General features: G+C 45.2%; 1 long non-coding RNA gene across 2 annotated transcripts; it reads left to right on the top strand.

The window, feature by feature from the left end:
• Positions 1–12,213: 12,213 nt before the first annotated feature.
• LOC138249115 (uncharacterized) lies at positions 12,214–51,640 on the top strand. 2 transcript variants are annotated; one of them, XR_011194726.1, is made up of 4 exons: positions 12,239–12,306; positions 12,920–12,981; positions 47,127–47,299; positions 51,155–51,640. It is a non-coding gene; the product is annotated as an uncharacterized lncRNA (long non-coding RNA). The 2 variants fall into 2 exon arrangements; XR_011194725.1 differs by lacking the exon at positions 12,920–12,981 and having other exon boundaries at positions 12,214–12,306.
• The last annotated feature ends 20,449 nt before the right edge of the window (positions 51,641–72,089 follow it).

Genomic DNA, 72,089 nt, shown 5'->3' with positions numbered 1-72,089 from the left:
AAAAAAGATCCCTGGTGCCTAGAGATTTCTGCCCCCACTGGGGGCAGATCGGCCTAATAATAGGCCTATCTGCCCCCAGGGGGGGGCAGAAAAGGCCTTCCTGAAAAAATGCCCCCCCTGGGAGCGACCCTTGCCCAAGGGGTCGCTCCCTTATATCAATTTCACAAAAATAAAAAAAATCCCTGGTGTCTAGTGGGGTTTCAAAGGGAAGGAAATACATTTCCTTCCCTTTGAAGCCCCTCCGGGCCTCCCCCAGTGATTGAAAGAGAAATGCTTTGCATTTCTCTTTCTATCGAGCTGGAAGCTCTCTGCTTCCAGCGCGATGGGGGAGGCCCCTGTTACAAATCAGTGTGCGCTCGCGCGCTGATGTCGCGGGGGGTGGGGGGGGGTCGGGGGTAGAAGGGGAACGTCTTCCCCTTCCATCCCTGCCTTGGGGAGAGGGGGGTGCACGGGGGGCGCGCTAGCGCTCCCCCAAGTTCCCCTGTGCCTTGGACGAGGTGACCTCGTCCAAGGCACAGGGGAACTGTAGCCTTGGACGAGGTCACCTCGTCCAAGGCACAGAAGCAGTTAAAGAAACCTTCTTCAATGAACTTGGGATATCTACGCATTTTTCTACATCCACATCATACTTACCAGGGACACTAGTCCATGTTATTTGATCGTGTTGTACCTTTGTGTGCTGTGGTCTCACATTTCTTATTGTATTTATGTATATCTATGCACAATTTTGTGTCTACAGGGTAGTAAGACACCTGACCACTGGCACCAGCTTTGATCTTGTTAACACTTGTTGCTCATACATACTGTGTGTACTCCCCGGAGTTGCAGCACTTGTCACCCTTACTACTCCGACTTCTGTGCCCATACAGCACTACTGCCTTGTGGTAATCCAGAAGCTGTGTGAGAACACGAGTGAAAACATATCACATACCCTTTTGTTAGCACTACTAGGCTATGACAAGGACATCCTGAAGGACTGCTGGAGGCTTGTAGATTTAAGTCTGTTACTCACACAGCGTAGAACAACAATGAAGTGGATAAAGGGCTCTCTTCCTACATTACAATAGTGGCATACCGACATGATGTACTACAATCCTCAGTCAGCTGCTAATCACAAACTCATGCCAATTTGCAAGTGAGAGATATTTTGGGTCCCTACCAAACTTATTGAGGGGCATATTTATATTCCATTTGCGCCACATTTGCACCATTTTTTAATGCAAATTTGGTGCAAAACTAACTCTATATTCATATTTTGATGCTAGACATGTCTAGCGTCAAAATATTGGAGTTAGCACCATTTTTTAGATGGGTGAACCTATCTTGCGTCAATGAGATGCAAAGTAGGCGTTCCCATCTAAAAAATGGTGCTAACCCCATAGTCCCATATCCATCCCTCCATGCTAAAATGATGCACGGGTGGGATGATGGGCTCAATAATGGTGCAAAGCTTGCTTTGCACCATTATTTAACGCCTGGGTCAGACCAGACATTAGGGCACCTGTGGACCCATTTCCATGGAGAAACACCATGGAATGGGCCCACAGGTGCCCTACTCAAGCCCCAGGAACTCCCCCACCCACACCCACACCAGAGGGACACCAGAGGATGGGGGACACCATCCCAGGTAAGGTAAGGTAAGGTAAGGTAGGGTAAGTATGGGTAGGTATTTTTTTTAAAGTGCCATCAGGGGCCCAACTTGGGCCTCTCTGCATGGCACAGATTGCAATGGCCATGCCCAGGGGGCCACTGTCCCCTGTGCTGGCCATTGGGCTGGTGGGCATGACTCTTGTCTTTTCTAAGAGATGAGTCATGTGGTATGGATGGTTTTACATCAGAAAATGATGCTAGGCTGGATAGAAGCTGTAGGAAAGTCCTCCTTTTTTGCCTGATCACCCCCACACTTTTTGGATAGGTACTGGTGGTTACTGACTCTTGGCTGTGCCCTGGGTACTGCTTAACAGTCCCAGGGCCAGTGCTCTGTGTAAAATGGATATGCAAATTAGGCTAATTATAATTGGCTAAGTTAACCTACCTATAAGTCCCTAGTATATGGTAGGGCATGTAGGTTAAGGGACCACAGCATATGTGGTGCACACCTAGGTGCACTGCTGAAGTGCCCAGTGTCATTTTAAAAGCAAGTCTGCCTTGCTGGCTGCTTTTAAATTAAAGTTATATGCAAATTCTACTTTGGAATTAAAAGTACTTCCAAAGTCTTAAACTACCTTATTTTTACATATAAGTTACCCCTAAGGTGTGCCCTATGTGCCCCTAGGGCTGGGTGCCATGTAACTATAAGCAGGGACTTTATAAAAATAGATTTATAAGCCCTGGTGAGGTAAAAACAGCCAAATTCGTTTTTCCCTCATTGAAGTAAATGGCTAGAATAGGCTAGAATAGGGAGACTTTATTTTAAATTTTAAAGTCTCCTTAAATGTTGCATACCAAGAATTTGGTATCAAATTAATTGTTGTAATAAATCCCACAACTTCCAGTTGTTGGATTTAATATAACTTGTTCAGGTAAAAAGTTTAGACTTTACCTAAAAAGTTGCCAATTTCAGCTCTGCAATGTTTTTGCTGCTGTGCTCTGATTGGCCAGCCTGCAGCAGCTTTTGCCAAGCTGCCTTGATGAGGTGTGAAGTGGCCTGGCTTCACACAAAGGAATGTGCTTGGGGGAGAGAATCTACCCTCAGCAGATGGTGAGGCAGGAAGGGGGAGGGCTGCCAAACTGGTCTTCAAAGGCAGAGAAGGACATCTGGAGCACCCAGCAACACCCCCACACCTCAGATCCCTGCCAGATTTCAAGAAGAAAAAAACTAAAGGAGAAGAAGGACTGCCCTGCTGGACCCCTGGCCTGCACCTGGAACCTGCACTCAGAAGGACTGCACCAGCTGCACACTTGGGCTTCACCACAAGAAGGACTTTGCCTGGCTTCAACTGGTTCAAGGAGGGACTCCCTGTTTGCTACAGGTGAAAAATTGCTATCCAGAGTCCCCCTGCACCAACTCCTGAAAAGTGACCAGCTGACCACTGTCCAGTGGCCAAAAACGAGTTTGCGCCAGGTGCATTCTGGGAGTTGAAGTCTGCACCCCCCAAGGACCATCACAGAACTTCTGGACCCTTGGGGTGAGCTGTGGACCCCAAAAGAACCTTAAAAGAACATCTGGGTGAAGTCCCAGAAGTTTGGAAAAGATTTGAAAAATTTGGTAAAAAAGCTCCAGAGAGGGACTGACCCGCCGCGGAAATTCTAGCCGGCTTGCCTCAACCGCGACCAGGCCTGACTTGGTGGTTCGTCCCGGTAAAGAAAAACCTCCGAAAAAGAGACTAAGTCCGAAGGTAAAAAGTTGACCGGGACCTCCCAGCCATCGTATCCGAGAAGGGCTCCACGGACGTCGGATCAAGATCCAGGTTTACCCCGGTCGAAGGATTTTCATCTCGAAAAAACGACTAAGTCCGAAGGTAAAAATCTCCACCGAGGAAACCCACATCGCGTATCCGGACAAGGGCTCCAGGAGGTCGGATTCAACTGGCAGGTTTGTCCCGGTGAAGAAAAACTTCAAAATAAAGACTAAGTCAGAAGGTAACTTTTTAACCGAGGCCTCCCGCGACTTGTAGCCGAGCAGGGCTCCATCGCGGTCGGCCTGAAACTTTGACTTTGCCCCGGTCGAGGTGCAACCAGATGACCCGATTGGCGCTTTTTGTTTCTAAGCGCTAGAAAAGTAATAATTCTTTAAAAATTCATATATCCGGTTCCCTTTATCCGATTTTATTCGTTTTTGTGTCATTTTAAAGATAAAAATATAAACTATTTTTATAAATTGGTTTTGGATTTTTAAACTGTTTCCTGTGTTTTATTTAATTACTGTTTTGTGATATTTGAATGCTTTACACACTGTCTCCTAAGGTAAGCCTTGACGCTCGTTGCCAAGCTACCAAGGGTGGAGCTGGGATTAATTTACTGAGACCTAACTGTACCTAGGTGGAGGTTAGTGGCTTGTTGCTAGAGAGCTGGGGGAGGCAGCAGATGACTGGTTAAGAACTAGGGTTAACCAGAAACCCCCAGGGGGTGATCAGAAAAAGGGAGGACATGGTTCTTCTCAGGGGAAGAACCAGGGGAAAGATGATAAAAAGCCCAAAGAGTCCTCACAAGAGTCCCCAAAAAATTCTCAGGGAGAGGGAGCCCCAAGCCAATTCACTTTTAAAGGGAAAGGGTATCAGGGAAAGAATTTTGATCCTGCTAAAGCAGGAAGGTTTCAGGAGCTTGCTAAGGCCGGCAAGTGTTTTGATTGTCATCAACCTGGACATAAAAGAGGAGATGCTATCTGCTCCAAGAAGCCCCCCACTGGTGGGCAATCCCAGGGGATTGCTAGTGTAGGGTTGGGGGTGGAAGTTGGCCCAGGGGTGGAATCAGGGTACACAGAGGTCACCTTAGTATCCGTGGGTGGGGTGGACATTGCAACTATGGCCACCTTACCTCCCATCATGGAGAGGTATAGGCAGAGGCCTAAAGTCAATGGGACTGAAGTGGAAGCTCTGAGAGATACAGGAGCCAGTGTGACAATGGTCACAGAAAAGCTGGTTTCTCCAGAGCAGGTCTTACCTGGTGTCTTCCACCAGGTGACTTATGCAGATAGCAGAACCAAACTCCATCCCATGGCTATGGTGAGTCTGGAATGGGGAGGTGTGACTGGCCCTAAAAAGGTAGCTGTAGCTCCTGCCCTCCCAGTAGAGTGTCTGCTGGGAAATGATCTTGAAGCATCTGAATGGTCAGAAGTGGAGAGAAGGGTCCATGCACAGATGCTGGACCTCCCTGAATGGGTGTGTGCTGTGACCAGGTCACAGGCAGCACAACAGGGAAATGCTGGACACTTGGACCCTGGAACAATGGGCCAAGCCTCCAAGAAAAAGAGAAAGGGCACTGGGTCTGGATTGCCAGCCCCAACAAGTACAGAGGGTCAGGAAGAATCCAACCCTGAGGGGGAGGATCTGAACTCTGAGGGAGGGACACTTTCCCTGCAAACTATGCCTGATTTGGCAGAACTGCAAGGGGCAGGTGGGCCCACCAGAGAAGATTTGTGCCAGGGACAAAGAGAGTGTCCCACTCTTGAGGGCCTGAGGCAGACTGCTACCAGGCAAGAACAAGGGGATACCAGTGGGACCCACAAGGTTTACTGGGAGGATGGAGTTCTCTACACTGAGGCAAGGGCCCTCAAACCAGGGGCTACTAGGAGAGTAGTGGTCCCCCAGAAGTATAGATAATTCCTCCTTACCTTAAGCCATGATATCCCCTTAGCTGGACATTTGGGACAGACCAAGACCTGGAACAGGCTGGTCAACCATTTTTATTGGCCCCAAATGTCAGAAAAAGTCAGGGAGTTTTGCAGCTCCTGTGTCACCTGCTAAGCCAGTGGCAAGACAGGAGGCAAGCCAAAGGCTCCCTTGATACCACTGCCAGTGGTTGGGACTCCCTTTGAGCGGGTGGGGATTGACATTGTTGGTCCCCTAGACCCACCAACTGCCTCAGGTAACAGGTACATTGTGGTGGTTGTGGGCCATGCCACCAGGTACCCTGAGGCAATACCCCTCCGGACAGTCACTGCTCCCACAGTGGCTAGGGCCCTACTTGGTGTGTTCACCAGAGTGGGGTTCCCAAATGAGGTGGTCTCAGATAGGGGCACAAACTTTATGTCAGCCTATCTGAAAGCCATGTGGGATGAGTGTGGTGTTACTTATAAGTTCACCACCCCCTACCACCCACAGACCAATGGTCTGGTGGAAAGATTTAATAAGACCCTGAAGGGCATGATCATGGGTTTGTCTGACAAACTCAGGAGGAGATGGGATGTCCTCCTCCCTTGCCTTCTGTTTGCCTACAGAGAGGTGCACAGAAGGGGGTTGGATTCAGCCCCTTTGAGTTACTGTTTGGGCACCCTGTAAGAGGCCCATTGTGCTTGGTGAGAGAGTCTTGGGAAAAGCCTCTCAAAGAATCCAAGGAGAATGTGCTAGATTATGTGCTAGGCCTGCGGTCACGCATGGCTGAGTATATGAAGAAGGCAAGCAGAAACCTGGAAGCCAGCCAGGAGCTCATGAAGCTCTGGCATGATCAAAAGGCTACCATGCCTCAGTATCACCCAGGACAGCTGGTGTGGGTTTTGGAGCCCATGGCTCCTAGGGCACTTCAGGCCAAATGGACTGGGCCCTATCCAATACTAGAGAAAAAAGGTGAGGTCACCTACTTGGTGGACCTTGGCACCCCCAGGAATCCTCACAGGATCCTGCATGTAAACAGGATGAAACCCCACCAGGACAGGGCAGACATGACCATGCTAATGGTCACTGATGAAGGGAAGGAGGAGGAGGGTGAACCTCTGCCAGACCTCCTGTCCTCAAAGGCAAAAGATGGGTCAGTGGAGGGAGTGGTACTCTCTCCCAAATTGACAGATCAGCAACAAAAAGACTGTAAGCAAGTTTTGGGACAGTTTGCTAGTCTGTTCTCCCTGACCCCTGGACTCACCAATTGGTGTGTCCATGATGTTGACACTGGTGACAGCTTGCCTGTCAAGAACAAGCTGTACAGGCTGTCTGACCAGGTCAAGGCCAACATCAAAGCTGAAGTGGCTAAGATGTTGGACCTCAAGGTAATTGAGCCCTCTGATAGTCATTGGTCCAGTCCAGTGGTACTGGTGCCCAAACCTAATCCCCAAGGTGGGAAGAAAGAATTGAGATTCTGTGTGGACTACAGAGGTCTAAACGCAGTCACTAGGACTGATGCTCACCCCATACCTAGAGCTGATGAGCTCATTGACAGGTTGGGGGCTGCCAAATTCCTGAGCACATTTGATCTGACCTCAGGATATTGGCAGATTGCCTTAAGTCCAGGAGCTAAGGAGAGGTCAGCATTTTCCACACCAGAGGGCCACTTTCAGTTCAAGGTGATGCCCTTTGGCATGAAAAATGCTCCTGCCACCTTCCAACGGTTGGTGAACAGAGTCCTATCTGGGTTGGAATCTTTCAGTGCAGCTTATCTGGATGATATAGCTGTATTTAGTTCCACCTGGAGGGACCACCTGGTCCACCTGAAGGAAGTGCTTCAGGCCCTGCTTCAAGCAGGCCTGACTATCAAGGCAAGCAAGTGCCAGATAGGGCAAAGCTCTGTTGTGTACCTGGGCCACCTTGTTGGTGGAGGCCATGTACAACCTCTCCATCCCAAGATCCAGACTATTCTGGATTGGGAGGCTCCAAAGACTCAGGTCAGGGCCTTTCTTGGCCTGACCGGGTACTACAGGAGGTTTGTTCAGAATTTTGGGACCATAGTGGCCCCTCTGACTGAGCTTACCTCCAAGAAACAACCCAAGAAGGTCATTTGGACCCCAGAGTGTCAGAAAGCTTTTGACACCCTAAAACAGGCTATGTGTTCAGCACCAGTGTTACTGGCCCCTGACTATAGCAAGGAGTTTGTAGTGCAAACAGATGCTTCAGAGGAAGGGATTGGGGCAGTGTTAGCACAAGTTAATGAAGAGGGCCATGATCACCCAGTTGCCTTCATCAGCAGGCGACTACTCCCCAGATAGAAAAAATGGAGTGCCATTGAGAGGGAGGCCTTTGCTGTGGTCTGGTCCCTGAAGAAGTTGAGGCCTTACTTGTTTGGCACTCACTTCCGTGTACAAACTGACCACAGACCTCTCAGGTGGTTGATGCAGATGAGGGGGGAGAACCCAAAACTGTTAAGGTGGTCCATTTCCCTACAGGGGATGGACTTCACAGTGGAGCACAGACCTGGGACTGCTCATGCCAATGCAGATGGCCTTTCCAGGTTTTTCCACTTAGCTGATGAGGACTACCAGGGTGTAGGTTAGTACCCATCACCTTTCATCTGGGGGGGGGCAGTATAGGAAAGTCCTCCTTTTTTACCTGATCACCCCCACACTTTTTGGATAGGTACTGGTGGTTACTGACTCTTGGCTGTGCCCTGGGTACTGCTTAACAGTCCCAGGGCCAGTGCTCTGTGTAAAATGGATATGCAAATTAGGCTAATTATAATTGGCTATGTTAACCTACCTATAAGTCCCTAGTATATTGTAGGGCATGTAGGTTAAGGGACCACAGCATAGGTGGTGCACACCTAGGTGCACTGCTGAAGTGCCCAGTGTCATTTTAAAAGCAAGCCTGCCTTGCTGGCTGCTTTTAAATTAAAGTTATATGCAAATTCGACTTTGGAATTAAAAGTACTTCCAAAGTCTTAAACTACCTTATTTTTACATATAAGTTACCCCTAAGGTGTGCCCTATGTGCCCCTAGGGCTGGGTGCCATGTAACTATAAGCAGGGACTTTATAAAAATAGATTTATAAGCCCTGGTGAGGTAAAAACAGCCAAATTCGTTTTTCCCTCATTGAAGTAAATGGCCTTCATAGGCTAGAATAGGGAGTCTTTATTTTAAATTTTAAAGTCTCCTTAAATGTTGCATACCAAGAATTTGGTATCAAATTAATTGTTGTAATAAATCCCACAACTTCCAGTTGTTGGATTTAATATAACTTGTTCAGGTAAAAAGTTTAGACTTTACCTAAAAAGTTGCCAATTTCAGCTCTGCATTGTTTTTGCTGCTGTGCTCTGATTGGCCAGCCTGCAGCAGCTTTTGCCAAGCTGCTTTGATGAGGTGTGAAGTGGCCTGGCTTCACACAAAGGAATGTGCTTGGGGGAGAGAATCTACCCTCAGCAGATGGTGAGGCAGGAAGGGGGAGGGCTGCCAAACTGGTCTTCAAAGGCAGAGAAGGACATCTGGAGCACCCAGCAACACCCCCACACCTCAGATCCCTGCCAGATTTCAAGAAGAAAAGAACTAAAGGAGAAGAAGGACTGCCCTGCTGGACCCCTGGCCTGCACCTGGAACCTGCACTCAGAAGGACTGGACCAGCTGCACACTTGGGCTTCCCCACAAGAAGGACTTTGCCTGGCTTCAACTGGTTCAAGGAGGGACTCCCTGTTTGCTACAGGTGAAAAATTGCTATCGAGAGTCCCCCTGCACCAACTCCTGAAAAGTGACCAGCTGACCACTGTCCAGTGGCCAAAAAGGAGTTTGCGCCAGGTGCATTCTGGGAGTTGAAGTCCGCACCCCCCAAGGACCATCCCAGAACTTCTGGACCCTTGGGGTGAGCTGTGGACCCCAAAAGAACCTTAAAAGAACATCTGGGTGAAGCCCCAGAAGTTTGGAAAAGATTTGAAAAATTTGGTAAAAAAGCTCCAGAGAGGGACCGACCCGCCGCGGAAATTCTAGCCGGCTTGCCTCAACCGCGACCCGGCCTGACTTGGTGGTTCGTCCCGGTAAAGAAAAACCTCAGAAAAAGAGACTAAATCCGAAGGTAAAAAGTTGACCGGGACCTCCCAGCCATTGTATCCGAGAAGGGCTCCACGGACGTCGGATCAAGATCCAGGTTTACCCCGGTCGAAGGATTTTCATCTCGAAAAAACGACTAAGTCCGAAGGTAAAAATCTCCACCGAGGAAACCCACATCGAGTATCCGGACAAGGGCTCCAGGAGGTCGGATTCAACTGGCAGGTTTGTCCCGGTGAAGAAAAACTTCAAAATAAAGACTAAGTCAGAAGGTAACTTTTTAACCGAGGCCTCCCGCGACTTGTAGCCGAGCAGGGCTCCATCGCGGTCGGCTTGAAACTTTGACTTTGCCCCGGTCGAGGTGCAACCAGATGACCCGATTGGCGCTTTTTGTTTCTAAGCGCTAGAAAAGTAATAATTCTTTAAAAATTCATATATCCGGTTCCCTTTATCCGATTTTATTCGTTTTAGTGTCATTTTAAAGATAAAAATATAAACTATTTTTATAAATTGGTTTTGGATTTTTAAACTGTTTCCTGTGTTTTATTTAATTACTGTTTTGTGATATTTGAATGCTTTACACACTGTCTCCTAAGGTAAGCCTTGACGCTCGTTGCCAAGCTACCAAGGGTTGAGCTGGGATTAATTTACTGAGACCTAACTGTACCTAGGTGGAGGTTAGTGGCTTGTTGCTAGGTGTAGGTACCTACCTGCCCTTACCAATAACCCATTTTCCAACAGAAGCATTTTTTTGTTGCCTCTAACCAGTCTAACGTCATTTTTTGGTGCAAAAACCCCTTCTCCCAAACTGCCACCCCCACCAAGCCAATGTCATTTTTTTTTACTCTAGCCCACCCTTTGCAAAGGATTGCACCATTCGATAAATTTGATGCCAAGCTGGCATCCTGGAATGGCACAAGCCGGCACTGTATTGTTTTACGCAAAACTGTGCAAACGCAGTTTTGCGTCAAAAAGTATAAATATGGGCCTTAGTGTGCAGGTATAGTGCCAATACTGGAGTTTGTATTATGTGCCTGTTTGAGTGGGTGATAATGTGGTTGGTGTGATGCATTACCTTGTTAAGAGATAGGGTATCGGTGCCTGCTCATACTTCTTGGCACTGGTGATAGCAAGGAAGCTGTACAATGGGCCCCCAGGGTAAGTTATTGCAGACGTTCAAATGTCAGCAATGAGAAATGCCTGGGTTATTGTTACATGATCTTCATTGCACTGTCTGACTCTCCTGACACATGACCGCACTCACTGAAAGCCTGCAAAGTCTACTTTCATGCCTTCTGCATCTCGCCTGCAATTGTCATTTCATTGTATGCTGACCGGTTATTATGTGAAGTAAAGGTTTGGTTTTTTTAAAGCACCATTAAACCCCTGCGCTGGATGCACCTTTTTAATGGTCTGTATCCCCTGAATCCTTAAATACACAATATCCCCCCAATGAACCTACTACAAAATGAGGGGTACATTCTTTGAAAGTGAGGTCAACTGACTTTGTCAGAGTACCACCTCAATAATCAAAACAAATCACAGATTCAAACATAATACTTATTGAAACACTTCAGTAGAGTATCATCTTTAAATATTAAAACACAATATCTAGACTGATTTAATGATGACTGCTGAGCCTTTTTCCGAGTATGCTAAGCCTTTTTTTGTTATTTTACGACTTCACACTTACACCTTTATCATTTTCCCTACATAGGGCATCCACTCCAAATTTGTGTCATTTATTTCTAAGATCCTGGAGCTTCTAAATGTACCCAGGGTTTGAAAATGTCCCTGGTGGGAAATAAGAAACTAGCCAAAATATAGCTAAGCATTGCGTTTTATGTGAAAAATGGGAAAATGCATGAAAAACATGTTTTTCCTCTAAAAATTACACCAATGAAAGCTTTGTTATGCTAGGATCCCCATCAATCCAACTTTTTAGGAACAAGCACAGTTGTATAAAAACTTTTTTTTACAATAGATTTTTATTTTTTGTAAGAGGTAATAGTTTTTCTCATTTTTGTGGCTTCAACCTACTTGCAGTATGCGGAGAAAACAGATTTGAAACCCATGGGTGATCCCAGAAGGCTTTAAAGTTATGAAACATAGACAAAATTCTGAATTCAACAAGTCATCATTTGTGTAGATTATCTCAAGATTTTCCCAAAATAAACTGTTGAAATAAATAAAATGAAAATGAGAATGAAAAACTGGAAATAGACAGCCATTTCTAACATCATTTTCATCCCTAACATATTGTCATAATGTCCAGTTTACTAAACCAAAATACCATTACATCTGACAGACCCTTTTAGTTATATCAATATATAGGGTTTGTAGGTCCTCTAAAAACACAATAGGCACAGAGCCAACAATTGAGCTGCACCTTATAATTATTTTTCATTGGGTACTGTATACTGACTATAGAGCGATTCATATGGCAAAGTATAAAGAATGGAAATATGGTATGAAGGAAACCTATATATTTTGAAAATGTACCCAACATACTGATAGAACAAAAAGGGGTTGTTGATACACCTCTGAATTTAGGGTTACCAATACTTTTATGTGATTTGAAGGGCATTTGATAAATGTCTTCTTTCTTGCACACTGGGTTTCACTTGAAATAGACAAATGCAGATAATTGGTAATACCAGAAATCTGAGTATTTTGTGTTTCCATACATCTTTCAAAAAATGGTACATCACTTTTATAGCTCCTGCGACATAGAATTCCCCAAAATGCACCTCAATCACTCGTGTCACTCCTCTTTAGGATTTGAGTACTATTTCTATGATGATCTTTTCTGTCTAAGTCCGATTCCCAGGCTCACACGCGCCAGGCCTCGTAACTAAGCAACACGATCGTCAGCTTGACGCATTGACTTCCGGGTTGCCGTCTTTTTATCCCGAGCACGTGGGAGCACAGCCAGGGGTAGGTCACCCCATGCGGTTCGGGCTTTTTTCAAGTAAGTCACACGGGACTGTCTTTCAGATACTCTTTCTGAGTAAGTTGCCTGACCGCAAATCGTTTTGACACGGTCGCAAGGGTTGGACCTTAATGCATTCTTATTTTTCTTAAAGAAAATAACGTTCATTTGAGCGCTTTTGGGGTCTGTCTCTCGATATTGATCGGGATAGGAGTTCTGCCTTTCTGTTGTTTCCCTATCGTTCTTTTGAACCACATGACCAATAATTCAGAGATATTTTGTATAGAATGACAGCTTTTTTCTGAAATGTGTTGTTTTTTTTAACTGCTTTCAACGTTATGTTTATCTCAGGCAGAGCTTCGCAACTAAACATGATATTCTTTTATACTTCAAGGAGGAATACATATTGGTCTTTTTTCCTCCTGCACTCTCTGGACCTGTTAATACTACAAATCTTGAACTATAATGTACTTTGGATGTGTGCAGCCTCAACTGAGTGGCTTAATAAGAGGATCAATGTATCCAATTTTTTATTTTTTATTCATAGCCTAAGGGTGGTTGTTTCTGTTTCTACTTTTTTACTACGTCCATCTACCTTTGAGAACTGCCGTACTAATGGCCTTGTGTTGTCTTTTGTCTACCTGACTACTAGTAATTTTGACATCCGGCCAGTGGCTTATGCTGTCCCACAAGTACGTTCCTCAAATTGGGAGGGTAAACAGCTTTCTTTGATCTACATACACCAGTATGCCACTTTTTGCACCATCACTTGATTGCTCAGGGATTGACACGTTTGTGTTTTAATATCACTAATGAAATGATATTAACATTTTTTCAAATCACAAGTGACCTGTGTTAACTTGTTTTCAGGGCGACATGGTGGATTAGTACATTCAAGTTACACCATATAATGTGTAAGTGACTGGAGACATTATAACTGACAGTTGCAGGTTATAGAAGTCTTATCAGTATTATTATTTGTGATAGGAGAAGTATATGTTATTTTGGTCCTGAAGAAGCGTCATGGGATCCGGCTGGACCATAGAGACACAAAACATGTACACCCTTTTCTTTCAGGGAAGGTCTGGTAATTCCTCGCCTCCTCTGCCTTAATTAGTGTGATTGAGAGTACCTGACCATTATTTCAGGTGCACTCTCCCTACTGATTTTAATCTTGGCCCATACCCTACATGGACTAATAAATTTGTTACTCTTAAATTAGGGTCGTGAGTCAATTTTATCTCATATTATTTCTCTCCTTTTCTCCCCTTTGTTCTCCAAACTCACTTTTGGGGTCTTGGCATCATCGAGAAAAGATCTCAGGCAAAGAGCCCCCCCTCAGGGGGTGCCCGTCAGACATTGCAGCGCCGGTCTGACGAGGAGCAACTCCGATGATGAAGCATGACACCCATTTGGGTGTGTGAGGTCTCCGCTCCTAAATATTAGGACTCCTTTGTACTTTTTCTCTTGTCCCTTTCCTTTTGGAACAGTGTATCGAGATTTTTTCATTGTATTAATTGAGGGAGATTTTACACTGGACCATTATCTCTCCCTATCCCCCCATATTTTTTCTGCCCCAAAATGTGACCTGACAACATCACTTTCGCTAAGTTAAATCCACATCTTTTTTACAATGTAGACAGCTGCAGGTTTTGGCCCCTAGCCCAGACGCTACCTGAGGGACCCTATTTTGTGTAAACTTTTTTGAAAACTAGGCACCTTCTAGAGTCCAGGGTCGTTAGCATAAGAGTTTCCTACCCAGAAGCTCTTGCAAACTTTTAGCTTTGGCTTAAACTCACTTCATAATCAGATTTCTGTAACAAAAAGTTCAGGAGTCTTCAGTGATTCACAGATTTCCCATCCTCCCCCATGTTTCCTGATAAAAATGGTGCCCCACTTGTATGGGTGGGCATGGCACCCTTGAAATAAAAAAAAAACACAAAATAACATAGACAGATCAAATGTTTACACTCAAAATCAACCCTTTTTAGCAATGTTCATAGCTGTAGATTTTGGGCCCTTGCTCAGCCAACGCTCAGGACAGCCCACCAAACCTTGACATTTCTGAAAATGAGATACTTAGGGACGTTCAGAGTGGTGTCTCTTCTGTCGAGCTTATGAGATTCTATTTACCCAGAAGCCCTGCAAACCTCAAGTGTTGCTAAAACACACACATTGCCATCTTACTTCTGTGAGGGCAAGTCTTGGAATCTGTGAGGATCCACAAAACTCCCATCACCCAGCATTTCCATACGACTTCTGATAAAAATGGTTCCTCACTTTTGTGGTTGGGCCTAGAATCCAAGATAGGTACGGTTCCAAAAAGCAGCATTGACAGATCACGTTTTTGCACTCAAACCCAAATCTTTTTTTGCAATGTAGCTGTGGATTTTAGCCCCTAGCTCAGTTGACATCTAGGGAAATCAATCAAACTAAATTTATGGAAACTGGAAACCTGGGGAGTCCTGGGTGGCATGTCTTGAGTGAATCTCACAAGTGATTCCTACTGAGAAGCCCTTGCAAACCTCAAACTTTACCTACAATACGCATTTCCTCATATTTCTGTGAGGTAAAGTTATGGTATCTGTGATGATGCAAAACTTTTCTACCCCCCTCTGTTCCCACAGATCTCCTGATAAAAATAGTATCTCACTTGTGTGTGTGGGCCTAGTGACCAAGATAGGAAAAGGCCCAAAATGCAAAATAGACAGATTACATTTTTCCATTCAAATTCAACCTTTTCTTTGCAAATTGGGTAGTTGTGGATTTTGGGCCCCATCTCCTTAGTTTTGGTGAAAACTATCAAACTCAGAGATTTATTAAATATACACAACCATGGGAGTTCAGTGTGGTGTGACTACAATATGACTTGCTTGGTGCAAGGCTTTATGTGTGGAAAAGTTCTAAAATCACATTTTCTGATAAAAATGGAACCTCACATGTGTGAAGGGCCTAGCAACTGAAACAGAAAAACTTGGAAGGTGGTCCTACCCAGCCACTGAATCCTACATACACTCTATCGCAGTCGGCCTTAACCTTCACCTAGGTACTAGTCAAAAGCAAACTGATGACTGCAGTTGGCACTTAATGCTTTTGGCATAATTTTTATATTTAAACCTTAGAAAGGCATAACTCTAGTTTTCCTTAGTGGATTTTTGTTATGTTGCTGTCATTTTATGTAATAATGATACTTTATTGTCTAAATTGGTTTGAGAATTTTCTTGTGTTGTGTTTTAATTGTATTACTCTTTTAGTACTGCATAAATACTTTACACATTGTGAAAGTTAGGTCTGTGGGTTCTGTGTAAAAGCTGACAAGGGTTTGAGGTCGGGGTTAATTTAGTGATATTACTGCTTCACCCTGACAAGGGTTGTAGTTATTACTTCAGCTAGATATTCACGCACCCTCAACTAATACCCCAGTTTCTTACAATTAACATTGCCTATCCTTCACAGAACCATGTACAACTGATCTCTCATTTCAGATATTTGAAATACTGGTGTCAAAAACAGAATCATATATGCATGCCTATGTCACATAAAAAGGAGGAAGTATTACAATCATCTTCAAGAACACATGGAATTCACAAACCTAATCTCTCCCCAAACATCATTCAAATCACTCTCAAGAGAACTACAACTATCAGAAAAACAATAAAACAATAAAATACACATGAAAAATTGTGCATGCAGCACCAACATTCAGCTTTCAGCATCTACGTAGGGAAAGTCAATATTCTCTGGGGAACGACACCTTAACATTTAGCATTTAACAACATACATAGGATAAAAAAGTCATCACAACATTGCCACTTTCTTACCTGTTCACAGTAAAGTACAGCGTTGATGTGAAGTGTGAAAAATTAGGTCATTAGTTGGTGAGTCCCAGTCAAGTACCAACCACAATTCTTTATAGGGTAAGCCACAAGTAAACCCCAACTTAACCTATGCTCAGCTTCTGATATCTTGGTACAGAGCACTCAGGCTTAACTTGAAGGCAATGGGTAAAGTATTTGTGCAACACTTCTAACAGTAAAATAATGAAACTACACAGAAAAAGGTTAGAAATGTAGGTCTTGGGTAAACAAATAAAACAAAACCAAAATGACAAAAATTCAATCAGCAGAACTTGAGTTATGATTTTCTAAAGAATAAACGGTAGAATAGCACTAAGAAGAAAACAGTGCCAACTGGGGATTTCTGGTCACGCCGGACTAGGACAGTGTCAAAAGTTCAGACCAACCATGATGGAGCATGGGTCGGCTACAGGGACCCAGCTAAGCCCACTGAACAAAGTACCTTAAATCCTGGTTGTGGATTGTTGCGTGGGTCCTAGGTGAAGATGTGTTGCGCAGTTGATGTGATGCATTGTTTCTGAAACATGGCAAGGCTAAGGTATGGGGTCGTGCTGTGCTGATGTCGAGGATCCCATCAACAGGGTTTGCAATGCAAAGGCAGGTGTTTGGGCCCTCAAGTCCCAGATGGCCCATCAATTCACACCTAAGCTCCTATTATGTGTGGCTGTATAGGGAGAATACACAATGTCCATCTGCCAACTACACCCAGTCATGTGACCGGAGACAGGCTGCAGGCACCAAATGGCTAAGGCAAGAAAATACCAATGTTCTAAAAGTGGCATTTTCAGAATTCCAATTTAAAATCCAGCTTCACCATAATTTAGGATTGATTTTAAATTGTGATTCCAGAGACACCAGACTTCAAGGGGATATCTCTTACCAATTGGAAACTGCACTTATAAAGTGTAAAAAGGCAATTCCAATGCTAACGTATGGGAGAGATAGGCCTTGCAGGGAGTACAAATGAATGTAAGTGTTTTTCATCACCAGGACATGTAAAACCTACAAGTGCATGTCCTACAATTTAAATACATTGCACCCGGAACCCTGGGTTGCCTAGGGTCTACACTAGGGCTGATGTATATGTATTAACAAGCATTTGCAATGCAATAGGTCTCACATGTACTTGAGGTAGAGATATTGGCTTGGAAAATACATAACTGGTCTTTTTTGCCACATTAACTGGTCAGCCCTGCTGTATAATTTGGTCCTTTCTGCCACATAATTCCAGTGGCCCTATATATAGCTAGAGGGCTAGTAGGCTTACTAAAATATTTTTTAAACAATGGGCTTAAAACAAAAACTGAATGCCAAGGGTCACAACATAAAACAAGATACATATTTTACTAATACTGTAATCAATCTTCACATAGGAGGATGCTCTCAGATGGAGACAGTCTGCAAAACATAAAAATTAAACACAGTAACAATCCATTCAAGAGCGCAGTGATCATACACTTTTGAATGGAAGAGCCTGACGCTTTCTGAAAAAGCAGCACTGCTATAACAATAATAAACCATGACAGGGTAATCACAAGAAACATATCACAAGAAATGTCACATATACTTTAGCTCTTGTTTCTAATGGCGGAAACCAAAAGCAATTTAAATAAGTTACAGATGAAGGAAGGCCATGTGCTACAGATGATTCAATTACAGCCCTTTCATTTATTAAAACAATAGTAATCGTAAGTGTGAATACTATGAAAATGTTCCTTGCCCCTCTTTTTCGAAGAAAAGCAGCACTGCCTAGAGGTTTGGGTAAAGAGATTTCCATACAGCCACGAATAAATATGTGTGCGCACACAAACAACAAATGTTTGCACATTGTGAATAAACAAGATTTAGGTGAATATCGCATTTGCTTTGGCAAGGTGCGATGATAAACTCAGCAGGTACAGTAAGACTAGTCTTCTGCACTTCTGAAATGCTTAATTGCTTGAAAGGTCATCAGAACAGAGAGGCAGAATCGTCAGCAAAGGCCTATCATAGGCAGGAACCGTAGAACAGAAGAAACGGACAGCCATGCCCACAAAGCAGTAGTATAAAAAGGAAGAAAGGCTACCCGCCCCTCTCTGCTAGTCTGATCAGTGTCATCCCTGACATAACGTTACTTCACTCCAGAAGGGCTTTAAGCTTCCTATTGCGGCAGCTGTGCCAATACCCCAGGTGGCATGTAGAGAATCTTGTGTGGGTGAGAGCGTGTACGTCCTAAGCATGAAGAAAGGGCAGCAACCGTTCAAGGAATACAGAAGGCAGGCTGAGTCAGTCTACAATGTTGGCAAAGCAAACAAAGTGAAAAAATACTAAATGTGATCAGAAATTGAATTTCACCCTTCAGGCCAAGGACAGTGTTTGTATGTTAACAGAATGAAAGGTCTTACAAGCATTGTTGCCTCACATTTCTACAAAGCTCTAATGAAGTTAGCAGAGCAGCACAAAAAGATTTATGGCCCCAGTAAAGGAGACAAGCAAGGCCCTGTGTGCTGATGTCTTTGAGGGCTGGCAGGGAGGGGGCCTGGAGAGAGACTCTGGAGGAGGCTCAGCAAGTTTCACATCTTTGCTTCTAGGTTTAGCTACATTCTATCAGAAAGGGACTATTGTGGCTTTCCTGAGCAGTGAGATAAATGTTTAGGTACTGGGGCCCATATTTATACCTTTTTAGCACCGCATTTGGGTAATTATTTTACTCACAAACGGTGCAAACTTGCAAAATACAATTGTATTTTGCAAGTTGGCCCCGTTTTTGCGTCAAAAAGCGGTGCAAATGCAGCGCTAAAAAAGTATAAATATGGGCCTGGGTGTTTCTTTTGTAAAGTAAGCTTATTTTAGGAGCCAAAGGTAAACAAGAAAGCACTAGAATACAGCCAAAACAAATGTCAGCGACATGGAAGGAGGTAGGAGGAACGGAATGCTGCAGTAAAAAGCAGGCAGCTACCAACCTAAAACACCCAGAGTGAAAAGGCAGCAACAAAGAGATGATAAAGTAGGTCGTCACAACAACAGATAAAGAAACCAAAGTGGAATAATTCTGTAGTTGATCACTGCTCTGAAACAGAAAAAGGAGGGAGAAAAAGGCAGAAATGACTACTAGCCAGGAAGAATTGTTAAAGGACACTGCAATCAACAAATGAAATCACTTTAAGCCCACAGTATAAGCATTCTTAACTATGCAGCGTGTTAAACGCTTACACTCGCCCTAGAAAGGAAGGGTTGGGCCTGGAAAAAGGTTTATTTTAGTGACTAGTTGGTTCACGCAGGTGGGCTAGATCTAAAGTGCATTACTATATTGGCAGAGAGGCTTCAAAGGTAATCAGTGTCTGATGTTGTTCCTTAGCAAACTAATTCCTCTTCAAAACAATGCAAAAATTTCTCCTTGTTGTGAACAGTTTTCTGTAAAAAGTAATGTTCTTTAATTTCTGTGATACAAATAAAAATGCAGCTACAGACTGAAAAGTCTTTCAAACCATCTTCTTATGGTAATGACTGGCGAGACAACCCAGAGCATTTCGGGTAGAAAACCCTTTGTCAGGGGTAACTGTGAATAAAGTATATTTAAACGTTTTAAATTGTATGTTTAAATACATTGTTTGCATTCATTGCAAAAATAATGAGGTGCCTTTCAATAATGTATTGAGTGTCTCATTCATATACTTTTCGGACTGGTCTTTGGGTCTTTCAACTACTTTCATTGCACTTTGAACGTTCGGTCGCGTGAATGTGGTAGTTTAAAATCCATGGTGGTTTCGGCGTCACATTCACTCTTAAGGTAATTACTCACACACCACGAGTGTACATTATGTATTTCTCTCTCGTGATTTATTTTAGCACCAGAGTTACTTTACTTATGGTTTATTTTTATGGTTCCTGCCTCCACTGGGCACAATTGTTTATCCTACTCGGGCATCATCGTCAGCAGCAATTTGGGCTATGTGGTAGTCATCACTTGGACATCCAAGGTAATCAATGGTTTACATATCACGAATCGCTCATAACTTTGGATTCACACTTTTTTCATTAGGTTAATATTGCGTCTTTCTACATTCCAGAGCCTCTGCCTTAACTAGACATATAACTTTTGACACAGCCATTGTTTTGTTCTCACTACACGCCTGTTGATTTCGTTTGAATCACAAACACATTGTTCGGAGGTATTGTACCATCACGATTCATACATAAGTCATGCCATATGAGGTTGCTGGCTCGTTTTAATTTCGGCTCTTTTTATTTCGTTTTATTTGGTGTTCATTTATTTTTTAATCCACGAATGGATAATTACATTGCAAAGGTTTGTTAAGAGCGTATATGCTCCAATTCTCAATCCTCCAACTGGTGCATGGTGGTTTTTGTAGACAGCCTGCGTTTTTTGCCCATTTAATTTTTTATTCTCTCCTCACTCACTTTGTGTGAGAACACTGCATGTTTCTGAAAGCACCCGTTCATGTAGGTGATGGGATTTACACCATGGCATTACACTGCCTGATCACTTCCACATCAATTTCTTGGAAACAAAGGCATAAGTCTGGCTACTTCATGATTGGAACAATCTTCTGTTCCTTTCAGCCACATAGAAAGCACAAACCAGCTTTATTCACTGCATGTGGTACCCTTCTCTGATATATATTTTGTATCTGACACATTCTTCAGCTTCCTTTGTGCCCCTAACATTATCCCATTGTTGACCTGTTGTTTCTGACTACCTTTACATTTATGCCTGAGGAAAGGTTTTACATAGAGTTATGCCCTCAATCATTACTACGAGAAGATGTTAAAAGTGACGTATGGTTACTTTTCTCCAAGTGTGCAGCAACATTTGTATCAGGGAAATTAAGGAACATCATTTTTTACAATAAAGTTTCACAACAGGGAAGTGTTTGCATTGTTTTGAATAAGGATTAATTCCCTAAGGAACAACATGAAAGACTGAAATGTGAATGTATTTTAACATTTACATCCATAGGTTTACTTTGCCAGGTTGAAATGACAGTTCAAACCAGCGCAAAGAGGCAATGCAATAGCTGTCCTGAGACACGTTTAACCGGTTTCCCCTGTGACGTCAGCGTGCGAGTGCTTTCTGACAATCACAATGCCTCCTCCTTCGCGCTGGAAGCTCAGCTTCCAGCACGATGATCGGAATCACGTGGAGGAGGCAGAGAGGCTTCAAAGGGAAGGAAATGTAGTTCCTTCCCTTTGAAGTCTCTCTCTGCGTTTTGGCAGCCGGATTGTAAAGCAATCCGGCTGTCAAAACGTCCACTAGACACCAGGGATGTCTTTTTGAAAAATGAAACTGGTATAAGGGAGCAACCCCTTGGGCAAGGGTCACTCTCAGGGGGGGGTATTTTTTTTAAGGCCTTTCCTGCCCCCCCGGGCGCAGATCGTCCTATTATTAGGCCGATTTGCCTCCGGGGGCAGAAACCTCTAGGCACCAGGGATAATTTTTATCTATTTTTTGTTTAGTTTTTGGTTTTTGAGGTGGGGAGCGACCCCTTAGGCAAGGGTCGCTCCCCTGGGGGGCAAATTTATTTTAGGCCATTTCTGCCCCCCATGGGGGCAGATCAGCCTATTTTAATTAGGCCGATCTGCCCCCACGGGGGGCAGAAACCACTAAGCACCGGGATTTTTGTTGTTGTTGTTGTTTTACAGATGGGGAGCGTCCCCTTAGGCAAGGGTCACTCCCCTGAAGGGGCAAATTGTATTTAGGCCATTTCTGCCCGCTTTGGGGGCAGATCGACCGATTTTAGGTCAATCTGCCCCCAAGGGGGGCAGAAACCACTAGGCACCAGGGATGTTTTTTTTTGCGCTATCACACAAGGGGAGCGACCTTGTAGGCAAGTGTCGCTCCCCGGGGGGCCAAATTTATTTTAGACCATTTCTGCCCCACTGGGGGCAGATCGGCCTATTGTTATTAGGCCGATCTGCCCTCAGGGGGGGGGCAGAAACCTCTAGGCGCCAGGGCAATTTTTGTTTTTTTGTTTTTTTAGAGATGGGGAGCGACCCCTTAGGCAAGGGTCGCTCCTCTTGATGGGCAAATTGTATTTAGGCCATTTCTGCCCGCTTTGGGGGCAGATAGGCCAATTTTAGGTCAACCTGCCCCCAATGGGGGCAGAAACCACGAGGCACCAGGGATCTTTTTTTTGCGCCGTCACGCAAGGGGAGTGACCTTGTAGGCAAGGGTCGCTCCCTGGGATGGGTGGGGGTCAAATTTATTTTGGGCCATTTCTCCCCCCCTGGGGGCAGATCGGACTACTGTTATTAGGCTGATCTGCCTCCATGGGGGGCAGAAACCTCTAGGCGCCAGGGCAAATTTTTTTTTTGTTTGTTTTTTTAGAGATGGAGAGAGACCCCTTAGTAAAGGGTCGCTACCCTGGAGGGGCAAATTGTATTTAGGCCATTTCTGCCCGCTTTGGGGGCAGATCGGCCGATTTTAGGTCAATCTGCCCCCAAGGGGGTCAGAAACCACTAGGCACCAGGGATCTTTTTTTTGCGCCGTCACGCAAGGGGAGCGACCTTGTAGGCAAGTGTCGCTCCCCGGGGGGGGGGGTTGGAGGGGAAATTTATTTTAGGCCATTAGATCGGCCTATTGTTATTAGGCTGATCTGCCTCCATGGGGGGCAGAAACCTCTAGGCACCAGGGCACATTTTTTTTTGTGTTTTTTTTTTTTTTTGGTTTGTTTTTTTAGAGATGGGGAGCGACCCATTAGGCAAGGGTCACTCCCCTGTGAGGCAAATTGTATTTACACCATTTATGCCCCCCTTGGGGGCAGATTGGCCAACTTTAGGTCAATCTGCCCCCAAGGGAGCAGAAACCACTAGGCACCGGGGATTTTATTTTTGGCGCCAATGTCACTCAGGGGGAGCGACCCCGTAGGCAAGGGTCGCACCCGGGGGTGGGGTTGGGGAGGCAAATTTATTATAGGCCATTTCTGCCCCCCGGGGGCAGATCGGCCTATTGTTATTAGGCCGATTTGCCCCCGGGGGGGCAGAAACCTCTAGGCGCCAGGGCAATTTTTTTTTTGTGTTTTTTTTTCTTTGTTTGTTTTTTTAAACATGGGTAGCGACCCATTAGGCAAGGGTCGCTCCCCTGGGGGCAAATTGTATTTAGACCATTTCTATCCCCCTTAGGGGCAAATTGGCCAATTTTAGGTCAATCTGCCCCCAAGGGGGCAGAAACCACTAGGCACCGGGGATTTTTTTTTTGGTGCCAATGTCACGCAGGGGGAGCGACCCCATAGGCAAGGGTTCGCTCCCACAGGGGTTGGGGGGGTGGTTGGGCAAATTTATTTTAGGCCATTTCTGCCTCCCCGGGGGCAGATCGGCCTATTGTTATTAGGCCGATATGCCCTCGGGGGGGGCAGAAACATCTAGGCGCCAGAGCAAATTTTTTTTGTGTTTTTTTGTTTTTTTTGTTTTGTTTTTTTAGAGATGGGGAGAGACCCATTAAGCAAGGGTTGCTCCCCTGGGGGGCAAATTTTATTTTGACCATTTCTGCCCCCCTTGGGGCAGATTGGCATATTTTAGGTCAATCTGCCCCCAAGAGGGCAGAAACCACTAGGCACCGGGGATTTTTTTTTTTGGAGCAAATGTAACGCAGGGGGAGCGACCCCATAGGAAAGGGTCGCTCCCGGGGGGGTGTTGGGGGGTGGGGGACAAATTTATTTTAGGTCATTTCTGTCCCCCCTGGGCCGGCTGAGCTAGAGGTCAAAATCCACAGGTAGGCACTGTTTTCTATGAAAGAATGTGAAGTGTCCACGTTGTGTTTTGGGCCAATTCCTGTCACGGGCGCTAGGCCTACCCACACAAGTGAGATATCATTTTTATCTGGAGACTCGGGGGAACGCTGGGTGGAAGGAAATTTGTGGCTCCTCTCAGATTCCAGAACTTTCTGTCACCGAAATGTGAGGAAAATGTGCTTTTTTTGCCAAATTTTGAGGTTTGCAAAGGATTATGGGTACCAGAACCTGGTCAGAGCCCCACAAGTCACCCCATCTTGGATTCCCCTAGGTCTCTAGTTTAAAAAAATGCACAGGTTTGGTAGGTTTCCTTAGGTACCGGCTGAGCTAGAGGCCAAAATCTACAGGTAGGCACTTTGCAAAAAACACCTCTGTTTTCTTTAAAAAAATGTGATGTGTCCACGTTGTGTTTTGGGGTGTTTCCTGTCAGGGGCGCTAGGCCTACCCACACAAGTGAGGTATCATGTTTATCGGAAGACTTGGGAGAACGCTAGGTGGAAGGAAATTTGTGGCTCCTCTCAGATTTCAGAACTTTCTGTCACCGAAATGTGAGGAAAACGTGTTTTTTTAGTCAAATTTAGAGGTCTGCAAAGGATTCTGGGTAACAGAACCTGGTCAGAGCCCCACAAGTCACCCAATCTTGGACTCCCCTAGGACCCTAGTTTTCAAAAATGCACAGGTTTGGTAGGTTTCCATAGGTACCGGCTGAGCTAGAGGCCAAAATCTACAGGTAGGCACTTTGCAAAAAACACCTCTGTTTTCTTTAAAAAAATGTGATGTGTCCACGTTGTGTTTTGGGGTGTTTCCTGTCAGGGGCGCTAGGCCTACCCACACAAGTGAGGTATCATTTTTATCGGGAGACTTGGGGGAACGCTGGGTGGAAGGAAATTTGTGGCTCCTCTCAGATTCCAGAACTTTCTGTCACCGAAATGTGAGGAAAACGTGTTTTTTTTAGCCAAATTTTGAGTTTTGCAGAGGATTCTGGGTAACAGAACCTGTCAGAGCCCCACAAGTCACCCCATCTTCGATTCACCTAGGTCTCTAGTTTTCAAAAATGCACAGGTATGGTAGGTTTCCCTAGGTGCCGGCTGAGCTAGAGGCCAAAATCTACAGGTAGGCACTTTGCAAAAAACACCTCTGTTTTCTTTAAAAAAATGTGATGTGTCCACGTTGCGTTTTGGGGCATTTCCTGTCGCGGGCGCTAGGCCTACCCACACAAGTGAGGTATAATTTTTATTGGGAGACTTGGGGGAACGCTGGGTGGAAGAAAATTTGTGGCTCCTCTCTGATCCTAGAACTTTCTGTCACCAAAATGTGAGGAAAATGTGTTTTTTTAGCCAAATTGTGAGGTTTGCAAAGGATTCTGGGTAACAGAACCTGGCCAGAGCCCAACAAGTCACCCCATCGTGGATTCCCCTAGGTCTCTAGATTTCAAAAATGCACAGGTTTGGTAGGTTTCCCTAAGTGCCGGCTTCGCTAGAGGCCAAAATCGACAGGTAGGCACTTTGCAAAAAACACCTCTGTTTTCTTTAAAAAAATGTGATGTGTCCACGTTGTGTTTTGGGGCATTTCCTGTCGCGGGCGCTATGCCTACCCACACAAGTGAGGTATCATTTTTATCAGGAGACTTGGGGGAACGCTGGGTGGAAGGAAATTTGTGGCTCCTCTCTGATTCCAGAACTATCTGTCACCGAAATGTGAGGAAAACATGTTTTTTTAGCCAAATATTGAGGTTTGCAAAGTATTCTTGGTAACAGAACCTGGTCAGAGCCCCACAAGTCAACCCATCTTGGATTCCCCTAGGTCTCTAGTTGAAAAAAATGCACAGGTTTGGTAGGTTTCCCTAGGTGCCGGCTGAGCTGGAGGCCAAAATCTACAGGTAGGCACTTTGCAAAAAAACACCTCTGTTTTCTTTAAAAAAATGTGATGTGTCCACGTTGCGTTTTGGGGCATTTCCTGTCGCGGGCGCAAGGCCTACCCACACAAGTGAGGTATCATTTTTATTGGGAGACTTGGGGGAACGCTGGGTGGAAAAAGAGCTGCACTTAAAAAAAAAAAGAAACCTTTAGTTTCGGTATTTTTTCAGGGCAGGGAGTGGTCCTTTGGACCACTCCCTGCCCTGAATAAATATTTTGGGTCCAGTCACAAACTGGAAGGGGTCCCATGGGGACCCCTTCCAATTTGCGAGTGGGTTACCATCCACTTGAAGTGGATGGTAACTGCGATGCCATTTGCGACCGCGTACGGGGTCGCAAATGGTATTGCATCCCACTGCGACTCGCAAATAAGAAGGGAACACCCCTTCCTATTTGCGAGTCGGAAATGCATATTGCGAGTCGGTAACGACTCGCAATATGCATTTCTGCATTGGGAAACGCATTTAGCGAGTCGCAAACGGCAAATTTTGCCGTTTGCGACTCGCTAAACGTTTGCTACATCTGGCCCAATGTGTTTTTTTAGCCAAATTTTGAGGTTTGCAAAAGATTCTGGGTAACAGAACCTGGTCAGGGCCCAACAAGTCACCCCATCTTGGATTCCCCTAGGTCTCTAGTTTTCAAAAATGCACAGGTTTGGTAGGTTTCCCTAAGTGCCGGCTGAGCTAGAGGCCAAAATCGACAGGTAGGCACTTTGCAAAAAACACCTCTGTTTTCTTTAAAAAAATGTGATGTGTCCACGTTGTGTTTTGGGGCATTTCCTGTCCGGGCGCTATGCCTACCCACACAAGTGAGGTATCATTTTTATCAGGAGACTTGGGGGAACGCTGGGTGGAAGGAAATTTGTGGCTCCTCTCTGATTCCAGAACTATCTGTCACCGAAATGTGAGGAAAACGTGTTTTTTTAGCCAAATTTTGAGGTTTGCAAAGTATTCTGGGTAACAGAACCTGGTCAGAGCCCCACAAGTCAACCCATCTTGGATTCCCCTAGGTCTCTAGTTTTCAGAAATGCACAGGTTTGGTAGGTTTCCTTAGGTGCCGGCTGAGCTAGAGGCCAAAATCTACAGATAGGCACTTTGCAAAAAAACACCTCTGTTTTCTTTAAAAAAATGTGATGTGTCCACGTTGCGTTTTGGGGCATTTCCTGTCGCGGGCGCTAGGCCTACCCACACAAGTGAGGTATCATTTTTATCAGGAGACTTGGGGGAACGCTGGGTGGAAAGAAACTTGTGGCTCCTCTCTGATTCCAGAACTTTCTGTCACCAAAATGTGAGTAAAATGTGTTTTTTTAGCCAAATTTTGAGGTTTGCAAAAGATTCTGGGTAACAGAACCTGGTCAGAGCCCAACAAGTCACCCCATCTTGGATTCCCCTAGGTCTCTAGTTTTCAAAAATGCACAGGTTTGGTAGGTTTCCCTAAGTGCCGGCTGAGCTAGAGGCAAAAATCGACAGGTAGGCACTTCGCAAAAAACACCTCTGTTTTCTTTCAAAAAATGTGATGTGTCCACGTTGTGTTTTGGGGCATTTCCTGTCCGGGCGCTATGCCTACCCACACAAGTGAGGTATCATTTTTATCAGGAGACTTGGGGGAACGCTGGGTGGAAGGAAATTTGTGGCTCCTCTCTGATTCCAGAACTATCTGTCACCGAAATGTGAGGAAAACGTGTTTTTTTAGCCAAATTTTGAGGTTTGCAAAGTATTCTGGGTAACAGAACCTGGTCAGAGCCCCACAAGTCAACCCATCTTGGATTCCCCTAGGTCTCTAGTTTTCAGAAATGCACAGGTTTGGTAGGTTTCCTTAGGTGCCGGCTGAGCTAGAGGCCAAAATCTACAGATAGGCACTTTGCAAAAAAACACCTCTGTTTTCTTTAAAAAAATGTGATGTGTCCACGTTGCGTTTTGGGGCATTTCCTGTCGCGGGCGCTAGGCCTACCCACACAAGTGAGGTATCATTTTTATCAGGAGACTTGGGGGAACGCTGGGTGGAAAGAAACTTGTGGCTCCTCTCTGATTCCAGAACTTTCTGTCACCAAAATGTGAGTAAAATGTGTTTTTTTAGCCAAATTGTGAGGTTTGCAAAAGATTCTGGGTAACAGAACCTGGTCAGAGCCCAACAAGTCACCCCATCTTGGATTCCCCTAGGTCTCTAGTTTTCAAAAATGCACAGGTTTGGTAGGTTTCCCTAAGTGCCGGCTGAGCTAGAGGCAAAAATCGACAGGTAGGCACTTCGCAAAAAACACCTCTGTTTTCTTTCAAAAAATGTGATGTGTCCACGTTGTGTTTTGGGGCATTTCCTGTCACGGGCGCTATGCCTACCCACAAAAGTGAGGTATCATTTTTATCAGGAGACTTGGGGGAACGCTGGGTGGAAGGAAATTTGTGGCTCCTCTCTGATTCCAGAACTTTCTGCCACCAAAATGTGAGGAAAATTTGTTTTTTTAGCCAAATTTTGAGGTTTGCAAAAGATTCTGGGTAACAGAACCTGGTCAGAGCCCAACAAGTCACCCCATCTTGGAGTCCCCTAGGTCTCTAGTTTTCAAAAATGCACAGGTTTGGTAGGTTTCCCTAAGTGCCGGCTGAGCTAGAGGCCAAAATCGACAGGTAGGCACTTTGCAAAAAACACCTCTGTTTTCTTTAAAAAAATGTGATGTGTCCACGTTGTGTTTTGGGGCATTTCCTGTCGCGGGCGCTATGCCTACCCACACAAGTCAGGCATCATTTTTATCAGGAGACTTGGGGGAACGCTGGGTGGAAGGAAATCTGTGGCTCCTCTCAGATTCCAGAACTATCTGTCACCAAAATGTGAGGAAAATGTGTTTTTTTAGCCAAATTTTGAGGTTTGCAAAGGATTCTGGGTAACAGAACCTGGTCAGAGCCCCACAAGTCACCCCATCTTGGATTCCCCTAGGTCTCTAGTTTTCAGAAATGCACAGGTTTGGTAGGTTTCCTTAGGTGCCGGCTGAGCTAGAGGCCAAAATCTACAGGTAGGCACTTGGCAAAAAACACCTCTGTTTTCTTTAAAAAAATGTGATGTGTCCACGTTGTGTTCTGGGGCATTTCCTGTCGCGGGCGCTATGCCTACCCACACAAGTGAGGTATCATTTTTTATCTGGAGACTTGGGGGAACGCTGGGTGGAAGGAAATTTGTGGCTCCTCTCTGATTCCAGAACTTTCTGTAACCAAAATGTGAGGAAAATGTGTTTTTTTAGCCAAATTGTGAGGTTTGCAAAGGATTCTGGGTAACAGAACCTGGTCAGAGCCCAACAAGTCACCCCATCTTGGATTCCCCTAGGTCTCCAGTTTAAAAAAATGCACAGATTTGGTAGCTTTCCCTAGGTGCCGGCTGAGCTAGAGGCCAAAACCTACAGGTAGGCACTTTGTAAAAAACACCTCTGTTTTCTTTAAAAAAATGTGATGTGTCCACATTGCGTTTTGGGGCATTTCCTGTCACGGGCGCTAGGCCTACACACACAAGTGAGGTATCATTTTTATGAGGAGACTTGAGGGAACGTGGGTGGAAGGAAATTTGTGGCTCCTCTCTGATTCCAGAACTATCTGTCACCGAAATGTGAGGAAAACGTGTTTTTTTAGCCAAATTTTGAGGTTTGCAAAGGATTCTGTGTAACAGAACCTGGTCAGAGCCCCACAAGTCAACCCATCTTGGATTCCCCTAGGTCTCTAGTTTAAAAAAATGCATGGGTTTGGTAGGTTTCCCTAGGTGCCGGCTGAGCTAGAGGCCAAAATCTACAGTTGGCACTTTGCAAAAAACACCTCTGTTTTCTTTAAAAAAATGTGTTGTGTCCACGTTGTGTTTTGGGGTGTTTCCTGTCAGGGGCGCTAGGCCTACCCACACAAGTGAGGTATCATTTTTATTGGGAGACTTGGGGGAACGCTTGGTGGAAGGAAATTTGTGGCTCCTCTCTGATTCCAGAACTTTCTGTCACCAAAATGTGATGAAAATGTGTTTTTTTAGCCAAATTTTGAGGTTTGCAAAAGATTCTGGTAACAGAACCTGGTCAGAGCCCAACAAGTCACCCCATCTTGGATTCCCCTCGGTCTCTAGTTTTAAAAAATGCACAGGTTTGGTAGGTTTCCCTAAGTGCCGGCTGAGCTAGAGGCCAAAATCGACAGGTAGGCACTTTGCAAAAAACACCTCTGTTTTCTTTCAAAAAATGTGATGTGTCCACGTTGAGTTTTGGGGCATTTCCTGTTGCGGGCGCTATGCCTACCCACACAAGTGAGGTATCATTTTTATCAGGAGACTTGGGGAAACTCTGGGTGGAAGGAAATTTGTGGCTCCTCTCAGATTCCAGAACTATCTGTCACCAAAATGTGAGGAAAACGTGTTTTTTTAGCCAAATTTTGAGGTTTGCAAAGGATTCTGGGTAACAGAACCTGGTCAGAGCCCCACAAGTCACCCCATCTTGGATTCCCCTAGGTCCCTAGTTTTCAGAAATGCACAGGTGTGGTAGGTTTCCTTAGGTGCCGGCTGAGCTAGAGGCCAAAATCTACAGATAGGCACTTTGCAAAAAAACACCTCTGTTTTCTTTAAAAAAATGTGATGTGTCCACGTTGCCTTTTGGGGCATTTCCTGTCACGGGCGCTAGGCCTACCCACACAAGTGAGGTATCATTTTTATTGGGAGATTTGGGGGAACGCTGGGTAGAAGGAAATTTGTGGCTCCTCTCTGATTCCAGAACTTTCTGTCACCAAAATGTGAGGAAAATGTGTTTTTTTAGCCAAATTTTGAGGTTTGCAAAAGATTCTGGGTAACAGAACCTGGTCAGAGCCCAAGAAGTCACCCCATCTTGGATTCCCCTAGGTCTCTAGTTTTAAAAAATTGCACAGGTTTGGTAGGTTTCCCTAAGTGCCGGCTGAGCTAGAAGCAAAAATCGGCAGGTAGGCACTTTGCAAAAAACACCTCTGTTTTCTTTAAAAAAATGTGATGTGTCCACGTTGTGTTTTGGGGCATTTCCTGTCACGGGCGCTATGCCTACCCACAAAAGTGAGGTATCATTTTTATCAGGAGACTTGGGGGAACGCTGGGTGGAAGGAAATTTGTGGCTCCTCTCTGATTCCAGAACTTTCTGCCACCAAAATGTGAGGAAAATTTGTTTTTTTAGCCAAATTTTGAGGTTTGCAAAAGATTCTGGGTAACAGAACCTGGTCAGAGCCCAACAAGTCACCCCATCTTGGAGTCCCCTAGGTCTCTAGTTTTCAAAAATGCACAGGTTTGGTAGGTTTCCCTAAGTGCCGGCTGAGCTAGAGGCCAAAATCGACAGGTAGGCACTTTGCAAAAAACACCTCTGTTTTCTTTCAAAAAATGTGATGTGTCCACGTTGTGTTTTGGGGCATTTCCTGTCGCGGGCGCTATGCCTACCCACACAAGTCAGGTATCATTTTTATCAGGAGACTTGGGGGAACGCTGGGTGGAAGGAAATCTGTGGCTCCTCTCAGATTCCAGAACTATCTGTCACCAAAATGTGAGGAAAATTTGTTTTTTTAGCCAAATTGTGAGGTTTGCAAAGGATTCTGGGTAACAGAACCTGGTCAGAGCCCAACAAGTCACCCCATCTTGGATTCCCCTAGGTCTCCAGTTTAAAAAAATGCACAGATTTGGTAGCTTTCCCTAGGTGCCGGCTGAGCTAGAGGCCAAAACCTACAGGTAGGCACTTTGCAAAAAACACCTCTGTTTTCTTTAAAAAAATGTGATGTGTCCACATTGCGTTTTGGGGCATTTCCTGTCACGGGCGCTAGGCCTACACACACAAGTGAGGTATCATTTTTATGAGGAGACTTGAGGGAACGTGGGTGGAAGGAAATTTGTGGCTCCTCTCTGATTCCAGAACTATCTGTCACCGAAATGTGAGGAAAACGTGTTTTTTTAGCCAAATTTTGAGGTTTGCAAAGGATTCTGTGTAACAGAACCTGGTCAGAGCCCCACAAGTCAACCCATCTTGGATTCCCCTAGGTCTCTAGTTTAAAAAAATGCATGGGTTTGGTAGGTTTCCCTAGGTGCCGGCTGAGCTAGAGGCCAAAATCTACAGGTAGGCACTTTGCAAAAAACACCTCTGTTTTCTTTAAAAAAATGTGTTGTGTCCACGTTGTGTTTTGGGGTGTTTCCTGTCAGGGGCGCTAGGCCTACCCACACAAGTGAGGTATCATTTTTATCAGGAGACTTGGGGAAACGCTGGGTGGAAGGAAATTTGTGGCTCCTCTCAGATTCCAGAACTATCTGTCACCAAAATGTGAGGAAAACGTGTTTTTTTTAGCCAAATTTTGAGGTTTGCAAAGGATTCTGGGTAACAGAACCTGGTCAGAGCCCCACAAGTCACCCCATCTTGGATTCCCCTAGGTCTCTAGTTTTCAGAAATGCACAGGTGTGGTAGGTTTCCTTAGGTGCCGGCTGAGCTAGAGGCCAAAATCTACAGATAGGCACTTTGCAAAAAAACACCTCTGTTTTCTTTAAAAAAATGTGATGTGTCCACGTTGCCTTTTGGGGCATTTCCTGTCACGGGCGCTAGGCCTACCCACACAAGTGAGGTATCATTTTTATTGGGAGATTTGGGGGAACGCTGGGTAGAAGGAAATTTGTGGCTCCTCTCTGATTCCAGAACTTTCTGTCACCAAAATGTGAGGAAAATTTGTTTTTTTAGCCAAATTTTGAGGTTTGCTAAAGATTCTGGGTAACAGAACCTGGTCAGAGCCCAAGAAGTCACCCCATCTTGGATTCCCCTAGGTCTCTAGTTTTAAAAAATTGCACAGGTTTGGTAGGTTTCCCTAAGTGCCGGCTGAGCTAGAAGCAAAAATCGACAGGTAGGCACTTTGCAAAAAACACCTCTGTTTTCTTTCAAAAAATGTGATGTGTCCACGTTGTGTTTTGGGGCATTTCCTGTCACGGGCGCTATGCCTACCCACACAAGTGAGGTATCATTTTTATCAGGAGACTTGGGGGAATGCTGGGTGGAAGGAAATTTGTGGCTCCTCTCTGATTCCAGAACTATCTGTCACCAAAATGTGAGGAAAACGTGTTTTTTTAGCCAAATTTTGAGGTTTGCAAAGGATTCTGGGTAACAGAACCTGGTCAGAGCCCCACAAGTCACCGCATCTTGGATTTCCCTTGGTCTCTAGTTTTCATAAATGCACAGGTTTGGTAGGTTTCCCTAGGTGCCGGCTGAGCTAGAGGCCAAAATCTACAGGTAGGCACTTTGCAAAAAACACCTCTGTTTTCTTTAAAAAAATTTGATGTGTCCACGTTGTGTTCTGGGGCATTTCCTGTCGCGGGCGCTATGCCTACCCACACAAGTGAGGTATCGTTTTTTATCTGGAGACTTGGGGGAACGCTGGGTGGAACGAAATTTGTGGCTCCTCTCTGATTCCAGAACTTTCTGTCACCAAAATGTGTTTTTTTAGCCAAATTGTGAGGTTTGCAAAGGATTCTGGGTAACAGAACCTGGTCAGAGCCCAACAAGTCACCCCATCTTGGATTCCCCTAGGTCTCCAGTTTTAAAAAATGCACAGATTTGGTAGGTTTCCCTAGGTGCCGGCTGAGCTAGAGGCCAAAACTTACAGGTAGGCACTTTGCAAAAAACACCTCTGTTTTCTTTAAAAAAATGTGATGTGTCCACGTTGAGTTTTGGGGCATTTCCTGTCACGGGCGCTAGGCCTACCCACACAAGTGAGGTATCATTTTTATGAGGAGACTTGAGGGAACGTGGGTGGAAGGAAATTTGTGGCTCCTCTCTGATTCCAGAACTATCTGTCACCGAAATGTGAGGAAAATGTGTTTTTTTAGCCAAATTTTGAGGTTTGCAAAAGATTCTGTGTAACAGAACCTGGTCAGAGCCCCACAAGTCAACCCATCTTGGATTCCCCTAGGTCTCTAGTTTTCATAAATGCACAGGTTTGGTAGGTTTCCCTAGGTGCCGGCTGAGCTAGAGGCCAAAATCTACAGGTAGGCACTTTGCAAAAAACACCTCTGTTTTCTTTCAAAAAATGTGATGTGTCCACGTTGTGTTTTGGGGCATTTCCTGTCGCGGGCGCTATGCCTACCCACACAAGTGAGGTATCATTTTTTATCTGGAGACTTGAGGGAACGCTGGGTGGAAGGAAATTTGTGGCTCCTCTCTGATTCCAGAACTTTCTGTCACCAAAATTTGAGGAAAATGTGTTTTTTTCAGCCAAAGTTTGAGGTTTGCAAAGGATTCTGGGTAACAGCACCTGGTCCGAGCCCCACAAGTCACCCCATCTTGGATTCCCCTAGGTCTCTATTTTTAAAAAATGCACAGGTTTGGTAGGTTTCCCTAGGTGCCGGCTGAGCTAGAGGGCAAAATCTACAGTTGGCACTTTGCAAAAAACACCCTTGATTTCTGTCAAAAAATGTGATGTGTCGACGTTGCGTTTTGGGGCGTTTCCTGTCGCGGGCGCTAGGCCTACCCACACAAGTGAGGTATCATTTTTATCGGGAGACATGGGGGAACATAGATTAGCAAAACAAGTGTTATTGCCCCTTGTCTTTCTCTACATTTTTTCCTTCCAAATATAAGAGAGTGTGTAAAAAAGACATCTATTTGAGAAATGCCCTGTAAAACACATGGTAGTATGGTCACCCCGGAATTCAGAGATGTGTAAATAACCACTGCTCCTCAACACCTTATCTTGTGCCCTTTTTGGAAATACAAAGGTTTTCTTGAAAGCTATTTTTCACTCTTTATATTTCAGGAAATGAATGAATGAAATGAATGAAAACGCACTGCAGGGTGCAGCTCATTTATTGGCTCTGGGTACCTAGGGTTCATGATGAACCTACAAACCCTATATATCCCCACAACCAGAGGAGTCCAGCAGACGTAACGGTATATTGCTTTCGAAAATTTGACATTGCAGGAAAAAGTTACAGAGTAAAACGTAGAGAAAAATTTATGTTTTTTTACCTCAATTTCAATATTTTTCTTTTTCAGTTGTTATTTTCTGTAGGAAACCCTTGTAGGATCTACACAAATTACCCCTTGCTGAATTCAGAATTTTGTCTACTTTTCAGAAATGTTTAGCTTTCTGGGATACAGCGTTGGTTTCATGCCCATTTCTGACACTGACTGGAAGGAGGCTGAAAGCACAAAAAATTGTAAAATTGGGGTATGTCCCAGTAAAATGCCCAAATTGTGTTAAAAAATTGGGTTTTCTGATTCAAGTCTGCCTGTTCCTGAAAGCTGGGAAGCTGGTGATGTTATCACCACAAACCCTTTGTTGATGCCATTTTCAGGGAAAAAAACACAAGCCTTCTTCTGCAGCCCCTTTTTCCCATTTTTTTGAAAAAAACTAAATTTTCACTGTATTTTGGCTAATTTCTTGGCCTCCTTCTGGGAAACCCACAAAGTCTGGGTACCTCTGGAATCCCTAGGGTGTTGGAAAAAAAGGACGCAAATTTGACGTGGGTAGCGTATGTGAACAAAAAGTTATGAGGGCCTAAGCGCAAACTGCCCCAAATAGCCAAAAAAAGGCTCAGCACAGGAGAGGGAAAAGGCCTGGCAGCGAAGGGGTTAAAGGGCTAGTCTAATCAGGGCACTCGGTGTACCTGAAGCATTTATAGGCCCTGGGCACATGTAGTGCACTTTACAAGGGACCTATGAGTAAAATAAATATGACAATTGGGTATATGTCAATGTTACCATGCTTCAGGGAAAGAGCACAAGCATGTTAGCACTGGATAGCAGTGGTAAAGTGTGCCGAATCCTAAGGCCAGCAAAAATGAAGTCAGAAAAAAACAGGTCTGATCTGAGGGCAACAAGTTAAAGTAAATCTTGCTAATGATGCCAAATCTAACATAAAGTGTGACTGACCTCCCAAATAGCCAAAACAATCTCACTTGAAAAACATACATTGGGAATCCTTGTTGTGGAAAAACCAGACAGATTGAAGAAGCCCCCCTCACTTTTTGCACCCATCTTTAGCTGATACTGGTGTTTTCTGACTCTGACTGTGCCCTGCTAACCATTTCCAGGACCAATACTCTGGGTAAAATGGTACGTGCAAAGTAGGCGTAATTATAATTGGCTCTGACAAACTACCTACCTATAAGTCCCTAGTATATGGTAGGGCATGTAGGTTTAGGGACTTCAGGGTAGGTAGGGCACCCCTGGGTGCAATGCTGTGGTCCCTGGTGTTACACTGCAAAGGCAAACTTGCCTTGCTGGCTGCGTTTAAATTAAAATTAACCCCAAATTCAACTTTGGAATTAAAAGTACTTCCAAAGTCTCAAACTAACTCATTTTGCAAATATGTGACCCCTAAGGTCTGCTTTAGGTGCCCCAAGAGTTGGGTGCAGTGTAAACATAAGCTGGCACTTTATGAAATATGTTTTATAAGGCCTAGTGAGGGAAAAACAGTCAAATTTGTTGTCCCCATTGTAGTCAATGGGCTCCAGAGGCTAACATTGGGACACTTTATTTTAAAACAATAAAGTCTTATTTCCAATAGAGATGAGCTAAATATAGCACATTTAGTATCAAATTAAATGTTATAGTAACTCCAACAACTTGCCAATGTTGAATGTAGTATAACAAGCACAGGGGAATACATTTAGGACACATTCAGCCTTAAAGTGCCCATACCTGTTTGGTCAGTCACTGGCACCCTGAGCCATGCTACCTTAATGAAGTGTGAAGTGGCCTGGGCTGAGACAAAGGAAGCATCTGGTGGGCAGAGAATTGCTGCAGCAGATGGTAGAGCAGGGTGGGGGAAGAGAAGCCAAACTGGTCTTCATGGGAACAAAAGCCCCTGGAATGGGGTGGATTAGATTTGGATGAGTTGTATTGGCTTGGTGTGCGGGGCATTGTATTGGAGTGGGGTAGATTGTAGTGTGATGGTTTAAGGTGGATTGGATTGGTGTCGGGTGGACTGGATTGTAGTGGGGTGGATTAGAGTGGGTTGAATTGGGATAGAGTGGAGTAGATTGGTTGAAGTGAGGTGAATTGGAGTAGGGCAGATTTTTTGAAGTTCCAGTGGGGCAGGTTGGAATGCAGCAGATCATTTTGGATTGGAGTGGGGCAGACTGTATTAGGATGGATTGTAATGGATTGGGCTGGTGTGGTGTGGATTGAATGTGAATGGGGTGGATTGGAGTGTGATAAATTGGGAATGAGTGGGGTGGATTGGCTTAGGGTGAGGTGGATTTGAGTGTGGTGTTTTAGATTGGAGTTTGGCAGACTGGGGTGGGGCAGATTGTTTTGGATTGGGGTGGGGCAGATTGGAGCAGGGCAGCTTGTTTTGGATGGGTTGGGACATATTGGAGTCAGATATATTTTTGGATTGCTATGTGACGCATTCGAGTGGGACAGATGTTTTTGGATTGTAGTTGGGCAGATTGTAGTGGGGCAGATTGTTTTGAACTGGAGTGGGGCAGTGTTTTTTGGATTGGAGTGGGGCAGAATGGAGTGCAGCAGATTGCAATGGATTGGACAGATTGGAGCAGGCAGATTGTTTTGGATTGGAGTGGGGCAGATTGTTGTGAGGTAGAAGGGAGTGGGGCACATTGTTTTGGATTGAAAAGGAGCAAATTGTTTTGGAGTGGGGCAGATTGTTTTGAAGTGGTTTAGATTGTTTTTGATTGGAGTGGGGCAAACTGGAGTGGGGCAGATTAGATTGGTGTCGGTTGGGAGGATTGGTTTTGAGTGGGGTGGGCTGGAGTGGATTGGCTTGGTGTGGAGTGAGGTGGGGTGGATTGTAGTGGCACAGATTGTAGTGGGGTGGATTGGGTTGTACTATATGATTATGTTTAAAGCATTATTTCAGAAATTACACATATTAAACAAACAATGTTGTTTTGCACTATTTAGAACAAGATAATTGTCATCTTTTGAAAACAGTGCCCACAAGCAAAAAAAATAAAAAATAAAACATGACTGCATAGTGAGAAAAGATGACTTGGCAAAATAAAAGAAACTTAGCTATGAAAAAATAAAACTTTGCAATTTTGTTTGTCCTGCTGGGCATGTTTTTGACAGTCACAAGCCTTCTATTTAACACAATAGTACTTCAATCACGTAGGGAACAGCAGACGGAGACACTGGTTACATTGAATCAATCAGTGCTTGATCCTACACCACAGAGAGGAACATAAATGATGCAAGGCCTGAAGCGGATGAATTACAAGGCTGTAAAGAAGAGTGCTATGCAAGCCAACACATGCTAAGCAACAGGAGGGCTCCAAGCCCTTTACTGTACACAAGAGTCTTGTAAGCAAGACCCATGTGCTAGGGGATTGACTCACAGGCCTGACCCTAAAAAAGATCCAAAGAATGGACAAGTGAAAATCCAGTGTAACTATGTAGGGTGAACCAGAACCAAGGGCATCCTCTCCAGTCAACACGTTAGGGACCCCAAGGTAAACATAAATGTGGATGGTATGGCCTTCAATAATGCTAGTTCCAAAGTATACAGACTGACTTTTGGAGGCTGAAATCTTCAGTTGGTCAACTGTGGACACTGAAGCAAAGACATATTTCAGATGCCCCAATACATCTGGTTAGCAGTAGTTCCAATGCAAACTTGAATCACATGGCAAAATATTCTGAGTAAGAGAGAATTATGATGAAGCCACTCAGGCCTCTATATTTTAAATTGGGTTCCCAACTTGGCCCAGAGCTCCAGTGACAAAATCTTTGTGAGATATAAAGTTTACAAATGTTTCTGTAACTGTGTTTCTGAATGTTAAGATTTTTTAAATGTTCACTCCTAATTCTCTGGAAATTAGTTTGTTGTAAATCAAAAAATCTTCCATGTCACAGTAAACCTCATAATTTGTTGGTACAGTTGCATTTTGAATGTATGAAAGTTCCTAGTGTATTGATCTAAATGTTCAAATTGCTTTCTTTGAGTAAAAACTTCAAAGGGATATATGGCATATGCACTTTAAACAAATGTCACTTCACCCCTGTCCCAGGAATGCCTCTGTTCAAAAGACATTTTATAATTGTGCCCTGTAATTTATACCTTTCAAAGTAGGTTGTTGCACCATTTTTAGTAAACGGATCATGGCACTATTTTTAGAAAATAGATTCTCTAAATATAAGATTCAAAATTTAGAAATCACAGAATGAGTAGTAACTTTTTAAAGTCAGCTGGACAAACCCTTTATTAAACAGGTGCTCCCAATATGATGAGGTAACCTATATTACAGCTAACATCTTTGTGATATTGCAGTGATTGTTTTTTTTTCACTGTGTCATTAAAAACTACTCAAAGAACCAGATAATCAGAGCCCAGCCATGGGCACCAAATGAAACTTTTTCAGGGAATATTTCCCCAGTAACAAAGGTAATGCTTAATTTGAATCTGTGGTTTCTGGTGCTCAGCACCAGTGCTTAACTGTCAACACCTGCACATTTGACAGTCTACCACATGGTGGCATTGTCTGTCATTTAAAACTGAGCACATAAATAGTCGTTTATTAATTAAATTTACATTAAAAATGAATTATACCTGCCACCCAGACATAATTATAGCTTTCGGGGCCTAGATTTGTAAACTTGTAGGATTTGGTACCGTCATTGGCAGCGCTGGCAGGGGCAATGGGTGGTGCAAGCCATAATGAGCTCCTGACGAAGGCCCCGGCACTTACGATTTTCACAAATTAAGCACACTTTAAACTTGTTAAAGGGGTTGGATTTCTAAACATCTGACACAAGGACTTAATCAATGTGCCAGTATGAATGAGAAATCCAGTTGGACTGCACTCCATACACAACCCACTGAGCAATGCTGTGAAGAAGTGTTTCCTGGTTACCTGGTAATGATCAGTTGCACAAGATGAGTTCAGGGAGACATTGGATTCCAAATCTCTTTCACTAAAAGAGGGCACTACCAGGCAGCATATGTATTGTAAAGTGCTTAATTTAAATTCCTAGTGCAGAAAATATGAATGGTAACCACAGAATATGAAAAATAATGCACCTAAACATGTAATGGAAAATGAAAACAGGAAGTAAAATGTTATCATTATTATTAGTTTGACATTGACTTAACACACAGTTGATGCTGCAAACTGGTGTTATCTCTGTCTCAATAGCTCCTGAGTGAAGTTTATCTCTGAAATATGTTCTAATACCTGGGTTTTTACAGTATCTGATTATCCATCTTATTCTATATTTTGAAAACAACGATGGAACTGCCAGGCACTAAACCAGCAATAAGACAAAACAATCAAGGAGATAAATGCATTAGTTTGATTATCAGAAAGTTAAGGCAGGTGTGTGTGATGCAGACATTTATAACATTTCTACACATGGTTAAAACGTCACACTTTCTATGAAGAAAAATAAAAAAGTCTGAGTAAGGGAAGGAATGGAAATAGTAGAGTCTAGAAGGACAAAATGCATGAAATGGAAAAGTCTAAACGGGAACTATCACTGTGTTCCATGAGCAATATCAGTGTCCAGCTGTAGCTGGCCACTTGTTGCAGCTGTTATCACTACATGATGTTTTGCACCATCACGCCACAGAAGAAATGTTCAAAGAGGATGAGCAGGCTTTACTGGTAGCTCTTGGACCCTTCTGAGGTTGTGAATCTTTAAGATGCTAGCTCCTCTGGCCCTCAGAGCAGCATCTAACAAAATAACAAAATCTTAATTTTTGATAAAATCTATCCACAGGCCTTTCTCGGATGGAAAGGGATCAGTCAATGTAGCAATGTGAATGTATTCTTTTTCCTCTTTAGTTACTTTCAGTACTCTGCTAAGAATATGTCAAATGCAGAAATTCAAAGGGTTAAACATTTTCTATACTTAGGGATGATCCATAAGTGAATATAAAAAAACCTGCAATTATTTTTCCTCACAACGTTTGCATCCAATTGGCAAGTTCCCATTCCTGGGATTTGGACTTCTGTCAGAAGCTATCCCAAATTTAATTTGACCACATAACAGCAAAATGTGATCGACTCTTTTCAACTCCTTCTCTATGTAAGGGTGACACCATTACTCCCACCAAGGATCAAAGAAAATTCTGCTTCTAAGCAACAGGAGGTTGCGCACCTGAGGGCACTTCACAATTAAACTTTGGATGATTTAAGTCAAAATGCATGGAACCCTTTAGCAAGTCACGGCTCAGCAATCCACCCGTACCCTGATAAATACTGTTAAATCAACAATGGGCAATCAATCAGTAAATCACACTAATACCATCCCTTACAATGGTGACCTGGAATTAGTTATTACATCTGGGACAGAAGCACTCAATAGAGATTTCAGTAACAGTCAATGTGAAATACTGACTTATCTAATATAGTTGAACGTTCTTAGCAGTTGATCTATTAGTGGAAGCAAGCAAATAGTTTCATAAGAGCCAACAAATATCTTGTGGGCAGGAGTCAGGGGGAAGAAACTCCGGATATAGTTCAAGTTGGCCATTACAATACACTAGATCTTCAAAATAGTTATTTTTAGTAACAGAAGTGCCATTTCCCTGTCTTGTGCCACCTGTCTCTTTTGCTACCAGTAGTGTCAATGCTTTGAATCTTTAAAGATGAAACAGTATACTGCTGACAAGACCAAACAAACAGATGTCAAGCACAATTAGACGAGAAAAGATTTTTTACATTGCTGTTGTTGTCTCTCCTAAGTGTTGCAAGTAGGCATCTACAGACCTAGACACAGAGCAGAAAGTCAGCCCGAGGTCACTTTCCATTAATCTAAGAGGAGTGTGATACATTCTGTGGAGGAATTTAAAAAGTATAATCCTAATCTACTGCTAGATAATTGTTAGGAAATGGCTCTTTTTGCATGATCAGACCCAAAGTTTTGAACTGATATTTCTGGTCTTTCAACTCTGAAACTGCACTTAATCCTGCTAAACAGGCTTCAGTGCCATTTCTTTCACTTTGTAAAAGATACCTGATGGATTGCATCACCCACAACTATCATAAATTATCTTACTTGTCAGTGTCTAGTATATAGTACCAGGGGTACCTAGGGCCTGTAAGTTAAAGAGTCTCTCATGGACTGTAGCAACCATTGTGCCACCATGAGTGTAGCAAAGCAAAGTACGACTCCCAGTCCACCATTGATGGCAAACCCCAAAACATCCTTTTCAGGCCAGAGGTGTGAACAACTCTCAGGAAGGAAAACAAAGGGCCTGCCACTAGGAGGGATGTAACCTCTTCCTGGCAGAAGGCCAAATAAAGTATGAGCACAAAACAAGACTTTCAAAGGGGAACCTGCCTTTGAAGGGCAAATAGTGGTCAGACACAAGAGGGACTTTTCCTTCTTTTTTGCAGACAAGTTGGCATCAAGAACAGAGAGGAGAATGCCATTGGCAAATCATATTTTACTTGAGTTTGTAGCCCCCAGATATCCACACCTCTCGGGTGGGTTAGGGTGCTCTAAACACCAAATGAACGGTTGTGCCATGTTGGGAGTTGGCACTATAATGCACTCTGAGCTAGCAAATTGCTGCACTTCACAAGAAGTCATCACTATCCAGGAGGTGACCAGAAATCTCACTGGTAGCAGTTGACACATTCCCCGAGGGCACAGACTGGGCAGAAAAGTGGAACCCCTGGCACCCAGACCTCAGATCACATCGGTAATGAAGAGTGGAATGTGAAGAAGGACTACCCTGCTGTTCCCTAGAGCTAGCAGAGAGAGGATTCACCTAGCCTAGACAGTACCTACTGCTCCTTGGGTTAGCAAAGAGGACACTGTGCTTGTAGTCTTCTGCTTGAGGAAAACTCATCTCAAGCCTCAGACAAAAGAAATGACTCCAAGAGTTTTTTAACTGATTTCTCATTACAACTACACAGCCACATAAGCTAAAGAAGCCTGCTTTGCTGAGTTGGTAGTCTATTGTGCCTGATTGCCGTTGATCATCAAGGTGCAGCCTGGGAAACTGAGCCTCAACCCTCAAAAGTTAAACCTGAGTCTGCTGTAGTCAAGAGAGTTGTTGGGGTGGTGTTTGGTCACCCAGCAGGATAGTTATTGCCAATTAAAGAAACAACTGGTTTTGCTGTAACCAAAGTCAAGTGGAACAGTGTTGCCTCACTGTGTTTGTGGACCGAGGAGTAGCCCCAGGAAGACCCTGTCACTGGATTAGCATCTTTCGGCATCTTCACCATCCTGTATCCCTCTATGGCAGTTTGCCCAGAAATCTTGGAACTGCATTGGAGACTGCTTTGACTATGATGTACCTGTTCAGCTGAGCGTCTTTGGTCCCTATGACTTGCTTCCTATTAGAGTTGGTCACCCAAATTAGGCCAGAGTAGTAGTTGATAACTTTATAAAAGTCTTCCAAAGTTTGCAAAGTTTACCACAAGTGTGATCCATTACAATGATTTATTGCGCGGAGTGAAACTCTGTGATTTATTGTTCCTTTGATAATTCATAGATCTGGACGTCTTCAGTGGATTTTAGTCACTGAGGTGTCTAATTAAAGACAAAAATACATTTTATTTTCAAAAATTGGTATCGGTTTTTTAGTGTATCCTGTTTCTTACTTCTACAAATGTTTTGAACTTTTTATCACTTTAGCATTGTTACTTTGATAAAACCTGACTGCTCAGTCACAGCTATTCAGGGTTAAAGTAAGGTTTTTCAAATGACTCTGATTAAACCCAGTACTGGTAGTGAGTTTATTACACAGTGAGGTCTCAAAACCATCCATATAATAAACCACTTTCCTCACAGTGATAGATCTACAGTTTACGCACAAGCCTGGCCATGTTAGCTGACATTGCAACTCACTATTCTATTTATATTGCAATGATCTGGCTGCCGGGGCTTCACACTTAATGGAATTATACAAACATGTGATAAGACATTTTGTGGTTTTACCGCCATGTAGTAATGATAACGTCTTGAGTTCCGGGGGTTCGCATGTGAAAATGAAGAAGGCTGTTTTACATGGTGAGCATAGGCAGTGATAAAGAAAAGTCAGAAGCACATTTTGGCCTTCTGTATCTGATATGCAATCTAGTGGCATAAGTGTGCCTTCCGGGTACAGTTCACTAAACATAGGGCCTGATTATGAGCATGGCTGACGGGATGACCTGTCCGCCGAACTTCAAATGGGGAGGTTACTGCCATACTGGCTACCTCCCCGCTGGGCCCATTATGACTTTCCTGCTGGGCTGACAAGTGGAAACCAAGGTTTCTACCCATCATCCAAGTGGGAAAGTTGCAGCAGCATTGTCGCTGGCTTGTAATTGAGCTGGCGACAACGCTGCCACCCACAGAGTGCACCAGCACCCTCGCAATGCTTACTGTCTGCACAGCAGACAGTGAGCATTTCAAGGGTACTGAGGAGGGTGACCCCTGCACTGTCCATGCCAAGTGCATGGGCAGTGGAGGGGGCCCCCTGTGGCCCCCTGCATCTGTTCTCCCCCAGCCTTTTCATGGTGGTGAAACCGCCATGAAAATGCTGGCAGAGAACCAGGCTGTAATCGGCATGTCGGCGCTGAGTTCAGCACCGCCCTGGCTGAGTCCGACTTGGACTGCCATCAGCCCATCAGGAACATTATTCCTGGTGGAGACTGCAGTTGTTTGGTGGTCGGACCACCAAACTGACAGAGGTCAGTACCACCACCACAAGGCTGGTGGTCTCAAGACCACCAGCCTCATGATGAGGCCCATAGTCAGTCCTACAGAGAGTAGAATATCCAGTGATTTCTTTTCACATGTTGGAGTTGGATTAGGGTAATAGCGGAGTAGTGGAATACAATATGTTTAGCTTATCTCTAGTGTGCATTATTTATGAGCTGACTTTGGCTCTCTTATGATTTTTTTGTTGGTGAATCCTGGTGTGAAGTGGAGTGGGGATGGGGACATCTTTCCCTTTTGAATGTTATAACTAATGTGTTTGGGACTAGACTGTTGACCATAGAACCTCTGCAAGCTCTCTACTAAACTAAAAAAATTAATGTTTTTGTTTTTAAAGCAGCCAGGTTCTGATAAGGAAAATGGGCTGTTTTTGTTTTTAAGTATGCTTGCCTGGCCTCTGCCCTCCCTAAAATGAGAAGCAATCTTCTTTGCACACAGATGTTTAATCCCCCTGTAAATCATGGTATTGTAATCTTCTATTTTGGATCGGAGGTCCCCAAGCAGTGAGAGGATGGGACTTGTCAAGTAGCTAACTTCCAGTTCATGGATTTTGCATTCCAATGTATTCATATGCGACTTAAGGGTTTTAATAATGTTACTCTGTTTTGCTATGGGGTCACCTCGCAACTACCTTTTAAATATCTCCCAGATTGTGCTCTTGTGGTCATTTCTTCTTTGTTTGTATTGCCAAGGGCATTGTCAGTCAGTACATCAAGTGGGAGTCACCACGTGAACACACTGTAAGTTGTACTAGGTAGCCCAACACTTAACATGACAGGAGAGTGTCAGAGTGTTTTGGCCATGTGTTGTACTCAATCTGCCCAGGCATTTATATCTCAGGAAGTTAGCCTACTATCCAACCTAGTCCATGAACTCTGAACCAAAGAAGTGAATCATCACTCCAGCACCTCAGGATGTCAATCTTTCCAGATGTCTATGAGGTTATGTGTTGACATTATGTCCTTGAAAGTAGTTGAAGTACCACCCACAGAGCACAATTAAGATTGTGATCTAACATTGGTTCAAAGTAGCATTAAAGTCTCCACCACATATCAAACTATGGGGGACATTTTCTTGTTTCAGATCATTTTGTAAAATACTGTATTCTCCACATTGGGGCTGTAAGCGTTAAAAAGTGTGAATCGTTTCCCATATAGGATACCTTGAATTGCTGCAAATCCGCCCTAGTATTCATACATTTTTCTTATGACATGTAATGGGTCCAACCTCTTTACTAACATTAGCATTGTACATATATATTTGAAGTATGGTGATGCACAATGGAAGGTGGCCCCTACACTGTGGCTTCTGCTATTTGGGACAGGTGAGTATCCTAAACTATAACAATCTATATGCTGTGTTGTTTCCAAATAATCAAGTATCTTGAGAGTCTTATGAGTGTTGTTATTCCTTTGACATTCCACTTGAGGAAACAAATTACCCTAGCCTGCATGCTTCTGATAGTTAACATGGTTGTGTCAGGATAAGGGTAGGGCACAGTGCTAGAATAGCCATTGTTGCATTCATAGTACATAGTGTTGCACTGCTTTATTGATGTGCAGTGTATGCACTTTACAGATATCAGAAAAAAACTTGAACCCAACCACCCCCACACTCTGATGCCCCAACTTGGTCAGAATATATGGAAGATGCCACCCCTTTGACCCAAATCAGCATTATTGCAAGAAACAACCACAATTCAGAAATGTATGAATGAGCCTTAACCAATTGGGTTGTTCCCGGCGGGGCTGATCACAACAGGTGTCCTGATACACTGCGCCAAGGAGCAGAGGTGTTCAAGAGGTTTGTGATTTGGTGGTTGAGATTAAACTCAATTAATATTCACAAGGAAGTTCCATAATCGGTGAGTTATTCAAGGGCTGTGGCAACCTAGCTTGAAGCAAATAAACTGTATAAGTATGGCACAATGAAGAACATAGGGCCTGATTTTATATACTGACGTAAAGGGAACTGTGTAACAACTGCAATTTCAAACCCTCCCCAACAACATTTTGGTTCCATAACCGATTTTGAATCAGGTGGACCATAGGTTAGATGACAGTGGCGATCACTCCAACCCCACTGTCATCAAACTCCTCTGATGGTGTAAGGGTTGTCTGAGGTTTGACTGTATGTCCACCCACCAGACTTAGCTGGGCAGACATAAGGTCAATTTTCAATGCCCAAGGAAAACCTGGCTATAAGGTGCAGGGAAAGACTGACTGTAAGGGACAAAAAAACCTGGTGGCAAGGGGCTTTGAAAAGTGCTTAATACCCCCTTTGCAATGGGAGGAAACTTCCATGGCAAGAGAGGCACTGTATTTTGATGGAGCTGTACAGCACACTTACAATGCATTGACGACAGCTACTGCAAAAGTCCGCTGAGCTAGCAAACATCTCTAAATTTGGCAGCCCACACCTCCATCAGGGTAAGAGAATAATTTACTCTGCCACTCCTGCAAAGAATTGCAGAATATAAATCAGGCCCATAGTCTTTCATCATCAATCAGTGGTGGGACCTAGGTAGCCATACTGGATTTGTATGTTAAATTGCAGTAATCTAGAAAAAGAAAAAGAAAGCAGCATGTTGAAATGAGTCCACTGATGGCAGAGAGGGATGTAGCCAAGAATGTCATCCAATACCAAGAGATATGATGGACATGACATTGCAGCAGTATCCTCTGACAGTTTGCATTTAAGAAGGCCTTTCTTCCAAAAAATGCTTTTTTTGTTTGTTTATATTTTGCTGCAGGTTGGAGAACACATGAGTGCCCTAGAGGGTCAGTTTTAGACTATCTGGAAATAACATGATGTAGAAAATGCCCACCTGCTTGAGTTTCTTCGTGATTAGTTTATACTCATGTCTGGCTTCCTGCACCACCAGGTTAAAGTTTGCGGAGATGAAGATGAAATTGCCATTGAGGGGTAGGTTGCTTTCTTTCATGCCACACAAAGTACAGTATCTCTATCCCAAAACTTATTATGGGTAGCACAGGTGCTTCAGGCAAGCATCTGCCGGTAAAGTGAGCAGTGCATTCCTTCAACCGCAAAATGCCAAATATGGCTGAAAACTGGTTTTCCATAAATATTTCAGATTTACCACTGTTTGTTGTTTCTAGTACCTCAAGGATGCAGAGATTATTATGCTGTATCTACAATTTAAATATTCATTATTAGCTCTGATAAAGAGAATAATTGTTTCTACGTGTAGGACTTTCCTGTATACCATCTTCAATACCTGTTATGAGTTGCTCTGCAGCAGAGGCAAATCCCCTTTTTGTCAATTTTAGAGTTCATCAGGTCCTTTCTCGTAGTAAGAGAGTTAATGTCACTGCAGACATGGACATACACTGCTATATTGACAGGGGTGGATTGACACAAAAAGAAACGTCACTATTTAAGTGGTTGCTATCACCACGCTAATTTAATATCCTGCCCAGGATTGCACTGGTCCCTGTGCTTTCAATACTCTTGCTTTGCAGACATGTGTCGGGGTTTCAACCTTTAAAATCCCTCGCCCTTTCTTCTATATTTTGACTTACCTTGCTTAAGAGGATAATTAAATGACAATAGGTAACATCTATGTATTTTAATGTGGTTCTTAATAATTTAAGGAGGTCTATATAAAATGGCATGCTCTGTTACACTAATACTCTTTTCTTAGACTCCTACGTCAATGTCAAGGCACTATAAGATAATGTCTGATAGTGGTATAGCTTCCCCCAAATGGGAAATGAGTTGAAAGTCAGGATAAACAATTTATGTATTCCTTTATGGTCCATCCCGGGTGAAGGAAATGATGGCTGGAAAGAACAGCTTAACCAACTGCAATCCTATACTATGACATGTTACCATGGCTAACCCTGTTATACCAAGGCAGGGCATTTGTGACTTCATTTTACATGGGTAGAACGACATATGGTGATTTTACTTTCTTAGTATGCACCTTACCTGTTTACTCTCAGGAGGAGAATAATCAATGTCATGTAATTTTTAATGTATTTTCTAGATTTCCATGTCGATGTGCAATATGATAATTGTCTGATTGTGGCATAGTGCCTCCTTATCAAAGGCTAATGAGTTCACAGATAGGATCATTACTTATGCACTTTTTATCTCTCAAGTCACTGTGCAATATGACAATTGTCTGATTGTGGCATAGTTTCCCCTTATTTAAGGCTAATGAGTTAACAGATAGGTTACATTAGCTGTGCACTTCTTGGCCCACTCAGGAAGCTGGAAGATAGACAAAGAGAAGTGCTTATGCTCAGGCACTTTCACTTTTTTGATCTCGAACTTTGAGGTTAGCATATGATAATGCCCTTAGTTTAGGGAAATGAGCTGATAGATAGGAAAGATTACTTATGTATTTCTTTCTAGTCCATCTCAGGAGGCTGAAAGATGGATGAGAAGATCCGTGCATGCACTTGCACTTTCACGTTTTATTTACCCCAGAATTTTATGACAACATAGGACAAGCCCCTATGTATTAATACCTTGTGCTGATGGGGTTGACAAGAGGCCTATACCTTATTGGTGGCAGCTAATATTGGCTTATTCATTCATTACAATATGCATTATATTCCGAGTCCTTTTCTTCATGGATAAACTGGGGGTACTCTTGCCCAATCGCCCAGTGGCGGGATGAGACTCGATGATTCCATTTATTTTTTGTATATTACTCCACACCTTATAGGGTGCTACATATATGTAACTAAGAGCTCTTGTACACATCCTTTTATGTGTTTTTTTTATACGTGTTTTATTGTGTACTTAAGTAATCTCCCATTAAAATGTACGACTACTACTACTACTATGATTGTCTTCAAAGGCGCTTTAACATCTTGATCTTTCTTGTGTCCACAGCTCAGGGGCCCAACCATCTTTGCGCTGGCTACTCTCAGCCATTTTCTGTGCATGCTTACATTCAAATGGTATCTTGGATTCTTTATTTTCTCTTTTGCCTGTCATGGCAAATTGAGCGTGCACTAGGTTCCCACATTGCTACCCAAATATGTCTGGGGAGTAGGTGTTGAAGAGTTTTTGTTCATATGTAGTAGGTTTGCCCCTTGAAGGTGATAGACTGATGATTGTCAGCAGAGCTGTGTGCTTTCGTGTTTTAGTACATATATGTTTTAATACATATATTATTCAGATGTGTTAAGATCTGGCAAACTGAAGTGTGATTTCTGAGGAGCATAGGGGCTGAACCCTGACATGAATCGAAATAAACACTTGCGCAGCACTTTTCAACTAGCCACAGTGTGGCAGGCTTATTTGGCATTTTCTTCATTGAAGTCATAGTAGGCTTTGTAATACTGCCCTGGCCTCACAGATGAAGAGGATGCCACCATCCTCTGGTTAATTCTCTTTTCAGGAAGCATGAACAGCAACTCCAGAGAAATAACAGATGTTCAAGAATTGTCAAATCTTTTCACCTCGATGGAAGTCTTCAACGTTTCATCGAGCCAAGGACACAACAAACAAACTTATCAAAACCATTGTAGACACATAGTATGAACGAAAGCAAAATGAAAGTAAATGATCACAGCAATATTGTAAAGTGACACTAACATAAATAGAAACATTAAGACAAGTGCGCAAACCAACCATGATTCTATCCATGAAATATGCAAAACACAACAAAAACCATGGGAGGATTCTTTGAAATGAAAACTGTAAATATGATTTACAATAAAACAAATCAATTCCTCTCATCATACAGTGAAACTTTCCAACATATTGAACATGTTCAAAATGCAAGCTGATTACTGAGGACATTCTTCAACAATCATTGAAAGTCCACAGCCCATCATCGTCTCAGGTGACGCCATATATACTAAATACATTAGGAAACGTCCTCTCACAGAAAATTAATTCCTCGTAAGACTCGACAATGCATTTCTGTTACAAGAGTATTCCATGACTAGCCTGAGTGGGTACTAGATTCACCGGTACAGAAGTACTTGCAGGCAAACACTGAAATCTATCGATTTAAAGACCTCCGTCCTAACTAGCATAACTCGTGGCCCTATTAGAACTGTAAAATATATTTGACTTGTTGATCACAACATTTTTGCCCTTCATTTCTTTATGTGCCTAAACATGGCCGGCAGTTGTCCTCTTGTATAAATGGAAGAATTCATGTCCCCAGCTAACATTTGAAGTGTGAAATCACCTTTACCTCCGTAACATTTTCAAATTTAGTAGGGATTTGTTATAACTTCTATTAGAAGAAGCACATGATGTAGCCAGTCACCAATATGCAGATACAACGTTACTAAACTTAAGAGCCAGGTTGATATCAGATCTCAGCACATTCTATACGTAGAATACGTAGAGCCTCAAGGTTAGTCTTCTTGTTAAATCCAAACCCTGAGAATAAATAGATAATTTTTCTGCGAACAGGCACAAACAAACACATTTTCAGTAATGTCAGGAGCAATATAAAGACCGTATGCGCTTCACTTAAACTAGTACCATCGGACAAGCACTAGTTTTGCTATAGCAAATCACATGTAACACATATTAGGCATTTGGGGTATTACGAGATATATTTTTTATTTTTTTAGAACAATAAAACCAACTATCCCACAGGATGGAGACCATCTACCTGGTCTAATTATTATTGGTTCCACTCATGATTACTCTACCAGCAGGTCTTTTCAAGTCACAATATCAGAGTTATGATGTCACACAATTGCAAGAACGATAGAGTAAGTCAAAAAACTTGACCACATCACAACAATCCGATTAAACAAGTCCCTCTCTTTAATCCAGGATAATCTGCAAAACAATACGTGATACTTACAAGACCCTGCACCTACTTTTAAGATGACCGAAGTAAGTGGGCCAAGAACAACAGAAAGAAAATGGAAGGACATCCCACGGTTTTCTAGACAAGAGAATGGCACTTATAAACATACTTTCACATGGCATGTCTGTTTTCAATATTGTGGAGAGTTCTTTTTAAAGACAACAGCCTTTCCTTACTTAGACTGATTATCTATAATGTCCTAAAATAATGTATTAGAAAAGTTCTTAATCTCTTGAATTAACTAGATCCCATGACCTATTGTAAGGCTCATAGGTGTAATTCTTAACTAGAATTTATTCTGTACTGATCTCCACATGGCATTGGTAAAAGTAATGCCTTTGCACAATTTGCAACTTAATTACTTTGTGTAATGTGCAGCTTCAATGCACTATGGTAATAAATAAAAAATAACGAACTCACTTCGGCCTAGTGTGTGAAATAAACAGGTAGTCAAGCTACATGTAATCTGAGGTTGTCATTGTTTTTCCACGCTGGCACGCAGATGTATGGTTGTACGATGAGTGAGTCTCTTGTAACACTCTGGACGGATGATACAAAACTATAATATGGATAGCAATGTTGTCTCTGAATATTTTTTTTGTATAGTCCAACCAGACCAGGGAGGTATACAGGCACTTTACATATAATCATTTAAACTAGTGCAAGAGATACATCAAGATCGGGAAGGGAAGAAAGGATTTACAAGAAAATATATAGATCTTCCCACAAAACGTTTTGTCCAAAGTAAATTGGCTCATTTTCCAAAGATAATCAAGTCTCATTATCTATATTGTTGTATCAGTGCTATGGTATATGCTACCAATGGATCAGAAATTGTTGAAATTATGTGTGTTAGTCTATCTCCTGAAAGTATTGAGAAGCATAAGCTTTCTAAGGTTTATAGGTAGAGAGTACTGTTCGGCAATGGCTGCTCCAGAGAATGATTGTTTATCTTGCTGGTGAAGGCTTTAATTTAACAACCTCGAGAAACCAAGAAGCTTTACTTCTCAGATCCCTGGATCCACCTGAGATGGTTAAATGTTTTGCTAGAAATGTAGGGCAGTTTTAGTGTACCACTATGAGTCAACAGAGACAGTTTGAAGCACATCCTATCTTGCAAGGGAAGCCAGTAAAGGTCAATAAGAATCAGAGTACTGGAGTGATGCAGTCAATTCTTTTGCATTGTGAACCAGTCTGGCTGCCGAGTGAAAGGCAACTCTTATTGGGGTCTCTTGTAATTAGGGAACAGAACCTAATAAAATATTACCAAAATCTAGTCGGATTATGAGAAGGCCCTGCACTGCTTTTTTAAGAGAGCTGGAAGAGATTAAGGAGGTCATTATGACATTGGCAGTGAGTGATAAAGTGGCGGTAATGCCGCCAATAGGCTGGCGGTAAATATCATCAAATTATGACCATGGCAGTGATAAGTCCCATAGACAGCCAATGCACCACACCAACCACCAGGGTGTTAACACCACTGACCACGGCGGTAGACATCAACAGCCAGGCGGAAGACAAGGTACCACCCACCATATTATGACATAGCACACTGCCAGGATTTCCAGGGTAGTATCAACGCCAATCAAAAGCCTGGCAGAAACAGAACATAGAAGACAAAAGACTCACCTTTGGAGACACAGGGAAGAACAAGGCCGCCATGGAACCAGAACTTCAAGTCTTCCTGATGCTTTTCTACGCCATGCACCACCTGGAACACCAACACTGATGAAGACAACAGCGGTGAGTACAGCTGCCTAGCACACAATGGAGGGAGGTAGGAAAAATAGAGTGACACACACACGCACAATACACACCATTCACACACACGCCATACACACAACCAGCTGCAGAGGAAAAGCAATGTCACAGAACCACGTCATTACAATACAAGGACTACAGCATTCCAGAACAGAATGTGTAATTGGATGAAAACAGCCATCATATTGTCCATGTGACAAAATACACAGGAGTGACTGTGCAGAAAGGGCCAAAGGCCAGTCCAAAGTACAAAAGGCTCACATGGCCAAAGGGCACAGTCCAAGCCCCAACTCTTCCCCTGACCTAATCCGCACTACACTGTGCAAGGGCATCATGGTGGGAATGGCCAGGCACCTCAGGGGGAAGGAGGGTGGGGAGCACCTCAGCTTAGTTGGGGGACTTGCTCACTGGTTCAGGAGGGGGCTTCATGCCCATTACAATTAACTGGGGAGTGCAAGGTCACAATCTCTGAGGTGGGGGACTTGCCCACTGGTTCTGGAGGGGGTTCCATGCCCATTACAATTAGCTGGGGAGTGCAAGGTCACAGCCTCTGAGGTGGGGAACTTGCCCACTGGGTCTGGAGGGGGCTCCATGCCAATTGTCCTATGCTGGGGAGTGCAAGGTCACAGTCTCTGAGTTGGGGGACTTGCCCACTGTGTCTGGAGGGGGCTCCATGCCCATTTTCCTATGCCGGGGAGTGCAAGGTCACAGTCTCTGAGGTGAGGAACTTGCCCACTGGTTCTGGAGGGGGCTCCTTGTACAACAGTCCCTGGGAGTGGCCTACTTGCCCCTGCTGGAGGTGAGGGCTGCTGTGTCTCAGCCTGATGTGAGGGCTGCTGTGTCCCAGCTTGAGGTGAGGGCTGCTGTGTCCCAGCCTGCGGTGAGGGCACCTTGACCACTGCTGTTGGGGGGGGGGGGGGGGGCCTTTTGGCCCTCTTAGTTGGTGGAGTGGGATCCTTCCCTTTCATGGCTGCTGGATTGGGATCCTTCCCTTTCCTGGCTGGTGGAGTGGGATCCTTCCCTCTCTTGGGTGGTGGAGTGGGATCCTTCCCTCTCTTGCCTCCACGACTAAGAGGTGCCTCTACTGTCTCCATGGACTGTTTGGCTGAAGTGCTGGTTTGGGTCATTGGGACCCTGCTCTTACGGAAGGGACAGTGGGTGGAGGGGACTTGCCCACTGGTTCTGGAGGGGGCTCCATGCCCATTACAATTAGCTGGGGAGTGCAAGGTCACAGCCTCTGAGGTGAGGAACTTGCCCACTGGTTCTGGAGGGGGCTCCTTGTACAACTGTCCCTGGGAGTGGCCTACTTGCCCCTGCTGGAGGTGAGGGCTGCTGTGTCTCAGCCTGAGGTGAGGGCTGCTGTGTCCCAGCTTGAGGTGAAGGCTGCTGTGTCCTAGCCTGAGGTGAAGGCTGCTGTGTCCCAGCCTGAGGTGAAGGCACCTTGACCACTGCTGTTGGAGGGTGGGGGGGGGGGCTTTTGCCCCTCTTAGTTGGTGGAGTGGGATCCTTCCCTTTCCTGGCTGCTGGAGTGGGATACTTCCCTTTCCTGGCTGGTGGAGTGGGATCCGTCCCTCTCTTGGGTGGTGGAGTGGGATCCTTCCCTCTCTTGCCTCCACAACTAAGAGGTGCATCCACTGTCTCCATGGACTGTTTGGCTGAGGTGCTGCTTTGGGTCATTGGAACCCTGCTCTTACAGGCAGGACAGGGGGGTGGAGGGGAAGGGAAGAGGTCAAGTTCCACAAGGAAAAGCTTCTTAGGGATGTTGGGGTGGGATGTGGAAGGAGGGATGGGAGTGGAGGTTGAGGGAGTGGTTGTTGGAGGTGTATGTCTGCTGTACTTGGGTGCAGGTGCATGGGCAGTGTGCTGATGTGAGGTGGATGGCTTTGGGTGTCTGTGTGCATGCGTTTGTGTCTCTTATGAGGTGGTGGGCAGACAGGGTGGGAGAGGACACAGAGGACACGTGGATGGATTCTGTGTCAGTGTCTGCAAGTGAGGAGTGTGTGCTGCTTGGTGTGGTGATGGTGGTGGTGACTGTTGAGGCAGTGCATGCAGGTGTGAGTGCTGAAGGAAAAGCTTCTTAGGGATGCTGGGGTGGGATGTGGAAGGAGGGATAGGAGTGGAGGTTGAGGGAGTGGTTGCGGAGGTGTATGTCTGCTGGACTTGGGTGCAGGTGCCTGGGCAGTGTGCTGATGTGAGGTGGATAGCTGTTTGGTGTCTGTGTGCGTGCATTTGTTTCTCTTATGAGGTGGGGGGCAGGCGGGGTGGGAGAGGACACAGAGGACACGTGGATGGATTCTGTGGCGGTGTCTGCAAGTGAGGTGTGTGTGCTGCTTGGTGTGGTGATGGTGGTGGTAACTGTTGAGGTAGTGCATGCAGGTGAGAGTGCAGATGTGACAGTGAGGGAGGAGGAGGAGGGGGAGGCAGTGGAGGCAGTGGCTGTCATCATGTGTGCAACTGTATGTTGTTTGTGTGAGTGTTTGTGGCCTGCAGTGTGCTGCCTGTGTTTGTCTGTGCCACTCTTGTGTGATGGTTTGTGTGCATGCTTGTCTGTATGTGTGCATGGGATGGGTTGGGTTTGAGGAGATTGGGATTGGAAAGTGGTAGGTGGAGGGGGGACAGTAAGAACAGGGATAATGTCTGCCATCAAAGAGGAGGCCAGAGCCAGGAACGATCTCTGTTGGGCCGCCAATACACCGTGAATGCCCTCCAGGAATGCATTGCATTGCTGCATCTGGGATGCCAGCCCCTGGATGGCATTAACAATGGTTGACTGCCCTACAGAGGTGGTTCTCAGGAGGTCAATAGCCTCCTCACTGAGGGCAGCAGGGCTCACTGGGCAGGTCCTGAGATGCCTGGGGCAAATGAGATGCCCACCTTCCTGGGTGAGCGGGCAAGGGCAACTCAGTGAGGTGCTACTGGGAGGGTGGTGCTGGTACGGGGGTGGCGTCTGTACCTGTATCTGGGGTGGTCCGAGAGGTGTCGGCCACCACCAGGGAGCTTCCATCAGAGTATGTATTAGAGTCAGTGTTGTCACCTCCTGTCTCCGCTGTGTTCCTCTCCTTGCCCTCCGTCCCATTGGTCCCCTCGGCATCAATGGACTCTGCCTCCTGGGTCCTGTGGGATGCAGCTCCCTCTGTCGCCGGTGCCTCTGCTCCTCCGCCAGATGATGCTAATTCACACATGGACAGGATGAAAGAAGAAAAAGGGGGGATAAAGAGAAAGGGAGCACTGGGTCTATTACTGCACCAACGCCACATATTGCATACACATTACTGTCACACACAGGGATCAGGATTGTGTCCCATGATTCGCACTGCATTACAGTGGCTAGGTACCACAGCAAGACGAGAGCCAAACATCGCCAACTGCAACCCTCCTGGGACCACCTTTGCCCTGTTTGACATGGTATGCAACCTAGTTATGTTACCAGATTTAGCAATACACCTGTTGCCTTTGAGCTGGGTCATGCTGTGTTCTCTGAGCTGGCATTGAGGGTTACCCACTAACTGACAGCCACCACCAGGTTCCCATGCCACCTACCAATCATTGTTGTAACGTACACTGTACTCACCCCCTTGTGGCTGCTGCGATGCCCTCAAGCGCCCATTGAGCTCTGGGTAGGCCACTGCCAGTATGCAGGCCATCAGGGGGGTCAGGTTCCGATGGGCACCCCACCCTTGTTTGGAGGCTATCCCCAGCTGGGCCTCCACGGTCCTCCGGGCCTAGCGTCTCAGGTCCTCCCACCTCTTCCTACAGTGGGTGCTCCACCTGCAGTAGACCCCCAGGGTCCGCACATCCTTGGCGATGGCCTGCCACAATCCCTTCTTCAGATGGGCGCTGACCTTCAGAGGAAACAGACACGAGGACACCATGACACGAACAATCCAGCCTGTCACACAAATCCCCTTCCATCCCCATTGGCACACACCTTACTCAGCACCCACCATGTACACTACCTCCAGACATACGACCCCCCCAAATGACACGATGCTTGCACACAGATCTCCATGCCACCCTGTCACATGCCTCGTGCCCATGGTGTACTCACCTGTTGGTCTGGAGGGCCATACAGCTACCCATACTGGGGTAGGATCCCATCCACCAAACGCCCTAACTCCTCCGGTCACAGCAGCACACGCAGTGGAGGTGTCGTCCTGCAGAAGTCAGGAATCGAGTGAGATCATGGACAGAAAATGGTGGTCATGTCCCCGTCGCTGATCCCCATTGGCCACTGTACTCATAGAGCCCCATGTTATCCAATGAGGAATAGCACGGCATCGCAAGACCACATTTCACCATGACTACACCGGCGGAGCTACCTCACTTCCACCTGTACCTACATATTGGACAGGCGGTCGACATTTTATGGTGGTGGACAATATTCAGATCATCGAGAACTGCGTAATTTCCATTTTTTTAACATACATTGCATTCCCAATGTCCCATCACATTCCTGAACTATGTACACTGAGGTGGTGGATCCATAGTTTAAATTGTGACAGCCTACTCACTCTTGTGTCCCCTAGATACCTACCACTGTGGAGGAATTGGAGAACGAGACAAGCCACCCTGTACACATCTCTTGTGGACTTGGCTACACTGGAGGAGAGTCATGTAAAAGTCACCTATAGACTGGAACGAGCCACAATCACAGAGATATGTGCTCAATTGGAGCCTGATCTGATATCAGCTATCCGTCGTCCTACTGAAATCCCCCCTCTAGTACAGGTTCTATCAGTTCTCCATTGCCTGGCAACTGGTTCATTCCAAGTGACAGTGAGCTTGGCAGCAAGAATGTCACAGCCAATGTTCTCAATCGTGCTGGCAAGGGTTTTGTCTGCCCTGGTGAAACACATGTGCAGCTACATTGCTTTCCCCCAGGTGGAAGATTTGGCCACTGTGAAGGCAGGATTCTATGCAATTGCACAAATACCCAACATTATTGGAGTGATTGACGATACACATGTTGCATTTGTCCTCCCCTCTGCCAGAATGGACAGGTGTTCAGGAATCAGAGGATTTTCCACTCACTGAATGTTCAAATGGTGTGCCTGGCTGACTAGTATATCTCCCAAGTCACTGCCAAGTATCCTGGGTCGGTGCATGACACCTTCATCCTGAGGAATAGCAGCATTCCATATGTGATGGCACACCTACAGAGGCACAGGGTTTGGCTAATTGGTGAGGCAGAGTCTCCACCCAATGTGTATGCCTTCTGGTGTTGACCCCATACCATTGTGTAGGGCTAACGTTTGTCCCTCAATACTTGCAGGTGACTGGCTACCCAAACTATTGTGGCTCCTGACCCCTGTGAGGAATGCCAGAACAGGATCTGCGAATCGTTATAATGATGAACATGGGCGAACCAGGAGAATTATTGAGAGGACCTGCGGCTTCCTGAAGGGCAGGTTCAGATGCTTCCATCTAACCAGTTGATCCCAGTGCTACTCACTCGAGAAGGTCTGTCAGACAGTAGTGGCATTCTGCATGTTGCACAACATGGCCCTCAGACGACATGTGCCTTATCTGCAGGAGGAGGAGACTGGAAAGGCCCCTGTGGCAACAGTGAACCCTGAGGACAGTGAGGGTGAGGAGGCTGAGGAGGAGGAAGTGGACAACAGAACATCAGTTATACCTCAATACTTCCAATAACACACAGGTGAGTCACTGGAAGTGACCATTCCTCTGATTATTGGTGTGTTCTGTGTGGCTGTAGTAGGATGTCATTCACTTCCTTTGCATCTCTACTTACTGTGACCTATGGCTTCCCATTTTGCAGATGATGTTGATATGACAACAGTGTACTGATGTGATGTCTACAGACATATACAAGTCTTAACATGTATGCTATCACAGTGTTCAGATAACTTGCACAAGATGTAACTGTTTCCATATATGCACATTTTCATCACATGAAAAACTTTCACTTAGGTTGTTTCCAAGGGTGTTTATTGTAGTGCAAATAATTGACAGAAAAGTGCAATGGAATGGGGTGATGGTAGAGGTTAGTCCAGGGTATTGTTCCAGTCTGTTTGTAGGACAGGTCCAGTGTCCAAGGAGCCATAGGAAGGGGAGCAAAGGCAGTTCAAAGTGGACAAGGTGACAAGGTGGGACACAAAGGGGACATGCAGGAGGGTCTCATTTCCTGGCAGTGGTCTTGGTCTTGGCAAGTGTCTCTGGCTTCTGTCTGGGTCGCCGGGAACGGTTGTGGGGTATTTCACCTTCTGCAGGAGGAGGAGTGCTGGTGGCCTGTGGGTCCTGTGGCAGGGCCTCCTGCCCACTAGCTGTAGCGGAAGTGGTGGGCTGGTCAGTAGACTGGCTCGTGGTAGGGGCCCACTGGTGTGCTGTCCATTCCCTCACGATGTTGGCCATATCTGCCAGCACCCCTGCTATAGAGACCATGGTGGTGATGAGGGCCTGCAAATCCTCCCCGATCTCCTGATGGTGCACCTCCTGCAACCGCTTGTTCTCCTGCATGTTGGTTAGGATCTGGCCCATCTTGTCCTAGAATTGTTGGTAAGCCCCCAGGACATTGCTAAGTGCCTCCTGGAGAGTCAGTTCCCTGGGCCTGTTCTCCCCTTGGCGCACAGCAGTCCTCCCAGTGTCCCTGCTCCCCAGTGCCTCTGTCCCCTGAAAGGTGTGCCCACTGCCACTGACCCCAGGTCCCTAATTGTATTGGTTGTGAGGTGTGGACTGGGCTTCATGTACAGGAGGGCACACTGCTGATTGATGTGTCCTGGGGACAGAGGTGTGGGTACATTGAGTGGGTGCTATGGTGTTGGATACTGATGGGGGAGGCTCTGTGTGGACTGTGAGTGGGCTGGGGTGGCCAACTGACCAGTGCTCCCTGATGGCCCAGTAGTTCATCCAGATCTTGTAGTCCCGAGTTACTGTCATCACTGGGGGTGTCTTATGTTGGGGGACTGGTTAGTCGTGGCACCTCCTCGCCGCTGAGATTGGCTGGGGCACCTGTGGGGATTTAAGTGATTTATTATTCTTCATGTCTGTGACATATTGTACATCCCTGGCTTCTCCTCTATCGTTGCTGTTGCCCTGCCACCTTTGTTTGTGTATGGTGATGTATTGTGGGATTATTAGTTTCCCTATGCTGTGCATGCTTTAGTGATTGGTGTCCATGCAGGGCTGGTAGGGCTGTCCATGCATTGGTATACATGCTGAGCTAGGCATTGGGATTACTCATATGTGTAGGTGCAGTGTGTGGGATGGAGTTGAGTGAATGGAGTGAGCTGAGGGGGTGTGATGACATGCAGGTATGGGGTGATCAGAAGTAAATATTGACCCACCATTGTCCAGTCCTCCGGCTACTCCAGTGAGTCCCTCAGGATGCAGTATTTCAAAGACTTGCTTCTCCCATGCTGCGAGCTGCGGGGAGGAGGTCGGGGCCCACTGCCAGAATTCTATATGGCGATCTGGTGCCTTACTGCCATGGAACATACCTTCCCCCGTAGGTTGTTCCACTTCTTCCAGATTTCGTCCCTTGTCCAAGATTCTCTGCCATAGCTCCATCTTCTTGGCAATGGATATTTGCTGTACCTGTGCTCCAAACAGCTGTGGCTTTACCTTGACTTTTTCCTCGACCATGACCTGCAACTCCTCATCTGTGAAATGGGGGTGCCTTTGTGGGGCCGTGGGTGTTGTGTAGTGTGTGTTTCGCAGAGGGTGCTGAATGATGTGGTGGGTGTGGGATGTGGGGTGCGTGACGGATGCATGGGTGTTTGTGGTGTGTGTGTGTAGTTATCTCAGTGGTCTTTGTGTTAGCCTTATGGTGCTTATTGGTATTCGTAAAGGGTGGTGTGTGATGTGGGTGTGTGTTTTATAGTGCTGTGGGTGTGTGTGTGTGTGGTGTGTGTATAAGTGTCAGATATGTGTGAGTGTGTAGTTTTGGCCAATGTTGTGTTGTCTTGATGTATTAGGGTGTCCATTCTGAGCACACTGGTGTGTACCGCCAAAGGTTTACCACCATTGAATGTCTGCCGTGGAGCTTCGTGTGTCATAATGTGGTGGGTGTTACTTTGTTGGCGTAACAATATGGGTGTTTGGACCCCCACTTTATCACTGACCTTTGTGCTGGCGGATTTGTATTTGTGGCAGTATTCTGTTGGTTTTGTATGTGTGTGTTATAGCATGGCAAATGGATATTCTCCACCGCAGTGGTATATTGGCGGCCGTCACCGTGGCGGTAAGCGGCATTTACTACCAATGTCATAATGAGGGCCTAAGTGACATATCTGCTTCAACACACCTAGGTAGACATTTTATTAATATGTGGCATAAATGTGAGTGCAGTATCAATGATTAATACCAATGATTTAACTGATGGCACAGGAGCACAAGTGATGTAATTAAGATTAATGAGGTTTAGAAGAGATTAACTCATCTTTTTTACTGATGACGAGAAAAGAAGAATTTCTTTTCTGTTTTATGAGGAAGAAATTGTCTTTCTTCTGGAATTGGATTTTAGATAAGCATGTTTTCACAGTTTTGATGTTGTATTGTCAGGTTCACTGGAATTATGCTATTTTGTGACTTTAGGATTTTGCGCATTATTGTAAATTTGCTGCATTTGCAACAAAATCCATCATCTGCTTCATAATCTGCAGATTTTGTCCGAAAAAAGGGGTTTCCAGTTAAAACTATTCAAAAGTTAATAAAAACTCAGTGACACAGAGGAAGGCCATTTGCAAAAGTTGATTGCTCACCTTTTTCTTCTGCTTATTGCTATTTGGCTTTTAAATTGGTATTTTGAAGTTCAACCAATGCCCAGGGAGTATTGACAAGTGTAAAAATGACAAAATAATAAAGTAATTGTATCACCAAATGTGCCATATTATGCCACCTAAGTTGCATTTTCTTGGTACATAGTTTACTGAACACTGCTGCATAATTTGCCCTCCCCTGCCACATAATTCCAGTGGCCCTGTGTATTGTTAATGTTGTAGTGGTCAAATTAAATTTAATATATTCAATATATTTAAAAAAAGGAAATATTTAATTCAAAATTAACTTAGTAGTGTAAAGTTTCTATGACTAACTTTTCCCAGAAGGAGTAGTTCTCCACCATGGGTGTGCAGCTCTCCACAAGGTAAAGGTTAGGGAAGATCTATAAAGTTTCTTAAACATTTTTAAAAAATCTGTAAAAGTACAGGCTTTGTGGAAAAGGAAAGGAGATGATGTTGCATATTCTCTGTATGTGCCTGATGTTACGTTTTGAGAGACGAAAACTGCTGAGGTGCCTTTTTATTCAAGCCAGTGTAAGAACTTGTAGACAAGCACTCACTCAAGTCATAGATCTAGATTACACCCGACTAAATACACAAGTTGTTAAATTCGTACAGTTATTTGAGGTGAAAATAATGGCCTATAATGGTGTGGACAACTCAAGAAGAAAGCAATTTTAGGCTCTTACACATTAATTGGCATGCGACTCTCTGGAACATTACCATTTAATATGATGGAATCCATGCAATGCATATTTTATAATGAATAAGCAATTCAGTGACTGAAATTGTGAAGAACTAAACTTGCTCTTTATGAATTGGTACTTTTGTAATTGATAGGCCAAACTTTAAAGTATTACCTTTGTTTTAATGTGTTATTTTTGTGTGTAGTACTTTTGAATGACTATGCACTTTATTAATGAATCTGAAATCTGTAAATTAATTCCCTATACCTTTTTTAAATCTAATAAAGTTAAAAATTACAGTGCACTTAACGTTGAATGAAATATTTAATGCATTAAAATATATACAATTAAAATTGTTTTTATGAAGATCTATTTAAAACAAATTTCACCTAAAACAAAATATTTACCTTGATTTTATACTAGAAATCACAAAAATGTTTGTGCGACTTGTGAACTGGGGGTATGATACCGGTTTGTCTCTGTATCGCCAAGATACCCGTCAGGTGAACATTCAGGCTTTACAAATGCATAAATAATGAATTTAAATTAATGTAATTATTTTTTACAAAAAAATTAAAGCTAAATGTATGTTTAAATGACAAAAATATTAAATCATTTTATCATAAAATATTATGGTGGTAATTACAACCCTGGCGGACGGTGTTAAAGTGGCGGTAAAACCGTCAACAGGCCGGCAGTAAAAAAATTGCAATTACGACCGTGGTGGAAACCGCCAACAAAGACAGCCACTTTAACACTCAGACCGCCATGGCGGTACAAACAAACAGTGCGGCGGTCACCACCAACAGACAGACGGAGGACAATGTACCGCCCACACTATTATGACAGGCAAATCCGCCACCTTTTCCAGTGCGGATTCACCGTGGATAAAAACACGGCGGAAACGGGAATTTCGAAGGGAAAACGCTCACCTCTACACACCCCACGAGGAACAAGGACACCATGGAGCCAGAACTCCAAATTCTCCCTGCGATAGTCTTCCTGCTCCTCTACCAGGAGCACGAACGCCGGCGGCGAAGACCACGGTGAGTACTGCACCTACGACACAGGGGAGGGAGGAGGGAAAAAACAGGGACACACACACGCAACACCCCCACTACAACACACACAAATGCAAATCTATACATCACAGTAACATCCCCCAACCTCCCCGGAAGAATGCAAAGACAATAGAAAATTAGTGTAACCATTGTAATATATTAAAAACATGTAACCAGAAATATATGTATACACCATGTACAAAATATATACCTAGCATAGTAGTCCAGGAAGTGCACTAAGATAGTCTGTGGAACACTGGGACCACACGGTATGGGCGAGGCCCACACAAGATCCCCATCCATGACGGAGAGAACACTGCAGGGGCATCAGAGAGCAAGAAAACAGGCACCTCAGGGGGAGGGAAAGGGGGGGCACCTCAGCCGCTTGAGTGCACAACGCCAAATCCATGAGGGGGCCACATGCCCACTGTTCCATCCTGGGGAGTGCACACCCACAATCTCTCAAGTCTATACAGTGGGTGGGTTGCCCACTTTTTCATCCTGGGGAGTGCAAAGCCACAGGCTCTCAAGTCTCTACAGTGGGTGGGTTGCCCACTGTTCAATCCTGGGGAGTGCAAAGCCACAGTCTCTCAAGTCTATACAGTGGATGGGTTGCCCACTGTTCCATCCTGGGGAGTAGAAAGCCATATTCGCTCAAGTCTCTACAGTGGGTGGGTTATCCACTGTTCAATCCTGGGGAGTGCAAAGCCACAGTCTCACAAGTGGATGACAGTCTCCACTGGTTCTGGAGGGGGCTTTGTGCCCAGAGTGCTTCATCCTGTTAAGGACAGAGGTAGTGGCTGTCAGTCTCCACTGGTTCTGGAGGGGGCATGGTGCCCAGAGTGCTTTATCCTGCCAAGGACTGAGGTAGTGGATGCCTTTCTCCACTGGTTCTGGAGGGGGCTGTGTGCCCAGAGTGCTTCATCCTGTTAAGGACAGAGCGAGTGGATGACAGTCTCCACTGGTTCTGGAGGGGGCATGGTGCCCAGAGTGCTTCATCCTGTTAAGGACAGAGGTAGTGGATGTCAGTCTCCACTGGTTCTGGAGGGGGCATGGTGCCCAGAGTGCATCATACACCCCGTGACGGACTCAGTTGCGTCAGTGCCCCTGCCGCTCATGGTGTAGCGGTGCTTGAGATGGCGGTGCCCTGTTCAGCGATGCTTGAGATGGCGGTGTTGAGCGGTGCTTGAGATGGCGGTGCCCTGTTCAGCGGTGCTTCAGATGGCGGTGCCCTGTTCAGCAGTGCTTCATATGGTGGTGCCCTGTTCAGCGGTGCCTCAGATGGCGGTCTCCATTGCAGGGTCTCAGCTGCTGGTGGTCCTTCATGGCCCAACGGGCCTTTTGGTGGCGGTCCTTCATGGCCCAGCTGGGCTTGTGCTGGCGGTGGCCTCCTGGGCCGCTGGGCTTGTGCTGGCGGTGGGCTCCTGGGCAGCTGTGCTGGTGCTGGCGGTGGCCTCCTGGGCAGCTGTGCTGGTGCTGGCGGTTGCCTCCTGGGCAGCGGGGCTGGTGTTGGCGGTGGCCTCCTGGGCAGCTGGGCTGGTGCTGGCAGTGGCCTCCTGGGCAGCTGGAGGCAGCTGGGCTGGTGCTGGCTGTGGCCTCCTGGGCAGCGGGGATGATGGCAGTGTTCTCCGCCATGCAGCTCTTCTCAGACTTGCCGGGTTTCTTGTAGCCTTTCCCCACCTTGGAAGGTGTCACAGCTGACTCCACACTCCCACCGGGACCCCTGGGAGCGACTTTGGCGGCTGGAGTCTTCCCCCTCTCCCGCCGGACACTGGCCAACTTCTGATGCTTCACAGGTGGGGGACTGTCTGTGCTGTGGCTCCTTGCCACACTGGCTGCCCTGGTGGGCAGTGCACTACACATTCCGGTGACTACAGGCACCACTGGTCCCGGAGATGTTGCGGCTGAGGTGCTAATTCGGGACCTATGAGACGGACGGGGTGGGGGAGGTGTGGGAAAGAGGTCAAGGGTGGACAGGAAAAGTTTTTGGGAGACACTGGGACGGGTAGCTGGAGGGGGTTTGGGAGTGGAGGAATAGGTGGTGGTTGTAGGAGGTGTACGTTTGGTGACTTTGGGTGAAGGTGCATGCTCTGGAGGCTGTTGTGAGGTGGATGGCTGTTGGGTGGGTGTGTGCCTGCGTTTGTGTATCTTGGGAGGGGGCATCACAGACACACTGGGAGAGGACAGAGGGGACGTGTGAATGGTAGTGGGGGTGGTGACTGCACGTGAGCGGGGTGTGGTGGTGGGTGTGCTGGAGAGGGAAGTAGTGGCTGTAGAGGTACTGCATGGAGGTGTGAGTGTAGACGAGACTGGGAGGGAGGAGGGAGAAGAGGAGGAGGGGGACACAGTGGAGGCAGTGGATGTTGGAGTGTCTGCATGTGTGTGATGCTTGCATGAGTGTCTGTGGGATCTGTGGTGCTTATGTTTGCCTGAGCTTCCCTTGCGTGTTGACGTGTGTGCATGTTGGTCTGTAGGTGTACTTGGGATAGGCTGAGGTACAGAGGATTGGGTCGGGGTTGAGGAAGTTGGAGAGGGGAGGCTAGAGACGGGGACAATGGCTGCCATCAGTGCTGAGGCCAGAGTCTGAAAAGATCGGTGAAGGGCCGTCTGACCAGAATGAATGCCCTCCAGGAATGCATTGGTTTGTTGCAACTGCCTCTCTCGACCCTGGATGGCATTCAAAATTGTAGACTGCCCAACAGTGAGGGACCTGAGGAGGTCAAGGGCCTACTCACTGAGGGCAGCAGGGGTGACTGGGGCAGGGCCTGAGGTGCCTGGGGCGAAGGTGATGCCCACCCTCCCGGGTGAGCAGGTACGCGGCTAAGGCTGAGGGGCTGCTGGGTGGGTGGTGCTGGTAGGGGGGGTGACGGCTGTACCTGTAGATGCAGGGGGCACAGATGTTGCCGCCACCACAAGGGAGTTCCCATCAGAGGACGAGTCTGTGTCGCTGGTGTCAGCTCCTGTCCCTGCCTTGGAGCTCCCCTCGCCCTCCGTCCCACTGGTGAATTCAGACTCCGAAGTGTCGCCCTCCTGGGCCATGTGGGATGCAGCTCCCTCGTGCTCCGGTGCCACTGCTCCTCTGCCTGATGATGCTAATGTACACAAGAAAAGGGAGACCACAAAAAGGGGGGGGAAGGCAGAAGAAAGACATGTTGAGTGCATGCATTACCACTACCGTTGGCAGACACGACAGACACAGAAGCCCCCTGCACTACGCCGCGCTCTTGGTCTCCACTGTTCAATTTCTGGGAAATGGCCTACAAGGCTATGGACGACCTCTGCACACACAGATCACACAGGGGTATGGCTACCTGTACTTGGCACTCTAAAGAGGTGGGCTGGGGTGCCACATGGCCTAACATACAGAGGGGCCTTGTCTACGGATTCGCCCTGGCCTAGGGAAACCCACAGCCCTCCTCCCCCACCCAGACACCTCCACTGCGCGCAAAGTCAGCAGAATGAGAGTGTACTCACCTCCTTGTGTCTGCTGTGATGCCCTCAAGTGCCCATCCAACTCCGGGTAGGCCACCGCCAGGATCCTGAACATCAGGGGGGTCATGGTGCGACGGGCACCACTCCCACGTTGGGAGGCCATCCCCAGCTGAGCCTCCGCCATCTTCTTGCTCCAGCAGCGAATGTCCTCCCATCTTTTCCGGCAGTGGGTGCTCCATCTGTGGTAGACCCCCAGGGTCCGGACGTCCTTGGCGATGGCACGCCAAATATCTTTCTTCTGGTGGGCGCTGACCTACATGAAATGTACAGGGGAAAAAGAGAAGTTATTACCAACTGCACCGTCAAACTGATTGGCCCCCATCCCTACCCTTGCCATGTTGCACATGCATTCACCGTCTTTCATGCACACAGCACTCTCCCCCCTTCCTTCTTACATCCAGCCCTCTCCACACAGGCATAACCCATACAGCATGCTCCCAGTGTACTTATCTGTTTGTCTGGAGGACCGTAGAGTAGCGTGTACTGGGGGAGGACCCCATCCACGAGTTTCTCCAACTCCTCTGATGTGAAGGCAGGGGCCCTTTCCGCAGACACTCGAGCCATTGTCTCTTCCAGACCGAGGTCACAGCAGCACTTGCAGTGTAGGTCCTCTCCTGTCGAAGATCAGGTATCGAGTGATTGAAGTGATAGGAAATGGCGGTCACGTCCGCAGCGGTGCGTACCGTCACCGCCGGCGTACATCACCATTGGCTCCTGGGACCCATAGGGCCCAATGTTAACCAATGCAGCATTGCGCCGCGGTCTTCAGAAATTGGTCAGCTAACACATGTGATTCTGACCAATCATCCTCCTCCTCCTGTGGTGTTTTGAGAACAGTGTAATCAGGTGGTATAAAATGTTGGTTCATTTTGATCATGGTTAATCTTTGCACGTTTTGAGGTGAGACACTGGTCCTTCTCACTGTAACAACTGTGTAAATCCTTCTGAAAGTTACAAAATTCAGCCCTGTAATGCCCTTTTTCCGAGTGGTCAGCCTGTGGTAGCCCTAGCCAGGCTACCTTAATGAGGTGTGAATTGGCATGAACAGAGACAAAGGAAGCATCTGGTGGGAGGAGAACTGCTGCATCAGATGACAGAGCAGGATGGGTGAAGAGAAGCCAAACTGGTCTTCAAAGGAGGGAATGCCACTTGGGACATAAACTGGACCTCTCCAATGTCCTGCTCCCCCAGAGAGATGGGGGACATGATTAAATTAGGATGGGGCTGGAAGGTGTTTATTAAGGGAGATTTAGCCACACTTGTGTGTGGACTCTGCCAGATCTAAGCTTCAAGCATGAATTTTCTGTATATTGGATTTTTAGAGCATGTTGCTTTCTGGGATTGATTTTTGCCATACTTCACAGGAAGTGGCCATCCCAGGGTGTGGTGGCCTGTCCCCCAGTTGTAGTCCCAGACCCCAAAAGGCAACCCAGAGCTCTGAACTCTTGGTTTGTGCTGTGGATCACTGTCCTGAATCAAGAAAGACCTCCGAAAGTAAGTGTAACAGTGTTCCATCGCAGGTGGCCTGAACTCTGGATTTTGCCCCTGTCCAGTGCAACCTGTTTTAACTCTTTGAGCGCTATTTGCTTCTAGGCGCCAGTTTTACTTTTAAACCTTAAAAGTTCATGCAAAATTCATATTCATATTCTGGGTCCCTACATCGAATGTTTGTCTTTTTGGTGTCATTTTAAAGATAAACATATTTTCTATTTTTATAAATTGGTGTTGGATTATTATTGTGTGTAGTGTTGTACTTATTTACTATTTTGTTGATATTAAATGCTTTACACACCTGTCTCCTAAGTTAATCCTAACTGCTAATGGGTAAAGCTACAAAGGTTTGAGCAATAATTAATTTACTGAGTCCATTACTGGACCAAGTGGGGGTTTGTGGCCTATTGCTAAGTATAGGTACCTACCTGCCCTTACCAATAACCCACTTTCCAACAACAGTGATGCACATGTAGTCAGTAGCCTAACAACTGGGCCACATGTCTGTCATCACGTGGATGATGTGGACAACACTTTGCTGCAAAGCTTGACCAACCAATTGCAGCACACTGTGATGCAGCGCTGGAGCAGGGTGTTTGCGGTCATAGGACCCCTCCTGCCTAAACATGCCCATAATAGTAGCCTGGATTTTCTTTTTTCTGGGGCCACTGAAGGAGGTGACTTTTGAGAAGTAGGTGGTTGTAAACTCAATGTGCATTGTGGGGCAGTTACTGTATGCTGTGGTGTCTCCATCTGACTCTGAGTCTTCCTGTGCCATTGTGAAGTCACTGAGATGGGTGCTTCTGGCCCACTGCCGGGAACAGGGCTGCTTTGCATGAGGATGTCACCCTCTTCTTCCTCACCTCCAACCGTGATTGGACCATTTGTGGCTGATATTTCCTGGCTCTCCTCACCTTTACCACCATTGACCACTTCCAGCATTTTTTTAAGGTGCTTCTCCTACCGTATTGCATGATGTTTCATATGGGTTGTTTGGCCTTCAGTACCATAATATGTACCAGGCGTACCCCGCTTGGGAAATTAGGCAAATTGCAATATTCTCCTGTTTACTAAGTGTAAAAAAGTCCCAAACTGAGGCGGAATACTTTTAGTGGCCCACTGCCTATGCCTGAAGAAGACCTGGAGGTAGGCAGATGTGTTGTCAATTGCCTCTCTGCAGTGCATACTTACACTGATGTAAGGGGTGGTGCAGGTTTCAGCTAGGGGTTTACTAATATGGGAACTGGTGGTGCTACCTGTGCCACATCCGTTGGAGGAGGTTAAATAGTGCTGTCGGACTCCTCTGTGTCAGCTTCCACAACGCATTGTCATTATCCTCCTCCATGTCCCTATCATCGTCATCAGAAGTGATGCATGAATATGGTGGGGTAGTATCCTTCCTTTTTCTTGTTGGATTTCAAAAAAGAAGGTTCTTGCTCATCAGGAAGCTTGACTTCCTGTTCTGCTTCATCTTTGGAAGATCTACTATTGCTGGCTGCTGTCAACTTTGCTCCCATTTACTGAAATGATTGGGTACTACTTTGCAAAAGGGACAAATCCAAATCAATGTCACTGCTCACGGGCATCGCCATGATTGCAGTGGCCGTCTCATTGACAGACATGGTCTTGGGCTTAGTTTGGGGTGGTGCTATTAATGCAGGAGTGCTGCTCCCAGGTTCCTTTCCAGAGGCTGGTGTGGTAGGCATATTTCTCCTGTGAAAGGTTACAGTCAGCACATCTCTAGTGAAAGGCTGCTTCTTCTCACTGACCACTTTCTTGGGAGCAAATTTGTTTGGGACCATTTTAAAGCTCTTATTAGCTGTGGCACTAAGCTGCACAAGTGGAAGAGATTGGAGGACTGAAATTACTGTACAGGCCTTCTCTTCAGCAGTACTGCGGGTGATGTCTCTACTTCTCTAGTGCACCTAAAAGCAAGAAAGCAAGCAAAACATGTAGTTAGTGAAACATGGCATTGTTGCAGGCTGAAATAGTACAGATAAATGCATTATTGTGGGTGATTACTTAACCCCGTGGGTGCCTGGGGCAAGCTGGGCTCGTCCTGGCACACGGTTTTCCGTGTGCCTGGCATGAGACCAGCTTGTCCTACACCTGGCCCATGGTGGGAGCGCTAGCACACTCCCCGTGGGCCTCCCTCCACACACGCTAGTTGGGCAAGGGCCGCTCCCCAGGGGGTCAAATGATTTTTAGGCCATTTCGGACCCCAGGGGGCAGATCGGCCTAATATATTTAGGCCGATCTGCCCCCAGGGTGGGCAAAAAAACCCTAGACACCAGGGATACTTTATATTTTATATTTTTCATTTTTTATGTGTGGGGAACAACCCCTTAGGCAAGGGTCGCTCCCAGGGGACCAAATTATTTTAAGCCATTTCTGTCCCCCCGGGGGCAGCTCAGCCTAATATATTTAGACCGATCTGCCCCCAGAGTGGGCAAAAAAACCCTAGACACCAGGGATAAAAAAAAATTGTAGTGGGAAGTGACCCAGTAGGCAGGGGTCACTCCCCGGGGGGGGGCAAATTATTGTTAGGCCACTACACACAAAGGAATTTTTATTTCTTTTACTCTTACGCATAAGGGGAGCGGCCCCTTGGGCAAAAGCCGCTCCCCAGGGGGGTAAAATATTTTTAGGCCTTTTCTGCCCCCACTAGAGGGAGATCGGCCTAATATAATTAGGCCAATCTGGCCGGGGGGGCAGAAACCTCTAGACACCAGGGAGATATATATATATATATATATATATATATATATATATATATATATATATATATATATATATATATATCCAAGAAAGAAGTGACTCAAACAGATGATCTCACTAAAGAACAAAAATATATTTCTACTACTACGTTTCAACTTCTGCCTTCCTCAGGTAGTACAAGATTGTTTGCTCAGTGGCTGCACAGCTGACACTGGTGGATTTTCAAAAAGCGTCATGAGTGAAGATTCCAATTGGAATGTGGAATCAATGCAGTCCTGAGAACTCTTCAGATATGCAGAAATCAAGTGGTATTGTCAGTGATGTTCAATCCATCTGGATGCAGTGATTTTAAACGGTACATCCAGAAATTTTCTCTGATGTCCAGTAGTTCTTCCTTTAAAACATGTTCCACAGGGAAAATCTTCAAATCTGATAGTAAATGGTCAACAAGGTCAAAATGGTTTGCTACAGGCTGGTCAAGTTTCTTGTTAATTATTGCCGATTTGTGGTTCCTGAATCGTGTACGGAGGTCATTCAAAGTTTGAGATGGAACCTTCCGGAAACTGCAGAAATCCACAAAATTCCTACTACCCAACATTGTCTCATCTATTAAAAATTCTGCTGCACTTGTCAGCCTAAAAATGTATTTTTTTCAAACTGCCCTTTTGGACCCGCTTTGGATCCCCCTCAATTTAAACATGTTTGAGGGGAACATTGGGTGGTAAGAAATATGTCCCGGTATGGGGATCCCACACAGAAATGTGGGAAAAATGTGATTCTTTTTAGCTAAATTTGAGGTTTGCTGAGGATTCTGGGTAAGAAAACATTGGGAGATCCACATAAGTCACTCCTCCCTGGACTCCCTTCGGTGTCTAGTTTTCTGAAATGTCTGGGTTTGGTAGGTTTCCCTAGATGGCTGTTGAGCCCAGGACCAAAAACGCAGGTGCACCC

The sequence above is a fragment of the Pleurodeles waltl genome, chromosome 8, assembly GCF_031143425.1.
Source record: "Pleurodeles waltl isolate 20211129_DDA chromosome 8, aPleWal1.hap1.20221129, whole genome shotgun sequence".
Taxonomy (NCBI): domain Eukaryota; kingdom Metazoa; phylum Chordata; class Amphibia; order Caudata; family Salamandridae; genus Pleurodeles; species Pleurodeles waltl.
This window is presented reverse-complemented; position numbering and strand designations above follow the sequence as displayed.